The sequence below is a fragment of the Netta rufina genome (genome assembly GCF_964035555.1).
Source record: "Netta rufina genome assembly, chromosome: 2".
Lineage (NCBI taxonomy): Eukaryota > Metazoa > Chordata > Aves > Anseriformes > Anatidae > Netta > Netta rufina.
The window spans coordinates 6,493,857-6,565,945 of record NC_140124.1 but is presented as its reverse complement, the minus strand read 5'-3'; positions in this window follow the sequence as shown (position 1 = coordinate 6,565,945).

Sequence of the window (72,089 nt, the reverse complement as noted above, 5' to 3'; positions counted from 1 at the left end):
GTCTGACCTGTAACGGAGACCTGATCTCAGTAACTGATAACCCTTGCAGGCACAGAAGTACAGTCTGGGATTGAAAAGCATCTATGAAGTCATGTTTATGGATATGACATGATCAGTTCTGTCTTACAGTATAAACACAATCAGGCAATGTAAAATGAGCTGTTGTATTTTTTTTTGTTGTTGTTGTTTAAAAAATACCCCATGAACCTGTCTGCATATGAACTCTGGCTGTGATTAGCCCAGAGTAGCTTGGAAGGAGCCAGAGATTTCCATACCAAGTTACACATGTGTTTAGTATATCTTGCTTTATATTTCAAGTAGCAGTGGAGCCAAAAGGTACTGTTATTATCACTTAGTGTCACTGCAATGTACCCTAAAATGAAACCTGGAGGCCAAGGTGGATGCTACAGTCTTCTGGTTTTCAATAGTTTGCAGTCTTCCTGGAAAGGCTTGCTGTTTAAGCTAGGCTGAGGTTGAGAGAGAGCTGGGAGAGATATGCACTTTACTGGTTTTTACTGGTTTACAGCTAGAGGAATAAGAGAGGGAGAGGAGTTGCTTGTGGAAAAGACAAAGACTAAAATGCAAACGTCCCATTTTACTTCAAGTATTCTTTCTTTCTACCCTGTTGCTGGCCACGTGACTGTGAACACCTCTGGAAATGAGATCAGTCCCATTTTGGGATCTCGAGCATCTCTGTGGGTTTGTGCAGTCAAAGTCTTGTACCTAGGTGTGACAAATTCCAAGGCTTGACAGGAGGGTGGTGTGTTAGAGGTCCTGGTACATGTTTTATGCCTGAGCAATAAAAGTCAATTATTGAAGTTTTTGGAATGAAGGAGAACAATTATGCATGCAAGGGGATACTTAACACAGCTAGACATGTCACAAAATGAGACTCAGTTTGATGTATTATTATTTAATTAGTATTGCTCTGTTTAAGCCAGCCCATTTGTACTCATGCATATCACAAACCCTTATTATAATCCATTCAGACACAACAGTGGCACAGAAATAAGCAGTTAAAGAATGTTCCCTATTGTAAATGGAATAGTAAAAAGTCTGCTCTGGATCCAGTGAAATCCTTACCCTTCAGTAGGAGAATTTGGCAGCATCCACCAAAGAAATCACAAAGGGATTGTCCTGTGGGTTTGGAGCATTTGGACACTCAGGGGATGTTGAACCTGGTACATCAACTGTGAGGCCCTGTGCTAGAAGCCTGGTTCCCAGAAGTGGATGCAATAGCGGGTTCATAAACCATGTGCTGTCTTGTATCTAATGGGGCAAAACGAGACCCTCTCTTAAACACAGCTATAGATTTACACCTAAGGCAGGCCTGACAATATTCCTACTACAGTGTTCTCAGACTGGAGTATAATCTATTTTCTTCAAGGCACTCATGGCATCATCTCTGCTCCTCTCCATGCCTGAATATCTCTGCTGGACATCGTGGAGGGAAAAGATGGGCAGATGACTTCCAGATGATTGTCTTGAAACACTTTCAGGTCTGCTGGGAGGAGTTCTTGAGTGAAGGCATCTGAGTTATGCTACAAGCAGAAAGATGCCAAACTGTTCATGGCTCTTATCCCTGAATAGATATTTCCTGTATTTGCATGAACCCAGACCTTTTATTTTAGGTGACCATTGAAATGCTAGAATCCAATTTTACACCTAAAATAAAGAGCAAAAGTGTTTATCCTTTATTACCACTGTATTTATCCAGGCATGAATTGTACAGTGATGCTTACCTGAGTCTCAAGGCAGCCTACGGATAGCTCCAGGGAAATAGGGAACATAAGTCACTCCTCAACCTGGTGCTAGGGCTGCAACCCCATGACATTTGTGTTGGTTTTGATATTAAAGATTGTAATTTATCAAAATGTTTACAGAAGAGTGCTACTGACCCTGTCTCTGGGCAGGGGAATGGTCAAGATCCCTTCCAGCCCTATTTTTCTATGATTTTTTCTGTGAACATGTGCACATTGAGCTGGAATATACAGCAACATGGGAGAGCATCACCATTTGTTTTTTCCTCTGGGAAATCACGGACCTTTTTTTTTTGCCACTACAGCCATTCATTATCCTTGCTTAACCTCCCTCCTCTCTGCTGCGGGAATCAGCGAGGAGCTCGGCAAGATGGCAGAAGCCCTCACACCATCTATATCTGATGGAATCACTTTGGGATATGCGGATGGTATTTCCCCCCCAAAGCTAGAAACAAGCTGTGAAAGTAGATGCCTGCTAACTCCCTGCCTGCTGAGCCAACAGAGTGAGCACCAGGGAATGTTTGCTAATCTGATGGGCTCCTGACAAAGACCCAGCCAGACCCAAACCCTGCTCCCAGCCTCGCAAGGCAGGATCTGTCCCCACTGCTGCTTTGGTTTTGAAAGGGCTGGGTAAGAGAGGAATGCTCCCTTCCATGCTTTTCCTCCTCTGGCACGGAGGTAGTAAGTTATATTACGGGGGATGATTGTGCAGCCTACTGGAGAAACACAGTTAACTTGGCTGTTGATGATAAAACCGCTCAGCATATCTTCCCATGCCTAAATCAGTGGCACTTATAGGGACCTGAATGAAAGTACTGCAGTGCTGTGACAGGTGACCATTTGTTTTCCTAGCCCAAACCTAGGCTACGTTGTGAATGATCTGGGCCAGAGACCTGGCCTGACAGCCTTGTTTGTCATTAAAGAAGGTTGTGACAACATCCATTAATCTTTTTTAAATTCTTCTCTTACCCACCTATTTTTTTTTAAGCAGGGGCTTGTAGAATGAGCAATTTTGTCTCTATTTCTAATAATCAGTCTCTGTGAAGTCGAGCCCTTACTTATTTATATAGGGTTAATATTTGCGAGGCTCATCAGTAAAGTGGCTGATAGCTTTCTGTCCGGTGCTGCCATCCATCTGAGCTGGGCCTTTCAGAGAAGGCTAGCGGCAGAAATGAATGGTATTTTTTTTTTCTTTCTGTCTTTTTTTTTTTTTTTTTCCCCTAGGTAATAATTTGAGTAGCCCATTAAAAAGATCACAATTTCTCCTTCATTAAACTAAGATTATTCTCCCGCCCATGAGCAAATTGCCTCTTTCGCTCACCAGCACCAATCAGTACTTTTTCCTTCTCCTTTCCACTGAAGACAGCACCTTGAATTGCTAAACCATCCCAATTGCCTCAGCTCCCCACATTGGCCTGGGCACCAAGTGAAGAGAACACTTAATAGCGATACACAACCATGACTGTCATGGTGTGGTGCAACAGTCGTGTGTTTCTTAATCATCAGCGGGCAATACTGAAAACTCTGTTAGCTACCAAAATGTCATTGTGGTTTCTGAGCCCAGTGGGAGCTCTTGGCAGTCTGCTCTCCATGTGATATTATCCATGGAGACCCCGCAGTTGGCCACAGTGAGCTCAGGGCGCTCGCGGTAGAGCAAAATTTGCTCTTTAGAGAAAGCATCTCCACAGGTGTGTGTCAAATGGTTGAAGGGATGTTGCATGACTCTGAGATCCATTGGTTTAAAATAAAGAATGTTAAATGTAGAATGATGGCCATGAGTACTGCAAACCAAGACTCTAAATGCAAGTGGCATGGAGTTCAGCTTTGTAGGGCATTGGCTTAAATATTCATCAGCAGCACCAGTCTTCATATTAATGAAAAAAGTGATGTTTGGCTCTAAATTGAGGTGTTGTAGTAATGAAGGACATCCGCTGTTAGTTGGTTAACTCTATCCTGTTTATCACAGAACAGGCACAGAGTGTAATTCTATAAGTTCTGCCAGCAAAACTGCTGATCTCGGTTCACAAAATGCTGATATGAACCAGCTAAGAGAATTGCTAAATGTCACTTCATTAAATCTTTGCAAAGGGTTTAGAATCCCAAAACGGTTTGGGTTGGAAGGAACCTCAAAGCCCATCTAATCCCACCCCCTGGCATGGGCAGGGCCCCCTCCCAGCAGCCCAGGCTGCCCCCAGCCCCATCCAGCCTGGCCTTGGGCACTGCCAGGGATGGGGCAGCCACAGCTCCTCTGGGCAGCCTGGGACAGGGCCTCACCATCCTCTGAGTGAAGAATTTCCTTCTTTATATCTACTCGAAACCTACTCTCTTTCAGCTTAAAACCATTAGTTCTTGTCCTATCCCTACACCCCCTGCCCAAGAGTCCCTCCCCAGCTCTCCTGCAGCCCCCTTTAGGCCCTCACAGGCTGAAACATTCCCAATCTGATCAGAGTACAATGATTTACACTAAGTGGGTGGAAGTTCTTCTGGAGAGCTACCAGCATGAAGGACCCATTGAGAGATCTTCCCTTCTTAATTAGGCTTGCTGTTAATGAAGACTATTGGCTTTGAATTAGGTTAGCTCTGATATGTGTCTGAGGAGGATCAAGTAATCCATGGGTGAGGTACATTTGGATTTGCAACATCATGGCTTGACCTTTTGACAAGAGGCGGGAGAGGTCATTGATGCACTCAGATTTTCTGAGGCATGAACAGCAATTTCCCACCTGAGCTCCTGAGAAAGCCTGGAGAATGGAGGTCCAGGACAGGCTCCCCTAGAACAGGCTGCATGGAAGAATAATGTTCTCAAAGGCTGTTTGTTTTTCAAAATTGATTGCTTTCTGTGCTTTTCTAGGAGTGAAAGTGTTTGAGGTTAGGAAATTCCCACCGGTGGTTTTGCTTTACTGTCATCTAACCCTAAGGGGTTAGTTGAAAAAACAGAGCTCCAGGCACCTCTGGAAGCATCTGTCTGAACAACTGGTGGCTGAAACTGTTTTCAGGCTGGAAACATGGAGAGTAGAGCCCAAACAAACTGTCCAAACAAAGTGATCTGGCATGAGTTTGGCTTCAGGGTGCCCTTGCAATGTGCTGGTGTCCACCAAGAGAGGGAGACAGGACCACTGTGGACTCTGTTTAATCACTCTACAGGTCCCATCAGGGTGATATCTGAGCACCTTTGTCCTAAAGAACAAGGTGCTGAAGGTTGCTTTTCTGAAGTTCAAGCTGTTTCAGAGCCAATGGGACTTGATGTTACTAACACACCCCAAGGGGAGATCTGAGACTGCCTATCAAAATAACCCAGCCGCATGATGCAATGAGTGAGGCAGGGTGGCTGGAGCCCATCCTGCTGGTTGTCATCCAAAACACGTGGACTGTAGTATTGCTGGTTCACGAAGATGAAAAAAAAAGAAAAAAAAAAGTGTTTTGGTTGCAACCCACTTTAGCAAATCCTATCATGTATTGGTTTGTCCTGTCATTTCCTTCAAAATTGGGTGAAAGAGGTTGAAATAAGACATACAGAACCTGGAAGGAAAACTGTGGTGTAGATCAGGATCATTTCTTGCAACGATGCCAGTATTATCACACGTTTGTCCAGCAGTCAGCTGTTCCACTGCCAGTCCCTCAGAGACCGACTGTTCACACCACAGGCAGGTTTTGCCTCAGCCAGTGTCTGATTTCTTTCAAGCAGGGACTTAGGGATCAAGAAAGACCAGGAATCTTTAACGTGGTACAAAGTATAAACAGGTATGTTGGTAGGTCGTGGGTCAGCTCCCATATGGTGTTATGCTCTCTGAAATCCTACTAAAATGGGGGAGTTTTGGAGGCTGGTGGAGCTCTGGGAGATTAATTTCATGCTATGCCTCTTCCACAGGCCTCTGGTAATCACCTTGAGCAGCTCATTGGATGTATCCATGACACTTTTAATGGTTGTCCCCTTGCATTTGCATGCTATATGCATGGCTGGTTTATCCAGTCATGTCCTGTAGGACCGATACAGGCTCCAGAGAGCAGCTTCAGTGGTTGCTGGTGCAATCCCTTTAGGTTTGCTGTCTCCATGGACAAGAATAACAGTCAGTGCAGGAATTCTTGCCTCACAAAGACCACACAGATCTTCCCTGTGTGCCTCCTTCCTCCTTCTTCAAAAATGGAGGTGATAAAAGTTTTATTTTTTTTTATATTTTTTTTTCTGTTTAAGCTATTATTTTTTTGAGGCAAGAGATGTTTTTTCACTCTTCGTTTTTACTACTTTGTACAAGATGTGCATACTGAGCCATGGTGCCTCTTGTTATGTATTTATGAATGACCCAGTACAAAGGGCCTCAAACTCTTCCATAATAAATGCAGCAGACATGCTTTTCATTACTGCCCTTGACACACCGAAGCCATCAGCTTATTAGATAAACCAAAAATTAAAAGGAGAGCAGCGCTTGCCTCCTGCCTGCATTAAAACTCCTTCCTTGCCCCGGGTTGGAGCACCTCTGTCCTGTGAACCCAGATCTCTGCCCAAGGGCCCTGGCTCCCTCCTCCCACGGTATCAGCGCTCCAAAGGCAGTTTCTGCAGGCAGAGCTATTCAGAGCAGAGAGGCTGTTCTCTAAGCTTCATACCCGATTCTGTGGTTACAAGAGATGAGGCTTTAGAAATCGAGTCACCAAGCAGTGTGAGGTGTGCAGTGACATTGCAGGGCTTGGCAGAGCTGAGCTTTAATGATGCTTAGACTCAACCAGCTCTCTGCCCTTCAATCTGGAGGATCCTCAGAGGCCACCACACCCTCTCAATTTCCCTTTTCATCAGTGGCCAAGATGGTAGGCGCTGTTTCATTATTACTCATTCCTTTTTTTATTACCTTTGACATGCTAAAATATTGTTTAGTGATTTACTCCCTTTTGTATTTAAATGTAGTGATTAGAATATCTTTTTATATTAGGCTGCAGTTTTACTTTGAAGATCAGAAGTGACATGTATTAAGTTATAATGCAATAATTCATGGTTCCTGTTACAATCTACACAACCTGTACTTGAGAAGCAGCAAGTTGGGCAGTCTTCATATGTGTTCCTGGATGCTTTTGCAGTACTTGTTATTGCATTTCTGTAGGGAATAAACTGAAAGCATGAAGGCTATGTTGTCCACCTATGCCTTCCCAGCCAATACCAGCAGAGCCTTTATTTTGCCTCCTGAAGAAAAAAGAAACCCAGCATTCCAGCAAAACCTTATCCACCCATTCTAGGAGAAGGTCATAGACTAGGCAGGCTGAAAAGGCCATTCAGCAAAAATAAACAGAGGGAAATATGACCATCTGTGCTCATCTCAGATGAGCAAATGGTATTTGGCATAGTCATAGTCACAGCTGAGTACCATTACATTCTGTCCCCTCCAAAGAGGGAGATTGAGCGTCACCATTTAAGCACCAGGAGGTTTTGCAGTTGATCTGGCACCATGAGCTGTGAAACCTCGAGTGAACCTTCCTTGCAACTTTTCTAACCCTTGTGCACATGTAAAGCAGACAATATAAACCATCTCTGGTGTAACTCCATCATCTGCTCTGGCTTCCAGTTATCCAGAATTTGCCCCAGAGGGACATTGTTGTGGCTCACAGTCACCCTGGAAAGCTGTGGAGCTTGTCATTACAAGAGAATTTATTCAGCTGCTTATGACAGCCATCTTAAAGCCCTTGGCCATAACACCCTTCTTTGTGGTTGGTTAGTGACTTGGCCTCTTTGAAGGAATAGTCCATGAAAAGGGAGAAAACTCCATAAAACAAAGCAAAATGAGGCAGTGATGGTAGATAAGCTTGGGTGCTTGGGTGAAAGTAAACACGTTTTCCTGCAGTCTGATGCTATGAGGCAGTTTTCTACCTGACTCCAGCTAAGCCCAAATTGTCTTGCAGTCCTGGCTTGCGAGACCAGATGCACTATACATGTATATTTAATTGATGGCCTTTGGGCACCTTCAGACATTAGGCAAAGGCATTTTCACCAGCCCACAGGCCAGATCTCTCCTGGTGGTAGCATTTGTTTCATCTTGCCCTTAATGTCCGAGTACAGTTTGTGGTGTGAAGAGGTAGTCCAAGGCTGAGACACCAACATTAGCATAGCTGCATTGTCAACATATTTACACTTTTCATAAATTCCCAGCTCTTGGAATCACTGTCATTGAAAGTAAACAAAAGTGTGTGACTACAGAAAAATTGTCAGGATGAGTCCTGATCATTCACAGCCACAGACAAACATAATCTGAAATGAGATAGACCTGTCTGACATCAGGGAGGCCAGTTAAGCAAACCTGGATGACAGGCTTTGGGATGTAGTTATATACATCTCTTCCAGAGCTACTCACCCTTGGCTCCACCAGCTTCTCTCCTTGATCCCTGGTGGCTGACAGCTAATGTAGTAGAACCTTCTTGTCTCCTTGTATGGCTACACTCATTGCTGGATTTGTGAAATGAGGTACTTTTTTTAAAAAAAAATCTACCATAAATATACAATCATGCCAACCAGTCTGAGTATATAGATTATAGAAGTATCATTATTCCCTTACTTCAGCTGCTGATGTGCATGTCTGACTATAACTTTTATGGCTTCACTATGGGCATGACTCAGATTCCTAAATAAAAGATTTAGGCAAATTTTGGTACTGCTTGAGGTGCTCTTAGGTAACTGAGATGTCTTCATGGGCCAGATAGATGGGACCCATAGAAGACCTGTACCTGTCTGTATTGGCAGCTAGGTCCATACAGGATAATCTAAGACATTTCTAATGCCCAGAAATACTCAGATTATTCCTGATGTGTCCACACTATTTTCGTTGTAGAGAAAAAAATGGTGTGGCTTATGCAGTACACAGGAAGCTATATTGACATGAAGCAGATATATTGACTGACACAATTGCATTTTCATAAATTAGCCAATGTGTGCAATCTTGTGTTCACACTGCCCATCTGCTGACCACCAGAGGACAGAGGTCCTAACCTGGATAGAAGGGTACGGGCAAAAAACCCACATCTGCTGTAAAGTCTTCCAGGACTAGAAAATTTCCTTGAATACACGTAGCTATATTTGAATCTGTGCTTGGCTGTTTTTTTTGTTTTGTTTTGTTTTGTTTTTTTAGGTGTGGATGTTTTTTTTTATTATGGCTGCATTTGTGTTCTCTGGCCACAGTGCTTCTGATACAGGACTAGCTGCTCTAGAACTAGGTTTATTGAATAGTAGAGATGTGACCCAAGCTATGTTGGCATTAGGGACCAGGCATTTTTATAATTGTGCAACTCCATCTGCACTAAGGCATATGCCAGTGAAATGTAACTGCTTCTAAATGAAAGGATCACACAGATTTGCATAATATATATAGGGATATAACACACAGGAACATGAAAAGTGACAATGGCCTTATCTGATTCCTACTGACTGCAATGCCACAGCTATCCATGTGCATTTTCTTTACCTATTTCTACTACAAGAGGTGCAGTTTAGCTTGCCCCTTTTACACTGAGACATAAGCTATTGTGCTTAACTCACAACAAGAAGCAATTAGTTACCTTGCCAGTTTAGGATTCTATAACTCAATTGACTGATTGTGTCCTAGTGTTTTAGACCAAGTCTATCATGGCTGCAAACGTTAACTTAATTTAGGCACTCACCAAATGCTTGTTTCTGGCCAGGGTCCAGCTTTCAACAAATGTTTCAATCCTGAAAGATGTATTCATGGAGGATTGCTAATTTGCAGCCCTATTAGTTAGGACTTTTTCTCCAGCAGGTGCTTCTGTTGCGGGAAAGTTGTTCTGCTCTCTACAGGCGACTATAGGAGGGACCTTGGGGCAGCACCAACCATCAGTGTACCCGACCTCTCTCTGCCCTGCAAAATCCAGGACTCAGAACAGCATTCCTGTCTGTATAAGCTCATCCAGGCATCAGAAAAATCTTAAAGGCAAGACCTTTCCATGGATTTGGACTTTGCAGAGATTTGCAGTAAAGCTGCATACATGCCTCAGTCAGCGGTGATGTGCAGATATGACTCAACATTGCACCATGCCCTGGCTGTTACGTTGTCCTCTGGTGAACCAAGAAAACAAGACAATTTTGGGATTTAGGCCCCCTCAGCCGAAGCCGCCTGCTTACCACTCATAGTTTTCCTGGAAATCACTGCGAACGGCAGTGTAGCCACTTCTTACACTTTGCACGGGGGCTTGAAGTGAGAAGAGGCTGGATGAACCCCCTCACCAAAGAGTTACAGTTTACTCTGAGCATCTTAAATTATGCCTTAGACACGAAGCCAGAAGAACCTCAAAATCCTCTGCAATTAATGTTACTGTGTGGTCACTGCCACCCCCACAGAGAGTGTGAGCTCCTAATTAGACTTCAAATGTGCATTTGTTTGGGATCAGAATCACAGAGTGGTTTGGGTTGGCAGGGACCTCAAAGCCCACCCTGTGCCACCCCCTGCCATGAGCAGGGACCTCTCCCACCAGCCCAGGCTGCCCCCAGCCCCATCCAGCCTGGCCTTGGGCACTGCCAGGGATGGGGCAGCCACAGCTCCTCTGGGCAGCCAAAACCCCTGAGTGAAGAATTTCTTCCTAATATCTAATCTAAATCTACCATCTTTAAAGCCATTTCCTCTTGTCCTATCTCTACACCCCTGACCAAGAGTCCCTCCGAGCTCTCCTGCAGCCCCCTTTAGGCCCTGGCAGGCCGCTGGGAGGTCTCCCCACAGCCTTCTCCTCTCCAGGCTGAACAACCCCAACTCCCTCAGCCTGGCTCCACAGCAGAGCTGCTCCAGCCTCTGAGCATCCTCGTGGCCTCCTCTGGACTCTCCCCAACAGCTCCCTGTCCTTCTGGTGCTGGGGCCCAGAGCTGAGCTCAGGCTCCAGATGGGTTCTCACAGGAGCAGAGCAGAGAGGGACAATCCCCTCCCTCACCCTGCTGCCCATGCTGCTTTTGATGCAGCCCAGGACACCGTTGGCTTTCTGGGCTGCAGGCACACATTGCTGGCTCATGTCAAGCTTCTCATCCACCAACACCCCCAGGTCCTTCTCCTTAGGGCTACTCTCAATCCACTCATTGCCCAGTGTTTATTTGTGCTTGGGATTGCCCTAGCAGGAGCTTGGGCTTGGCCTTGTTGAACTTTGTGATGGCCTTGTTGAACACCCTGTCCCAGCACTGTGAATGAACCTTTGCTGAACAAGGGCAGCTGTGGATGTTTGCCTGACTGCCTGAAGGGCCTCGCAGCATGAGGGAGCAGGACCCAGCCCTTACAGAGCCCATCAGGGCTCTGATCCAGTGTCCTGAGTGGCATGGACATCTCAGCAAGGTTATCACCGGAAGGGAATGCTTTCCAAATACACATGCAAAAACTTGGATTTGGGGCATAGGCTGGGATTTGGGGCACAAACTGGGATTTGGGGTGTAACCAGGGAGCCAAAATGGATCAGGCACTGTTCCAGAATTCAGCCAGTGATCCAAAATGAACCAGTGAATGTGCACAAGCAAGAATGGAGCAAGGATCCCCACCCTGGAGGCGAGTGCCAGGCCTTCTCAAGTAGGTAGTTTCGCACAAGAATGCTACTTCTCCTAAATCTAAACTTACTTCTACCCAAGTCCCAGGGTACCCACTGTCACGTCTCATGAACAGGAGGGGAAGATTTGCCTGTCCTGAGCAATGAGACTACCACTGCTGCCTTTGGGAGAGTCTGTGCCAGAAAATATTTAAGGGGAGTATTCAAAGCAGCAGCAGCTTTCCTAGTGTTTAATTTCTCTAGTGAGAAAAGCACAGGGTGGGCTGCAGATGATCTAAGCATGTCAGTTGTCAGATGAAAGCATTTCCAAATGGCTTTCTGGTTATATTTATGTCTTCTGGCTGAAAATGCGTTTGATATTTTTTTCAGATGAGGACTTTTTTTTTTTTTTTTTTTTTTTTTTTTCCTGCCTGTCTTAGAAAGGGAATTTACTGATTAAAAGTCACTGCATTGACAGCACTGGAAATTGAAGTTCCTTTTTTATCTACAGAACAGGTACACCATGTACAGAGGCAGCATAAACCCAGGCTACTGATGTGTCTTGGCTCTGTCCTGGGCTTAACAACCTGAAAGGAAGAGGGAATAAGCTGCTCCTCATGGCCCTGTTAGGTTGTGTCGCTGTTCAGATGGAGAACCCTGGCATTAAATCTGGGGTAGGAGGCTTTGTTAATGGGATTGTCTGTTCAGCATGAGCATGGCTGAAAACCTCTTGGTCAATTTGCAGTGAAGGTAACTGGATAGCTGTCAGGTACTGACAAGTGTTGATCTTCTGAGTTGGATTTGAACAGCTCAATGATTGGCAAAAGAATTTTACCACTTCTGAGAAAGTCCCTTTAAGAGGAAAGTGGTCTCCATTTGACTGCAGAGGAGATCCCCTTACATACTCACAATGAGGATATCACTTTACATACAGGTCTTATTCTTTTAACAAGCCTCTGAAAGAGGTCTTTGTCTTGTGATTTAGTGAGGTCCACTTTTTTTTTTCTTTTTTCTTTCCTTTTTTTTTTTTTTTTTTTTTTGAAAGAACTGTGCCAAGAGCTAAACATGTATAAACTGATTTGGGAAAAATAATTCCACAGCAAGGTAATTGGCTGTACCATGAAAACCAAGGGTTGCCTTACTGTTTGGCATATAGAGGCTGTCGCTGTTTGCAAACTTAGGCTGCCAATATTACAAAAACAGACCTTTAGGAAGCAGTCTCCATATTTATGCCTCTACTGAGGCCAAAAATACCCTGAGAACAGCTTTCTTCTAATAGACCATCAGGACACTGGATGTCACTGTAGTGTAGGACACTTGTTCCTGCAAAGAGAAACAAAAATATCACCATGTAATAAATTATCATTGACCTTTCAACAGGTAAGTGTGTGTATGTAAGAAAAGACAGGGAATGTATTCTAGCCTATTTTCCTTAGAAAATAAGACTGACATGATCTCTGTGTCTCTGCATGTATTCCCTTGCTACCTTCTAAGCCTGCTGGCCTATTTCAATCAAATTTGACACAGGTCTTACAGATATTTCAGTCCTACAAGTTTCATTAAAATAGACAGTACAGAGGCAAACCCTCTTAATGCCTTCCCTAGAGAAAGGTTGCCGTGTGAGCATGGCTCTTCAGAGACACCAGAGAATCCCTCCATATATGTTAAACTTGCAGGAAAACTGGCTTCGCTAGTTCTAATATGTCTGAGATTATTTGGTGAATTATAGGGAAAAGTGAAGGAGTAGGGTGTGCTGTCACTGTAGGACCTCCTCTGTATATTTGTCTGTCCCTGGGAAGGGGTGGGTTTGGAGCCAAAGCACAAAGAGATTTGGGCAACATGGACAACGTTCTGCAACAGAAGTTCACTATGGTACCCTACAGGACTGGCTTTGCTTTTCTTTGCCTTATGTTCTGCATGAAACTTGGTGGCCACGGTATCTCCTATGCTTACCACGAACTCGTGATGATATGTGTGTTAGTGCGCTTGGGTGAAGTTCCTTCAAATCCTCAGATGGATGTTTTGCACTAAGAAAACTTTGTACTCCAATAGTCAATGCAAAATAATAGAAACAGAAATGTTCCAAACATGAAAATGTTAATGCTAAAAAAAAAAAAAAAAAGAGAGAGAGAGAGAAGAAAAATATCTATGGTTTGACTTGCTGGAGAACAGATGCAAGTTTTTGAAGCTTTCTTGCTCAAATGTTGAAAGGTTTTCTTGCAAAATGTTTCAGAGCTTTGCTTTCTTCTTCATCTTTTTTTTTTTTTTTTTTTAAACTAACTAGCTCTACTGCAAAGAACATAAAACAAGTCCTTCAAACAAGTAAATTCATCATTAAAAGTGGATGGTGTTCTTTACATAAACTATTTTTCCTTGAGGTGGAAATTTAAGTCCATATAATAGGGAGAAATTTTGATTGGGCAATCTTTACACAGTGTGCTGTTTTCATTCTTCATGTTGCATGCTATATATATATATATGTAAAAAAAAAAAAAAAAAAAAGTGGTGGTCAAATAGCTAAGGTGGCACCTTGCATACATTGCTGTTGAACTGGAGGGTGTAAATGATCTCGCTTCCCTGGCTCCCCTAATGGAGCCCACAGAAAAACCTTTGGTGGCTCAGTGCCACCTGAACCAAAGTGGTAATTCACAGAAACACAGTCTGGTTAAGGTTGGAAGGGACCTCTGAGTCCATCTGGTCCAACCCTTGCCCCAGCAGGGCCACCCAGAGCAGGGTGCCCAGGCCCATGGCCAGGCGGCTTTTGGAGCTCTCCATAGAGCTGACTCCAAAATTCTCGGAGATAGTAGAATTTATAAGCAATTACCTTCAGTAGGTCCAGAAAATATATTCAACAGCATTACATCTTTTCAAAACATCTCCCATGCAGAGGACAAGCCCCATTTGCCCTGTATCATAACCTGCTGCAGAAGGAAAATTTTGGCAAAGTGGTGGACCTGTCATGTTGTGTGTGACTAGAGGCAATGCAGCACTGTCTGGGGGCTGTTTTCATGCAGAAGCAAAAAAGTTCCCTAATGATTAATAATCGGGAGGTGTGGGGAAAGGAGAGAGAAAGAGACCAGCTAAATAGTTTCAGCTACGCAAAATTCATGTGGTCAGTAAATCAGTTAATAAACCTGTCTGTTGGAAATGCCCCGGCTTACACTGATCAAAACGTTCCAGCAGGCAGTGCCTCCGAGACCTTACAGCTCAGCAGAGAATTGCAAACTGTTAATCTGAAAAATATTAAGAAGCAAAGCACAAAATAAAACAACCCTCTCCCCCCCGGCCCTGAAGTCAAGTGTCTGTGGTTCTAAATGCACTTTGTCTATGTCAACCCAGCTGCTAAATGCTTGCTTGATTTATCTCTTGCATGCTTTTTTTTTTCTTTTCATTTTTCTGCTTTTTTTTTTTTTTCTTCTCTCTCTTTACATTCAGGCCACTTGTTCTATAGGTACAATGTGTAGCTTTAAACAAAGGCCACAGAGTGACTGCTTGCAAGAGGACAGCTCTCTTGTTGTCTGAGCCAGCAACACCTTGGCAAGCAGATGCATTTCTGAAGCTCCGACAGGGGATATTCTGTGCAGAGCCTGAGCAAGAGGTGTTACTTATCTGGCCCTGGCAAAGGATCCCACATGTTTGTTCCCACTGCTTCTATCCATCTTGTTGCACTTGGGAAAGGGCAAAGAGAGGGACATTTTAATTTGTACCTAACCACCACCATTGCTCTGCACATCTCTGAGACACCCAAAAGCCAAAAACAACTAGATCTTGCAAGCTGCTGTATACCTTTCTTCAGGTTTCATTGAGGCTGAAAATTAGTAAGTGTCCCATAAAACTGAGCTCTTCTGAGACCAACACGAATGTTTAAACAGATCTGGTCTGAATGACTCTATGTTCTGCAGCATCATGCAACTCTTTTGTCTTTTCCCTGGCCAGCTTCTCCAGGGAAGGAGCCTCCAGAGGTTCTCCAGCTGTGTGGGAATGACTGAGGAGCACTGGAGGAGTGACACATGAAGCAGGGTGCTGCAGAATGGGCTGGAGACTTCAGAGGGGACATCTCACAGGAGGAATTCCAGCTCTGAAGGCTTTAGTGTTTGCGTGGGTTGTTGTGACCGCTTTTGTTTTCAGCAGCTCTGTATATTGTTATAATACAACCAGGCAGCATGGGAGTTGTTAAAGAAAAAAGATACTTTTTTTTTCTTTTTTTTTTTTTCTGCCCTATTTAGGCGCAAAAGGGAATACAATTCCTCTAATGTGGAGGTAAAATGTGGTGTGCAGAGGTATGAGCCACCTGGCTTGAGGTATATGGGAAAGCTGCTCTCTCCCCCCTCCCCACTTTCTCACCATCCATCAGAGCTGAGATCAATTCAAGTGTCTTGGCTGCAAATTTGGTTAGTAAGCGGGGAAACTATGCCTTTGTTCTGATGCTGGCAAACCCCAGCAAGCTTGATTATCTAAAATAAAACCATCTGCAGCCACTCTAATCAATGGCACATGCATAGCAGCAAAAGCTCTAAGCTCATGGCTCGTGTAAAATGTTCATTACATCAGACTGTTTTGCTGCAGGAAAGAATTTATGGGAGAGAGCAAGTGGCTCAGAATTACCCAAACTCATCGGTGGGACACATGCCCCACTGTGTGCTGTGGGACACTTGGCCTCTCTGGTGGCTGGTCCAGCAACGATGAGGCTGGACAGTGGCTGGAGGAGCTGCTGTGAGTGCCAGGGCATTTCTGGGGCACTGTTGGTCCTGGATTCAGGACTCAATGTTTGGTGATGTTTCTAGGCAGGCTTAGAAAACAATAAGGGGTCATGAAGTTTGCTCATGTTACTCATGGGGTGAATGAGCTTACACTAAAGATCTCACCAGGACATGGGTTAATCTGTTTCCCTATGCATTAACCCCCTGCAAGCTGGGGGCTCATCTTTGGCTCCTCGTCTTGAGGGCGAGGTGCTGTGTGCTGATACCAGAAACCAGGTGGGTGTAACGGGTAGTCATGTTCTAGATCATAGAGTCTGACTTTTCAGGCATTCCTTCATGAACTGGAGCAGATATCCAAGGTGACTTGCTTGTACAGGCGTCTGCAATGAAGTACTTATACATCCCTTGCCAGCTCAGACCAGAGCACAGAGGACAATCTTTTCCCTTGAGAAGCCCAATGCAGGTACCATGTCTAGTTCCAAGAATTTTCTTTAAAACTGTTGGCTGATCAATGCAAGGAATAAGTTCCTGTGCTACTCCTGTCATTCCCTTGTCGTACAGCCTTGTGTAATAAAGGTAATGATGTGCCTGCCAAGACCAAATATTTCCTCAAGCATGAAAAAAATATATCACATTACCACTGGAGCTCACCTGCCCTAATGTCATAGAAGTTATTCACTGCCATCGTTTCCATTCGTGCTTTTTGTATCAAACTATTGTGCCAAAATTGACAGACGTGGCAAAGCTGGAACAGCGAATCCATTATCTTGGCTGATGATAATCACAGCATCTATTCCTCTGAAAAGTAAAAAATTCTGGTCCCCCATGGTCTCTTTGGAGCAACATGCAGCCCCGTACTCGTTAAAAAATGTCTTTGACTTTTTCTTCGTGTTCGAACAAATGCTGAGCCTGGGAGATCTTCCCTGCTTTTGTGATCTTCCTCCCGCAAAACCCACCTTTTTGCTCAGCACTATGTGAAGTGGTCGCAGACGTGGTTGCTTTGTATTCGGAGGCAGCCTGAAAACTAGCCTTTTCCCTTCGAAATCTGATGCGCAGGTCAGAGGGGTGACTGGTCACATGCTTTCATCTACACTGCCTGACAGCTCCAATCCTCTTCTGCATATTCATTGCTGCCTCTTTCTCTGCAAAATGATGTACTTGAAAGTCTACTCTGCATCTGACCACCTTGGGGACTGTTTTATGACAGCAGCATTTTATTTTTTTTTAATTGCATTTATCTTTACATATTGAACGTGGCCCTGGGCTACACTGCATCGGTTTTGGGCTTGCATGTTTCTGTTTTTGAAGGGTTATTATGTTCCTTTATAGTAAAGATTGATTTAATCAGACAAAATCTCCCAACGTAGAACCAAAGTCCTAATTTAGCAAACCAAATCCACTCAGCAAAGCACGTAAGCACATGGTTTACGGAAAGCAAGTGCTTAACTTGTGATAGGGTCAATGGGTTTGAAGGATTTGCTCAGGGAGCCCTGCAGAATGAGGGGCAGGGGGGTTGTTAGAAGAGGGATTCTCTGCTATTTCTCTCACCAAATTTAGGTCACTTGCATACAGTGAAGTAGTGGTGGGAGCTATGGTAGTCAAAAGCAGGCTGGCTTCTTGTCTCTGCTCATAGAGGCCAGTGCAGTATTCATGACAAAAGCTTGACAAGAGTTTTTCTAGCCCCACCAGCTTTAATGCAGGCAGTGGACCCGAGCACTTTGCAAGTAATTGCATTGCCCTTGCAGAAGATACTTTGCCTGGGTGAGATTTTCCTTCTCTACAGTAAATAAGGTAGCTAGATGGAAAAAAACCTTCCGGCCTCAGAAACATGAACAAGTCCCCCTGCGACTGCCAATTTGCATCCATATGAGAACTCCTCGCCTACAGCAAGTGCAAGGTAATCTGCTGGTTTAACCTCCACCGAGGAAAGGCTCAATAAATTCAGGTTGCCTCCTAATGGGAGCGTTCACAGGGACAGCTATCACGGATCAGCTGTTAGGCTGAAATGTGTTGCCCTCCAGTAACTTTGCTCATGTTTCCCAGCCCGCAGATTTGCTGCAGGCACATACTGCAGCTTTGGTATTTACTTTCCTGTAGTACCGTTTGACCGTTCGCTGAAGGAAGGTTCTCAGTTCGACAACAACACTCAGCAAGGGTGTGAATTTCCAAGTTTTACGCTCATATGTGCATTTCAGAATTCATACTGCTGTTGGTTAGTTACATAAGATTTTTTCCAGCGAGGGAACAGGAGCGTTACCTTGACGTTCCTACAGCGAACCCACACAGCGTGAGCTGCAAACTGTGACTGCTCGCTATGCACCGCTTAAATGCTCCACAGACTGATTATGATTCACCGAAGAAACCTGCAAATAATTTTAGATGAAGAGTCCAATCAAGAATCTATTTGCAGACAATTCACAAACACAAAAAGAAGTGAGACTCATTGGATAAATTATGCATTATGAATTATTCATCCTGCTCTAGTTAATGAGGTAAATGGTACTATCAGTGTTTAAAGTTAAGCTCATTTGTATATATTGGGCAGATCAAGGCTGAAGTAAGAGATCAGGTTTTGAGGGAGAAATTGGGCTACGAGGACTTCAACAACAGAACTGCCAACTACATGTGCAACCAGGGTTTCATCCTTCAGTTTAAAGTAATGGCTTGTCTGTGCTCTTAAATCAGAGGGGCAAAAAAAGGTATTCTAAATTTCAGGTTTGCGTCTCCACATTAGATGCCATTCAATGGAACTATGTATTAAACCAAGAAATAAAACATGTGCAAGGAAGCGAAACTTGGGATGGTTTCCTTAAAGGTTTCATAACATACTTAATATGAGGACTGTTCCACACTGCAAATCTCGGGTCCTGACTGACTTTTTACTGGAGACAAATGATATCCAGGCATCCATCAGTGTAATAGTATGGAAAAATCCTGCTGAAGGGGCAATCATGAAAATCTGAGAATATTCTAAAACTTCCCTGTTTAAATGAGTTTACTTTGACCGACATTTTAAGACTTCCATACTTAAACCTTGGCTTTAGACCAGCAAAACACTTAAGCACATGCTTGACTTTAGTCACATGAGTAACTACTGAAATCAAGGGGAATGCTTCTAAGAGCAAATGTATATGTAAGCATAAGCCCGTTCAGAAAATCCAGTGTAAATTTTTGGGTTTAGCCACTCAAAGATTTAATTGGAATTAAATGAGAGGTTGAGTAGATATTAATTTCTTTCAAGATATTTTTTATTTAAGAGTCTCAAGTTAGATTCAACACCTCCATTTAATCACACGAGTTTGAAAGTTTTCACTTTTAATCTTCTGCCACCCTGAGTAGCAGGAATCAGAGAATTCTTTATGGAATGGATGATTACTTTACTGGAAAAACCTTTAATTCCAAATCTAGCTTTTCCTTTTTATTTTCAATTTATGGATTTTTAAAAACTGACTTCTAAGTTCTAGAACTTCTCATTTTTTTTATATGGAATGACATTTTCAAGAAACAGGTTTTTTGACATTGCTACACTAAATCTTTAGCAGGTAATGCTTGAAATTACAGGCCACAAATCTCGGTAAGTGCTATTTACTAACATGATAATTGTGGAACATTCGATGATGTGTTAAGTACCATGGAGTGGCAGTATAATTACAGTACATGGCACGTTACAATATAAATATAAAGTAAATACATGATTATTTCTGGCTTAGGTCACATGGTAAATACTAAGTGCAATTACGGCACCAAGTAATCTGCAGGAACGTGTAATTACTCTTGGGCTCAATTCATTTACAAATCCTTGTCCAGCTTTTCACACCACACAGGCTGTGGAGACTGTAGAAAACAGATTAATCATGGCTGCAGTGGCCTCCTTATTACCACAGCCAAACCTTATCTGTAGCTGGTTGCTCCTCTGCCCTCTCCTGTGGCCCAGGGGATGGAGGTGAAGGTTGGTGTTTTCGAGGCAGCACCATGCAGGCAGAGGTCTACTGAAAGCCGGACCAAGATCTCTCTCCAGCTGATTTGACAAACGTGGCTGATGTTATCTCATCCTTTTCATCTCAGTGGTTTTGCTTTAGTGAGATCATCTTGCCCCACTTTTGAATTACCACCGTCAGCAAGTACTCTGCCTTGCACTGAATGTTACAAGTCAAAGGCTACAGATGCACTGGCCCCATTCTGACCCAGGAATTTGCTGTTTTGTAATCCCCATTCACATCCCACTGTTAGCTGGTAGGTATGGGGGCTGAAGGGCATGGCTGGGATGGTATCTCCAGCATCTCCACTGTTGCAGCAGCAAACAAAAGCAGTAGAAACACCCGGAACATAGCAAAAATCCCTTGGTCCTAATGGAGAGCAGACATTCGGTTTGGATGATGTGAAACCATCAGTCTATGGACAGCCATAATGCAAAACATCAGAGAAAGGAAGAAAAAAGTAGGGGAAAAAAAGTTTTAAAGCCACCAGGGCATCATTCTGTTTACCCAGCCAAGAGGACAACACCGTGCCTCATACATCATCGGCTGCCTGCTCTCCCAAGCACCTGAGGCCTCAGAGAAGGTGATCCCTGCAGTATTTTGCTAGGCAAGATTGTTAGTATTAATCTTACAGTCTGTCAACAGGATCTGAACCTGGGACCTTCGCTGTTAAAGCCCAGATCCCCTGAGATAATATTAATGACTGCAGCTGTTTGCCATTAGCGAGTCATGCTCTCTGGGGACTGCTTCTGGGGTAGCTGGGATTTTGGCTTGTTTCTTCTAGGGTCAGCTGCGAAGCATTTGAAGTAGAGACGGGAGATGAGAAGCAGAGCTGGATGCAGCAGGAAAGCGCCGTGGTCTGAGCTGTGTTGAAATACACAGGAGGTACTGGCTCCTGAGCCGAGGTGGCTGACACTTCTTGGGGTCTGAGGAACAGAAAACTTCCTGAACATTGGATGGACGTTTCCTGAAGCTTTGAAATTCCTCAAACACTTGGGTGCAGGAACATCACAGCCGCAGAAGCAGGCACAGGACAGCTGAAGGACAATGTGGCTCTGGAATCATTGGGGAGGGTTCAGAGTAGGCACCACTGTGATTTGGCTGCCCTCAAGAGCTAAAGTGATTCTCCTTGTCTGAAAACTTTCCTGCCCTCAGCAGGCACAAGCATGGCTTGCAGTGGTACATCACACCAGGGCTTGCAGTGCCTTGCTCTGCCATGGGCTTCTCACACCACTCTCTACCAGCAAGGGGAATGCCAAGCTCTGAGCCAAAACACAGGAGCAGGGATGTAAGGAAGTGATCTCCCCCCTCTCTCAGCTTTCTCATTTTGTCCTTCTATGCTTTCTTCTGTTATGCTTTTCTTTGGCTTGTTCTGTCTGATTTGCTTCAATTTTTCTCTCGGCCTCCCTTGGACAGAAGAGAGGGAGAAATAACAAACAGCTTGAGGAAATATTTCCAGTGGTGTTGTGCACACCACAGTGCATGGGGAAGGTTAAGTGTGGGACCGTGAGGGTTCAGATGGGGGAGAAATAATAGCAACACCAGTGATTCTGATTTAGCCTCAAAATGCATCTATCTCTTCCCAGTAAAAGAGTGTAACACTCCTTTAAGGTTCCCAAGGCTTTGGATAACGTCTACAAAGAGGCATCAGATTATAATTTCTGGCTTGCATTAGGCTGGAATATATGGCTGTATATTATATGATCATGGTGCCGAGAGAAACTCCAGAGCAAAAACCTTCTTATTTGTTACATGCCATTTGCTTATCATGAAATACGAAATGTACTTACACTGTGCTACAGCCTTGAGAAATCGTTATAAAAATCTGTCATCACAAGCAAAGACTCTTGCTTACTCTTGCCACAGTGAAGGCAATAACGAAGACATGAATTACATGTTACCTAACTGAAGGGAAAAGTTCCTTGCCCTAGTTGAGCAGACTACTATAATTTTTCAAGATGCTGTGTCTAATGCTAAGTGTCTGAACACTCTCAGGTTGTTTAGAATCAATTGGCTTAAATCTTGTGTAATGAAAGTGTATTTGCCAAATAGGCTCAAGCTTATTGCCATGCAAATTAACATTTGCAGGGACAAATTTCCAAGTCCTTCCTCTCTTTGTTGCTTCTAAGATGTTACGGATACGATTTTGCACTTGCAGTTATGTGTGGGTGCAGTTCGTGTCATTTAAACTTCTAATTACGGCATCTGATTGCACCCACGTATCTTATCAGCTAGTTAGACACGTCAGTGACACACACCATAACTGCAAATAACTGGGGGTACAAAATTGCACCAGCAATTATTTGCACCCACTGAAGGAAAGGATGGATATAAAGCAGGCCATTAAAGTGTTTAAAATACTTTTCTTACAGTAGCATAAACCACTGCTACAGGGATATTACCTGCAGGAAAGGAGAACAAACATCAGACTGATTTTTGAGCTGCAGCTGGGCTGGCTCGGGAGCGTGAATCTAACTGAGGTTCCCTTTATGGGTGCGAAGTGTGTCAGCCAGGTCTGGGTTTACTTCCCTGGCTTCTTCCCTCACACTTGGCTCCGTTCAGGGTCCAGACCTGAAAAAGTTCCTTCAGTCCAGCTGAAGCCAGCAGCGCTGTCTGTCCTGCACCCTTTGGCAAATCTATTTGAGAGACAGCACCTGCAAGCTCACTGTGAGCCCCGTCTGGCTTTGCAGCCTCAGGGCATCTCTTCACAGCACAAGGAGATACCTCCATGGGATACTGCTACTATTGAAGGTTAACCTTGCGTGTGTCCTGCTGAATATATAAATGGAGTGAGAATAGTATAAGTACAAAGAATTAGGCTCTGCTTAGGATAATAGAAAGCAGCTTCATGATCTTCCTATTATTAACTCAAGTAACAAATTATAGTCATCTGTGAGACACATCCCCCTGCCCAGATCTCTGTGATCTTGCCATTATTTCCTGGAAATCTCCAGAGATGTCACCAGCATGGTGGTGAAAATTGCTGAGTGATCGTCTTCCACCCTGGTGTTAGCCCAACCCTTTGGTACCCAGCTTAGAGAGACTGAGTCCCCACTGCAGGATCATTGGGGCAGTGCAGAAAGCTTGTCCTGGCCCCAGAAACCTGGGCTGGTTCGATTCCCTGTATCAAGTGTGGGATGTACAAACATTTGCTGTCATAGATTCATGACCAGCTGAAGGTAGTAGAGATGCTAACAGGAGGAGAAATACTTGTGGTGCCATTTTGGGCACCGCATTGTGAAACCAGGTCTGTTTTATTATTTTTTTTTTTTTGTTTGGTTGGTTGATTTTGATTATTTATTTATTTATTTGTTTAGAATAGGTGCCTTATCAATTATAACAATCTTCACTCAGAAATGGGATACATTTTCCCAAGGATGTCATCTTCCTCTGCCTGAACTGAAATATCCTACACTAACTTAGATGTACATGGTTTCAGATTCTTTATTCCCCTATTGAAAATTAGAAAAACCATTCAGGATTTGATCTAAGTTTTGCCAAGGAGCCGGTAACATTACAGGAATGGAGTTGGAGGGTGGTTGCTCTTAAAAAGAAGCCCTCCCAAAAAGAGGAGTACCACAGGGAGTACAAATATTTACATCTACAAAGATACCAGTGATAATGGATATCTTGGAGCTGTACTGATACTAGGCCCTCATTCTTCTTTAGAAATTAATGGGAAGGAGTGAAAAAGGAAACCTGGAAGGAGGATTGTGTTCTGTTCTCATTTACCCTGGGGTAAATCCAGAGCAAATTCAGAGGTCCAAATGGAACTAGTCCAGATTTCCACTGGTCTAAATGAAAACATTGTTTTCATATACAAGTAGGGAATTCTACCTTCTTTAATACCATACTTTTAAATTTTGCTGTCACCACGGGACAGTGAAGTTTTATTTTTTGGCTTACATTTTACCCAGGAAAGAATTAATTGCTTCAGCTTCCTAGAAATCGTTGTATGATTCAAGTTACTCTTTTTCATGATTTGTTCAAAAGTTGAGCTTAGTTTTCACCAGAACCACTCACTGCCCTAAAGCACTATTTATATCCCAAACCACTGCATGTAGAGAAGAGCCAGTGGAGAAGTCAAATAAGCACAGTATTGCCTTTTAGCTGGAGTTGCACTCTGCTCTGCAGAAGGGATAACATTTATAAATCAAACACAGGCTTAATTAACCTTCCGTCTTTGCACAGGATTAGGAGGGCGGGCACAGTCACGCTGATCTGAAGACGCAAGGTGCTCTCACAACTACTTCACAAGATTTCAGGGATTTGAAACAGTAAAATAAAGGTGGGTTTAATAAACAAAGATCTGGGTCCAGGGCTCTGCTGGCGCTGGCCCAAAGCTGTAAGAGCCCTTGGGAAGTCAGTTTATAGCAGTGTGAGATCAGAACGCAGTGCCCAAAGTGAGTATTTCTACGTTTCACATAGTGAAAAAAAATATTATATATATTTTTTTATCTCCTGGATGAAGAGACAGTAATGCACACTCTGGAATTTGAAAAGGGTTTGCATATACTTTACCATCTTGCAGCCTGCAATCATACACACTTATCCTTAACCTGTCATTTCAGTGAGTGACACTACAGTAGTCAGAACCTCATTTCTCCCTATTGAGAGGGAGAGGGGAAATTCATCTTTGCTTTGAAAAAATGCTATATCCTAGTTGAAAGGCATCTTTCCCGGGAAGCCCCTCTTTGTTCAAGCAGACAGTCCAGTAGCATTCATAGCTTAAAATTAGCAGTTAGGATGAAATCAGTCAAAGAGGAGAACACTCCCTTTTACAATGAAGTTAATTAACCACTTTAATCAAGATTTGGGTGCCTTTTTAGAAGAAGAGCTCTATCTCAGTCATGAGATGTGAATGTTTGATGCAGGAAGCCCGGGGTGCATTTCTTGGTGTAACAATGTAGGGTTGCATGCAATAATCAGACTGGTTCCTGTGGCCTTTAAGCTCCAAGTCTAACAGCTCTGCCTGTGCTGGGAAGACTTTCCAGAACATATGTGCTATCGATAGGGTCATTTGAATGCCAGTATTTTTGGTGGCAAAATAAAAGTCCTGCTATCTGCAGGTCACTCCCTTATATCCTTATTTTCAGTGCTGTTTCTACTACAGCTGCTGCCTGCGCTCATCACCCAAGCTTTGCTAGTCCAATGCAGGAAACTGGTGCTAGAAGGGGAGATGCAAGATCTTTGATGTGAATGGGACAAGAATATTTCAAGAATATTCATGAAGTCTGCAAAAGCTTTACAATGACCAAAGTGTTGATCCCTGTTTTCTAATTGACCCAGAACTAATATCTGTTTGGTGAAGCCTGTTATAAAGGAGATGGGCCAACACCTTTGCCCAGAAGCCCTGGTCCATGGGTGGCTTCATTCCTCCACACCCACTGGTGACAGCACTGGTATCAGCAGACATCAGCTTGGGAAAGTATTTGGCATTGCCTGGGAGCTGTGGCAGGACAGGTGGATGAGCTCTTTATAGGAAACCACCGGGATGCCTGGGAATCGGGCAAAAAGTCTGGCTTCTGGTCCCCAAGGCTGGGGAGAGACCCAGAAGGATGCTGGTTTCTTGTCTGATCAAGGTGGGGGTTCTCAGTCCCACTCAGATGTCCATTTGGAGGGAGAGAAGTTTTTAGTTCCTCATTATCCTGCCCCTTTTGCTCCCATTTAAAATTAAATCCAGTTGGGTGTTTCACTGTGGCTCTTGTTGCCCTGGCAGGCTAGGACACAAGACCAACCTTGCTTGCTTGGTTTCTCCTAACAGAGGGCACAAGGCTGCTGATCAGACACCCTGACTGCTGTTCCTGGCTTTGCTAAAGCCTTTTTAAACAAAGGTTTTACCTTTTTAGTGCTTCAGTCTCCTTCCTCTTACTCATTTCAATGCTGTTGTGTTATGAAGAGGGTGAGGAGTATCTAACAACTCCCACCAGAGGACTGTACTCACAGCTGAAGCTCCTAACCCCCCCAGTGAATCAAGCATATGATTTATAAAAGGCTGTACTGCAGGGCGCAGAGATAAGACACCAGTAATCCAACTGGGAGTGCAGATAGGGAAATCACTGGACGTGCACTCACGTTGTACTCTACAATACACGGTGCATGTGTGTGTGTAAAGGACATGTTTAATTCTAACTCCATTTCATGTTTCTTCTCCCTCTTGAGGAATGCTGATGTCCTATCTTTATTCCTCACTTGTTATTTGTAAGGAGTTATCAAGTTTAAGTGCTGTCTTTTTCTCTCTTGTAAGAAGAGAGTGCTTGAGCCTGTTGATTAAACACATCCCTTGCTTTTCCCTGTTCAGGCACAAATTTCCAGACTCAGACTCTGAATGTAATTTCTATTCCTCCCACACCATGTGCGTGTTGCAGAATTTTACCGTCACATTCCAAATGTGCAGTAAAAACTTTTGCAAGTTATTAACAGTCATGGTGGGTACTTCAGTTTTGACTGCTTTAGCCTTTTGAATTGGCCAGTTTGGGTTTTGTTGGTGTTGTCTTTTGTTAATGAGAGATCCTAACCCTTGGAGATCTGGAGAAAAACGGGTTGAGGCAGGATCGCATGGGGCAGCCTTTCTCTCTGGCAAGCCAAATGGCCTGGGGGAGCCAGCCCCAGAAAAGGGGTCCTTGGCCCCCCAACCCTCTTCCTTCCTCCATGTGAGGGCATCTTCCAGGCTGCTCCCAACACAACCACCTTCGGCCATGCATTGGCCACTCCATCACAGAGGCTGGCTGGCCACCACTGCCCTACCTTTGCCCCACAGAGGTGGCCACCACTGCCCTGCCTTTGCCCTGGACCCTATAAAAGGGGACCCCTGCAGCTGGCCCAGCACTCGCTGAGCTTCGAGGTCCTCTAACAGCCAGCTTGTGTGGCAGGAGGAAGAGCAGAAGCAAGGAGGTGAGAGGCAGCCGTTCTTGGTGTGAGGACAGCAATGCAGTCCAAGGAGGCACCAAGGAAGGCAGCTACTGAGAAGGAGACGTGTCATGGGCAGAGGGGTAGTGCCTGTGGCACAAGAAACACCAGTGCCCGAGGCACCTCTGGCGCCCAGCCCAGAAACACTTACAGGCGGTACCACTGGTACCTCACTGATGCGGGGAACAGGCCGCCCCCTCAGCCATACAGCGACAGGGGGCCTGGGCCTTCCTGGTGTCATAATGGTGGCATGGAGTGAAAGCAGGAGTGTCAGCTGGACAGCCGCCGGGAGCAGAGGCGTGCGTGTTGTCCACAATACAGCATGGGACCCAGCCAAGGCCATAAAACAGATGGCAGCGATGAAACTAAGCATGGAAACGAACCGGACAGTGGCATGGGACCTGAACGTGGAACTGGACAACCCTGTGGTTCAGCACCCTGGCCTGATAACATTCCCAGCAGAAGGCATCCTGTTTGGGCAGTCCCAGGCAAGGACTGGCTTGTCCTCGTGCCAAACACAGTGGAGCCCATGGAGCTGGGTCCACCAGAAGAGGCGGAGGAACCAATGGAAGTGGATCCACCTCGGCCAGATCAGACCTGGGACTACCCTGGTACGTCTTCGCTCTCTGCCATCAGAGAGCACAAGCAGCACCGCAGGAGTGCCCAGCCAGCTCCCTACTCATCGCTCAGGCTCCATCCCAAGCATTAGCTTGGAGCCACCAAACACCACGGACATCCCACAGGCTCATCTGCGAGATGTCCTGGCAATAAAGAACTCTTCCCAATACTTAGGGGTTGTGTGGGTGCTTCTTTCCTATACCCCAGCCCTTGTGCGAGAGGTGGCATCCCTTCTGCACAGAGCCTTGAGGAAGAGCACAAGAGAGGACACAGCTCCCTTCAGGCTGCTGCACTGGGGTGACAGAAGGAGCCCCCGAGGGCCACTGTGCATACACCCTTAATACTTGTAAAAAATAGACCGAGGGGTGAAAATAGTATTGTGTAAGCGATTATAAGTGGCTAATTTCTTATATTAGGAGTGAGCTTCTATATCTGAGTAATTGGTAACAACAGACCTGGAGAAGGCTGAGGTACTCAGCAACTTCTTTGCCTCCATCTGCACTGGTAGACAGGCTCCCTAAGTCTTTCATTTCCCTGAACCTGTAGATGGAGGCTGGGGGATCAAAGTCTCACCCACTGTAAGTGAAGAGCAGGTTTGAGACCACCTGATGAATCTCAGCAGGTACAAGTCTATGGGACCTGATGACATGAATCCCAGGGTCCTGAGGGAACTGGCTGTTGTAGCTACCAAGCCTCTCTCCATCATAGTTGAAAAGTCCTGGCATTTGGGCAATATCCCTGGTGAGTGGAAAAATGGAAACATCATGACCCTACTCTTCAACAACTGAAACAAAGAATTGAACAAAGAGCACTACTATTCAACAATTAAAACAATTAGGAGAGATTTCTTCTCAGAAAAAGCGGTCAGGCATTAGAACGAGTTGTCCAGGGAAGCGGTCAAGTCACCATCTCTGGGGGTGTTCAAGGAAAGGTTGGACATGGTGCTTAGAGACATGGTTTAGTGAGTGACTTTGGTGATAGGGGGATATTTGGACCAGATGATATTGAAGGTCTTTTCCAACCTTAGTTTTTCTATGATTCTATGATCAGTCACACTTCTTTGCACTGTGCTATCAATCAAGGTAAAACACAGCATCCTAGATGACCTTGTAGAAGTTTATATACCAAAACAGATAAGCATGTCACTCAGGTGAAAAATGGCAACCAAAACGGTACTGAAACTATCAGATCTTATTACAGTATGTCTGGAGAACTGTGTATTATGGTGCCTGTAGTGTCTTGCTATTACACATGTGTGCAGGGACATAACACAGTGCAGTGCACACGTTATTTTTAATTCATGCAACCATTAACTGGGAAGCCATTAGGTGCAGGGCAAAACTTGCAGTGTACATGTCTGTGATCAGAGAAATGATTGAGTTATTTGCCTGTTAGAGGCTTGAAATAATTCTCTGGACTAGACTGCGAACCTCTTTCTCCAGGAGAATCAACACTATTCACACATCCTTGGCTTCACTGGAATTACTCACGGGAATGCTTACAAGTTGTAGTAGGTGGCACACTATCTCCCTGTAAATACTTGTTTCCCTGGGATTCTTGCAGCCAAGCAACACTGATAATTATAGTCACCCACAGGTTTGAGATGTGTAAAACGAGGCACCTGGGAGCCCATCCTGGAGTAACGAGGGTCCTGGAGTCCCAGTTCATGCTATTCTGATTGTGGTCTTTAGGATCCTATCCTTACTCCCATGTTCAGTCTGGACAATGGATTTTCTTTTTTAAGCCATGACTTTGGGATTCCCAAAGTGATGGGTAAGGGGAGATGAGAAGCAAGGCTTTGCCTCCATGTCTGGTTTGTGACCCAAAACATGTCATATGTCCCCATGGCATCAGCACCCACCTTTCATCCCAATCATGTCCCACTGTAGAGCAGTTGTTCTGGGGTTTCTTTATGAAGAATGACAGAAGCCTATGCTGCATGATTTAAATCTCTAGTGGTCTGAATGCCCTTTATAAATGCCTCTTTCTTGAGTACAGAGGGCAGCTGGTGCTTAGATGCATCGTGTCTTTCATAGACCCTAATGTCCCATCCTGACATTTGCAGGGACCCATCTGCCAGTACTGGTTACAGAACAAGGACAAAATCCTGAACTGTCCGTCTCCTAACTTTGTTTCAAATATGTGAAAGAACTGGGTGCTCTGGATCTGTTAAAATGAACTTCTGAGCTCAGGATGGTGGGAAGCAGGGTGCTAGGAAGCCACCATCTCCATAAGGTAGTGGAAGTGGAGGAGAGCTGCATCAGTGCCAGTACAGCCACAGCCCAGAGGGGCTGAGCTGGGAAACCTGAGCGCAGCCAAGAGAGAGCTTCTGCCAAGTGTCTCATTGATGCTTCTGTGGGCCTGAGCACAGTAGGAGTACTTTGGAGATGGTTCTGGGGCAGCTCTGAGGAAGTGGCAGAGCTGAGACTGTTCTGGAGAAGGCTTACCTGCCAAGGCTGAAAGAAGAGCAATGCAAAGACAGCTACCAGGACATCCTGGAGCTGGAGTCTTCAAATAAGTTAACATTGCTGATCTGCTCAATGCTGGGTTTTCCAATTTAAGCCTGCTTTTCTACCTCCTAATACAGTTTAGACCCCTAAAGTGCTTCAGTTTCTTTAACTCTTAGTACTTTGCTTAATACTTGCGAATGAAAAACTTTGTAGATCAAAGAGTCTCCAGGAGGGAAGTTTCTCTTCTGGATTTGAGTTGAGGTTGCCAATGTTTTTCTACCCTTCTAGTGAACATATCCAGCCCTCCTGAGTCTTTAGGCCAAAGTCACTGGCCATGCAAGCCCCGACCTTCCCAGGACAGCAGCCATTCCGCTGCATGAAGTTATTGGGGAGGACTTGTTGGGGAGCAGATGGAAACAGCATGCAAATCCTCAGCTATGCTCCTGCCTGAGCTTTGGGCCAGAATCCTATGCCGTATTTGAACAGCCTTCAGGCTATGGAGGTGGCATAGACAAGAAGCCGTGTAACTCAGCTCACAAAGCCAAAAGGCAATAGCAGGGTAGATTTCATCACTTTCCCTTAGAAAGCTCCAAGTTTCTCTTCTCTTTATTCTTCTTTTCCTCTATTCAGCTGTTCATCTCCCTTCATAGGAGTCCTGTGCGGCAAAGAGGTGAGTGTCTTTGATATCTCTCTTTCCATCAAGCTGCAGTTATGATGAGAGAGAGATTCACCAGTCTACATTCACCTATCAAACTTCAGGCATTTCACCAAGGTTCCTAAATTAGAAGCCTCATTGTACTGACTTACTGCTATTTGTGCCAGCAGCATCTTGAGAAATGGAGAAATACTGGCATCTTGAGAGCATGATTCACCCTCCTCAGATGTGAATCCCTCTCCTGAGGTGTCTCTCTCTTCTCAGTGACTGTAGCTGGCACCCGGATAATGACAGTCCTAAGTTTGGTGTCTCTGCCTACTATTCAGTGGGATGCATCTGAACCGAAATGCCAGATAAGCAAAACAGTCCATCAGAAATGTGATGGGGGGATACGAACAACATGACTGATTCAGTCTTTCTTGGGAGAGAAAGAAAAGTTCAGTAATCAGAACTCTTTAAATCTGCTTCTGGGTTAGTGTTTGTCCTTTTTGTCATCTAATCCCTTGAAATAACCTTCTGGTAACCCACTCTGAGCAAGTGCAATGGCAGTTTTTAAGTGCTCACTTTTCAGCATAGCCAAGGAAAAACACTTCCACCCTTTCCCACTACTGACAGACGAGGTGTCCGCTGAAAAAAAAATATCAAAACACGACAAACAAACAAAAAGATAAAAAGGAAAAAGAAAAACCTCTACCAGTAGATAAAGTTTAAAATAAATGGTTGCTGCTTTCCAGGAAAAGGATCTCATAGGAAATATAAAACCCCTTGAATGACAAACCTATATCTACCTTGCTAGCAGGTACCACTTTCCCAAAATATTGATGCTTTTAAGCTTTAATCCATCTGTCAGAGGTGATAGGATACTCTTAAAAGGAAAACACTGCTCCAAGCTACTTGGGGGGAAATGGAATGGAGAATGTTAGCAAGATGTGTTACTTGTCTTCTGACAGCTAATGTATCTTTCTTCACATCGCTGCGCCTTTGTCCTCTTTTGCTGCCAGATAAAAACAGAATCATTATGGACGTCCCCAAAGACAGCTTGGTAAACATGTACAATAAATTAAGTTCTAGGTTCTCCTGGCAGAAAAACTTTGTGCAGTATCTGTATGGGGTCCAGGTGCCTCTGCTCTGTGATTGTGTCCAGAGCCAGTGAGGACGGCGAGACCTTAGACAGGATAAGGGCTTTTCTTTCTTATCTCTAGCAGTTGACTCCTTTGCATTTTTTAAGTCTCTTCTGTTTGTGTGCACAATCTGTTAAAAGCAAGGTAGCTTTGACATTTAAAAGCCACTTGGAGCATTTAAAAGAGAACTGGTGGTGCTCAGGTGAAGGCACCATCCATTCAAAGTTAGGATCAGAGGAAAGAAAGGCAGCAAGCAGAAGAGGCATGTAAGACATGAGGTACAAGCTTTGCAGCTGTAGGGGGAAGAGAAGGACATGCTATCAAGACAACTTTGAAACTTTCTTCTGGTAAGTAAAGACAAGAGAAGTAAATCATTATTATTATTAAAAACAAACAAACAAACAAACAAACAAAAAACCATTTACTTGTCTGGTTGTAGGACAACATTGAAACCATACAAATAAATCATTCAGAAGAAGACAACTTGGGTTTAACCATCCATGTAATGGCTTTGCTTAGTTTTCTTGCATTGAATATCAGGGTTCAGGAAAGACATTGAAAGAACATCTGATGCCAACAGGAGTGATAATTCCGTTTTCAGTAAAAGCTGCTCTCAGTGTCTCCTCACAGAGAACTGCTTTTGGCTCCATTTTTCATTATCCACCTGCACAAGTTTTTCAAGCAATTTGCACTCTCTGATTTACTTTGCTGCCTGTTTGAGGGCACGGTCCCAGGTCACAGTCATGTGAGATATAGGAAAAGCAAAGGGTACTCCAATGTACATGAAATATATAGGAAATGCTAGCTTACTTCTGTCTAAAAGAATTGAACTGTGGTCTTGCAGGTGACCTGCTGCAGCAGGACGTGTTGGGTTCACTTTCCACCTCCACCGCAGCTGTGCTATGTAATCTCAGGGGTTTCCTTTGGAGCATTTCCGGAAATCTATGCTCTTTTATTAGATAAACTGAGCTGATTTTATCAGTCTCTCCTGGCCTTCAAACCTGTGTCTTGGCTTCACACCCTCATACTCTTTTCTTAAGCCTCCCTCGGGCTGCACTATGGGATTACACATAACCATTCTTCAAGCTGGATTGATTTTACCTTTCTGGATATGATCAAAATTCTCAGCAAGGGTAAATCACACTGTAGGGGAATAATGTAAAAAGTCTTACTCATTTAAATTGTTGCAAATCTGGGACAGTTTAAGAGAAGTTAAGTAAATAGTTATCCTGGTGGAAAAGTAAATTTGGGGAAAGAGGAAAGGAAATCATGTTATTTTTTTACTAGTAGACAGCAGTTTGACAGTGTCTTAAGTGGACTTACTTATTTCCAACCTTGTTCCCTTTGTGATGTTATTTCCACCTTTGTAGAATGTGTATAAACCTGTGGCTGTTCAGAAAGGTCCCTTTCATGTCCACTTGTCACTGCATCACAAAGTGCTTTAAGATGCAAGGTAACAGGAAATCCCCTTATTGTTGTTCCCACCAGAAATCAAAGCACATCTTTAGAAAACATTAAAAAAAGATTTAGAAAAGCATTGCTTGGTGAGAGTCCCCTTGTTACATCTTGATTCTTGTCACATTTTGTTGAAGTCATTTAATCCTCCACCTCCTTCCCAGAGTCCACCTGCAAACTTTCACCAGCTCAGCTCTCCTGTTGCATTTCTGCTTTCCACTTGCAATGAAGCTTCTGCTTGACTCATGTACACTTACCTGGCTCACAGACTCTTATGTTCTGCAGCTTCTGTTGCAGAATGGCCAAGAGAAATCCTTCCACTAATATATCACCACCTGATTTCTGAAAATCTTCTTGAAATCTGGTTTTCTCTGGTTTGTGACTTTGTCCTTTGATTTTCCTCTTTCTTGCAGCTTTTCACAGGTCCTTAAGACCTTTCCTCTCCCCTTTTATCTCTCTCCACGACAAAATTCTTAGTTTCTAGAGGAATAAATTAACAATGCAAAGCCTCTCAGAGTGGATTTTTTTCCTCTCATCCTCAGTCTGTTACTTGAAGCAAAGCTCCTGTGAAAGTTACAGTTCCTGCTAGAAATGTAAAGTTATTTTGAGCACCAGGGCATACTGGTTGGGGCTGTAACGTTCGTGCATGCATGCATGCACACAGTGCTGTCCTGGAGACCATTCCTTGCCCACTTCAGCTCTCATAGTAAACCTCAGCACAAGACAAATGTCCTCAGATTGCAGGAGGGCAGATTTTTTAAAGACGTTTCGAGGGCGTAGGCTTAAGACAATGCTTGTGAACTTCCTAACTGAAAAAGTCTGTGTTATCATAGTTATTTCATGGTAATAGAAATGCCCATATTGGAAGGAATAGCTGCATGGAGTATCTGACCAGGAGATTTCCATGGGCTTTCATTCCTGTCCTCAGAGCCAAGATCTACAACAGTGAGAGACACCCACTAACTACTGCATGACCATCTCCATTCTGGGGACTATCAAAGACTGACAAATCAAAGCTGAGCCTTAGCTCAGAGGAGGGAAGGGGGTTTAAACACAGCAAAACCAAACCCAAACAGTGAAACCCTGGGAGCAGCAGTGTCCTTGCACTGCAGTTACAGCAAGATGGAAAAGAGTGGAGTAGAGCTCAGTCTACTGTCTGCTCGGCACATGCATTAACAAATAAAGAACCACTAAAGGACCTTTCAAAAAGAGAATAGCTTTTGAAGAGCTTGAAAAGCTCATGCATGAACATTGTCCTCAGGACACATTTAGCCCTGCTCTGGGAGAAGGCAGGGAGCCAGCAGCACTGTCCTCTGTGAGACATGGGGTGTCCTCCTGCTTTGCTTGTGATTTTCCATAGCAAGCTGCTCACCATTGCTCATTTTTTTAGGGGGAGTCTCACTTTTCCTGTTTGTGGACAAATCAACTCATTAATACCTAGATTAATTTCTATGGAGGCAGTAAGTTCATCATGTCTCACCATCTACATACTGAACTTAAAATGAGTTGGCACCAGCAAAGAGCTGTGCTGTGATGCCTGGGACTGCCTTGAACCAACTTGGGCTCCTCTTCCTAGTGTCTCTGCCTGTCTTTTTACAGACCCTTTGGGATTTGACCACAGAGAGTGCATGAGCTTAATTAAAATTGGCTTTAAAAACAGAAGCAGTTGAAATAATGCAAAAGATGTTTGGGACAAAGTTGGCAAATGTACAGCCTCAAGTTAAACAGACTTTTTTTATAAAGGTTTAAATCCACTGAGAGCATCTACACAAGGGTTTCTACCTGTTTAAATTAATTGGTTTTTAAAAAATGCCTTTAATTAATCTTGTGCATTCCTACAGGTGGATGAGGCCTTCCTCGGAGGCAGCAGAAAGTAGCCATCATTTTCAGACAGGGATGGTTGCAAGATAAAGCATTTAGCCATCCTTGTCCTCCTCCCATGGGAGGAGCAAACAGCCCAGACGCTGCCCCACGGATGCTGATTCAGATCCATGAAGTGTCATAAAACTTCTGGTGTCACCAGGGGCGAGCTGCTTAACATTTTACCCATTTCTTTTCCTGAGAAAAAAAGGATAATTGCATCTAATTCCCTGGGGTGCCTAAGAATAAATATATTAAGTGTTACGAGGGGACAAGATACTGCAGTGATGGGGACCATGTTAAAATTGCCTCTTCCTTTCCATGAACAGGTTCTAACGATGTACATTGCTTTGCAGCTATCCATTACTGTTCAGACAATGAAGGCGTAAGACATATCACCAGAATGATTACTGCCAGACTTGTGATGTATTTTTTTTTTCATGAAATTTAAACATTTGTGGTGCTTTGCAGAAATAAAGCAAACAACAACAACAAAAACCTACAAACCCTTCACCCTTAACATCTTTCAACAGATCTTGTGGTGTTGGATGGAAAATGAATTTAACAGGATATTACTGTTCTGTTGCAATATTTCTGTTGTACAACAATATTATAGTTGGTGTTAAACTTTATTACTAGCCCTGTGATAAAATTAGTTCAATATTGGCTGCTTTTATAATGTGGTTTTACAATTGCAACATGGGATAATGTGATAGTACGGGGAAAAAGAAAAAAAAAAGAAAACACAAACAAAACAAAACACCCTAAACCCAAAAGCATGGGGAGGAGGAAAGGAACGGAAAGTTACATCGGAGGAAGGTACAGGACAGGAGCTGCATTTTAATGTAGGTTGCTTGGAATTTTTTTTTTCTGGAACGGCTTGAAGCCAGAAGCAGCCTTTTGATTATGTTATACGCAGGCTGATGACTGTCACGGTGAAAAGTGTCAAATGGGGAGCAGTCGGGAAAGGCAGGAGAGAGGCAGGAAAGAAGGCAACAATTTCACAGCAGTGACTAAGCCTGCTTTGCCTGGAGGTGAATTTAGAGCAACGTCATCATTCTGTCACTGGCTTCCCAGGGAGCAGAGGCTTCCAAAATGGAGCTTTTTGAGGTTACTTGTATTCCTAAATTGGGTGAGCTTAACCTCAGAAAGATTTAGTGCATTAGGGTGGAAATACAAGTCTAAGCAGTGTTGTAGTAGCATAATCATTGTGTGGCATTCAGACACCCAACCTGCAACACTATGCCATGTTCAATCAATGTCTTCCTCTCTCTTCTGTGCCATTTGCTGTTTCATCTACAAAGCTTGTGAGATCCTTGGGGCAGATATTGCCTTTTGTCTCATGTTTCTGCAGAGCTTCATGCAACAGGACCTCTTCCCTGTCATTACTTCTGGTTACTGGGCTAACATAAATCCTAGAAGAGCTTGGAGAGTCCAGTTCTGAACTGGGACAAACCAGGTGAGCTCTACTGGAGCCAGGACTAAGCAGGCAGGGATACAGGGCAGAAATGACCAGCTATGACAGCTGAAAGTTGTTGTTTGGAAGTGGTGACTTCAGATTTGTGTTTAGGGTGGTGTTGCAGGTAAGATGCAGCTTGTACCTTGCCATGGCTCCATGTTACCCTTACCCTAGGGCTCCCCATCCCTTAGGTAGCAGTTGGCCCTTGCTGTGCCTTGTCATAGAGTAGAAGATGAAATCACCATCGTATCCTGGTTAATATACTACTGTATCATCTATTTTTAATGAAAATAGGGATTTTACTTCTTGAGGATGGTGGCCTCTATTGGATGCTTATTTATTAAAACAAGACTGAAGTTATGCAAACCAAAGGGCTGTACTGATGTCTGTGCACTGTGTCTCTTTGCACAGATTTCAGAATAGAACCCCGATATAACCCCGATGAGCCAACCTGCTTCCAGTGTTTCCTCTGCTTTGGCTTAATCTGTTCCCATTCTGGAGCACATCTCTAGTAAAAAAGGAGTGGACGGTGGAAGGAATCTGGAAAATGTATTGCATACATGAGCAGTGTAAGCAGCCAGGAGAAGCAGATTTTCCTAGCACTGAGAGCTGAGAATAGTTAGAAACACTCATGGGAGGGTATAAAACCCTTTGGGTTTTGTGTTGTAAAGATGTAGTACCACAGATATATGGTAGTTTCCAGAAGTAAAATGCAGCTAATGAAAAGGCATAATGAACTATCAAAGCTTGGAGGTGAAGTTCAGACATTAGCAGCCTAGCTGACAGCTGTCTGTGGATACATGGGCTGTACTGGTCCTTACCTAATGCACCTTGCACTGAAATCAGGGTGTGCTTTGTCCCAGAAACCAGAGCTCAATCAGGCTGCAGACCTGGTACTGTACCCAGCTCCTTGGACAGGAAAGGGAGCAGGATAATTGTAAGGACCTGCTCAGCAGGACATCACCTGCAGAATCCAGGTCTAAAGCAGCTCTTTCAGTCTGTGGTGGTGCTAACTTGCTTTAAACTAACTGCAGTGTTCTAATTTTGTTGTTCCCAAGTATGCAGAAACTTTGATTTGTATCCAAACCCTGCATCTTCATCACCAGCTGACCCCCAAAGCCTCTGAGACTCTGTCCCCTCCAACCAGGCCATGCAGGAGATTTGGGATGATACATATTTTTTTTTTATTTTTATTTTATTATTTTTTTTTAGAGCAAGCTCATTCGTCTGTGAACCTCTACATCCTCCACAGTATTCAGCCCGTTGCAGCAGCTGAGCAGCATCACACTGAGATGCATCCCACCGGGTGGGCTTCAGCAAGGCGAGGGATCAGAAAGCAGCGCCTGCCACTTGTTGCAGCACCACGAGCAATGTTTAAAGGAGAACGCAGCATTGCCCAGGCCGACTTCCTTAAAGCTAAGCATGACAGAAGAATGCATGAACATGTAGGTTGGAAGGATTTTAAATGGTGAATAATTAAAGGCTGAAGTTAAACTGTTTAATTACCATTGTAGTGGGCTTAGTAGGTAATAGTACAGCTTCCTTACACCCATGGCTGGAATTGGTGGGATGCTTAAGGTATGTGGAGATGGGAAAAATTTCTTGAAGTGGATGATCCTTTGCCCTAGGTGTATATTTGACTTATCCTGCAGCACTGTTGCAGAAAGTACAATATAACCTGAGCCAGACCCACTGGGAGACCTGAGTTGACCACAGACCAAGGCTGGTCTGGATGCCTCCATCTCCCAGCTTTCACCCTTGGGCAGAACATCTCCATCTCTGGCTCTGGTGACCAGAGCCCAGCCCTGTTCTCTCCAGGCCCTCTTGAAGCATCTGGGCATGCAAGAGCAGGGGCAGGAACACCTTACCCCATGGCCCCAGATGCAGCCACGCTGGGGTGCCTGGTGTATCAGGGAAGTGAGGCTTTTTCAGGGGTGATTAGGAACACAATTGGAGCGGCTGCAGGCCTGTGACAAACATGACTGGAATTTGGAGCAGACCAACACTAAAATCATCCACAGCTCCAGCTCGATGTTTCAGCAGCAACTTCTGAAGTTCAGGGATTTTTTTTTTTTTTTTAATTATGGATCTATTTATTTTTCCCACAGCTTTCTCGGGCAGTTGAGATGAAGTCACGGCACAGAATCCACTCCAGTCAGAGGGTTTGCAGCGACTAGGCCTCGAGTAAATAACCGGGCCCCAGAAACGAGCGGTAATGAGAGCGCGTCCTTTCAGAGCCAACCATCAGGGAGAGCAAATCAATCAGGCCCTGCCCTCCGCTGGGACCAGCGAGTGATTGATGCCGCTCCTGTTGGCTGCCCTTATGGACCGGGGTGTGCGTGAACATGAAAGGAGCAGAACAAAGGCCCCATTACCGCAGCGGGCAGAGGGAAGGCTCCCCTGCTGCTTGATGCATCTCTCCTTTTCTAAGCTATTGCAGCCTTCCCATCTTTGTCCTCCATCCTCCTCCAGTGCTTTGATCCTTCCTTCTTCTGCTTTCCAGCTAGCCTGGCCCCGGTCCCTTTTTCTAGTTCATTCACCATCACTTTCTCCTCCCAAAGGCGATGCTTTTGTGAGAGAAAAGCCCCAATAACCTCACGTAGCAACTATTATTCCTGGCCAATCCTCATGGTCAGCCCTGCTTTCCCATCTATTTTTCTCTCCCCAGCATCATTCATCCACCCCTTTCTGAAGAGATAAAAACCCAGGCCCAGCTGAATGTTTGCTTTTGGGGTATTGTTACTGGTGATGCACTGGTCTTCCAGTTCTTGTGGTTCCCAAAATCTCTTCTTCTGGGAAGCTCCCATCTTTCTTCCTTTCTTCCTTTCTTTCTTCCTTTCTTTCTTTCTCAGGGGTAGGACCATGGCACAGAGTCACAGAAGTGGAGTGGAGCATGGTTAGTATGGTTTGAAAAAGAGAAGTGTGAAGGGAAGAAAATTTGGCTGTGACTTCTCTTCCCTAAACTTCTTGGTTTCACTGATATTATTTATCATCCCTGCCTCTTACTGCTCAGGGCTTTTCAGCCTGCGGTGGCAGAGGGCTCTCCTCCCAGCTCCTGCCACCCCTGGGTATGGCCAGGCTGCTTGCCCTCAGATATCCAGGCACAGCTGCAAATATTGAGTGCATCCAGTTTTTGTTCACAAGCTGCAGTCTCTTGGGTATCATTTTCCCTAGGACCCCTAGGCTTCCCAAAGGAGGGCAGGGATGCTCAGAGCTCAGATGTTCAAACTTGCTGCTGCCTTGATTGGCCTTTGGCTGATGGAGATGGGCCCCAGTGCTTGTTTTCCTGTTGTCAGCTGTTGTTTGACCCAGGATAAAGCACTAGAGCTGCAAACAGAGCTTTGTAAGGCTAGAGGAAGAGTTAACACCCCAGAACAGCTGGAGCCTAGTAGCCCCCTGCTGCTTCCAATACACATGGAGTGGCTCAAGGTGAGGAAAAACATCGACACCTGGTACTTCCCCTGCTGACTTATGGGACCATCCTCCCTTTGATATGTCCTTTCTTACTTGTCTGCATTTAATCACCCTTCCATTATTCACAATCAAGCTAAAGGAAGTTTCTGGTTGTGGTGAGTGCAGAATTTTTATTTCTCCAATCCATATGCCCATGCAACCTCAGCAAAATCCACTGGTACGGAGCAGCATGGTTTGTATTCTGCAACTCCATCGTTAGGCTTTGAGTTTTTTTTCCTCCCCTTTGTCTTTCTGTGGACACACACATACACAGGGAGAGGGCAAAGGCTAAAACCTCAGAGGGGCTGCTTACAGTTTCATCAATATTTCATGATTAAGAAGGTGACAGAATTCTGCTTTATTTAATAAGAATATTCCCTAGGTAGGTGCTGTTTTCCCAGCCTGCTCCTGTAATTACAAACTGTTTGTGCATTAGCTGAACAGCTTCGCTGAATTGTGTCCCCCCCCTCAACTGTTTTAAATTAAAGGGTTGACTTTTGCCTTGGTCAGACCCTCGCTTTTCCTGCAAAACCTGTGACATTTTTCATAGTTGAGTATAAATGAATCAGGAAGGGAAGAAAAGAAAGTGTGAGGGAGAAACTGGGTGCAATCGGAGGAGCTGAATTTCATCCTCCCTGAGCACAGCGTGCTCCCGTGAGCATGTAAGCATCATTCTGCAGTAGTAAAAATGTCAAAAGAAACTCTCCAAATTAAGAATCGTAATCTGGGAGCAGCAGCGCCCACCAGCTGGATAGATGGTGGCCTGCAGAGAGGTGGGAATGGAGATGCATAAACCACCACCTGCAGGTCTTTGCAGCAGAAGCTGTCATTGACTGTAGATTTCCACAGCTCTGAGAGTAATGGGCCAGTACCTCGTTGGCTTCTTGGGTCTGCCACAAAATGTCATGCTAAGAGCAGGTCTATTTATTACTATGCTTAATGCTCTGCAAGTCCCTGCAGTTTTACAGACAAAGTAAGTAAGGGAAGAATGGCACTGGTTTGATTTCCCAGCATGGAGACTGGAAGGGGCCAGAGAAACCATCTCAGGTCCTCATGCATTCCTGCAGCTCAGGCTGGAGATGGATGCAAGCCCAACGTGAAAAGGGGACAGGCTGCGTCCATGGGTCTGTTGCCAAAATATAGGAGCATGCAGTGGGGAAAAGGAGGGCTTAAGCCTCCTTAGGAATCGCTGTCTCATCTCAGTAAGTTTGGGGCAGGTTTAGAAGTGTGTCATTGCTGGGTCCAGCTCATGAAGCTTTGGGGCATGGGATGTGTTAGGTGCAAGCACAGGGGTTCAGGCAAGAGCTTTGACCTGTAAGCAATGGACTTCTGAGCCCTAACAGCCCTTGGAATTACCCCCCTTGGCAGGATATGTTTCATTAACATCTCCCAGGGATGCTGTTAGCTCGACTTGATGCGTCACCGTGGGAAGGCTCTGTCCTTTCAGGGGTTCCCACCATGCTGTCTGCTTTGGTCCAGGCAGAGCAGTCACGGGTTAAGTGAAGCAGTGTTTGCAGTAAGAACATGGCAAGCAAATGACAAGGGGAGCTGCAGAGGGGCGAGGGAGGACGTGGGCAGAATGACGGAGGTGGCTGCTGCAGTCCTGCCTCCTCGCATTCATCTGACTTCTTTGTTGCAGCCTCAGGAGGGCAAATTCCACAGGAGATCAGCGATTCAGCATGCGGCAGGATCAAAGCAGCCTCATTTCCAGGGTTCGTGTCTGCTGTTTGTATTCTCTGGCACAGGGACAAAGTTAGGATTTTCCATCAACCGGGGCACTGAAAGCCGTGTATGTTTGCATGCGTGTGTGTGCATGTTTCTATTTGGCCTCTCTCATGTCTAATGCTGACTGGGGGTCTCCACACTTCCTTCTGCTTGGGGCTCTCTCAACTACTGGCTACCTATTTTTATGAAACTTGGAAGAACTGCTTAGGTTTGGGAACACTTCATCCCTTTTGTACTTGTTGGGAAGTGACCATTAGGTTCAAAAGTTGTTTAGGATGAAAACACACAAGCTATGATTGCATAAACAGCATTTCCACAGTAAAACAAGCTAGAAGTAGCTCTTCAAATCACTTTTCAGGGTCACAACCCCTAGTTTCCCTCCCAACAAGAGCTGGAGTGAAATTTATAAAAGCGTGATTTCTTTTTCCTCTGCTAACTCAGCATTTGAACACGTGTAGTTGGAAATGCTCAATAAGTACCACAAACACGTGCTCTGAGTAAAGGAAATGTCTGAAGTGAACATCACTGCTCGTGGACTTTTCCCTCTGAGCACTGCCCATCACAGCCATCCCTCCTTCTCCTGGTTAATTTTCCCTCAGCCAGCACCACATGGAGTCAGTGTGGTGCAGCAAGAGGATGTGAACACACAGAAAAAAATGACTCTATGCCCATATATCCCAGAAAACATTTAAGACATCCTGAAAATGTCTTCTGGTTCATGGGACCATCCTGTGATAACCTTGAACATGTGGTCACCTTCTGGGGCTGTAGCATGGGTGGCTTGAAAGAAATGGCAAAGTTATGGCCTACAGCTGCCTATGTTTAGCTGGGACTGTGGCAACATGGGTGGAGGCTTCCAAACTCTCTGTGCTACACTTTCCCTTTACTGAAATGATGTACTGCTGCTGACCTTCTGCAAGGTGCTTTGGGGTTTTCAACTGGGAAGCATCCCGTGACCATTGTGTATTATTGGGAAGGGAAACGGAAATTGCTAAGAGCAGAAGGTAGCTAAAATTGCAGCTGGGATATCAGCTGACATCTGTGGGCAGTGATACTCAGAAAACCTCGTGTCATCAGATGGACACTGATGGCTCTGGAAGCTCCTGCAGAGCAAAAGGGAGATGGAATGACCCTTAGAGGGCAAGTCAGGAGTTAAATGTGAGCAGGAATCAGGCAAAGTTACTGCTTCAGGTACAGAAAACGAACAACAGATCCTGGAGAGGAAGATGTGCCAGGTGGGGAAATGCTCAGCCTTTTCTTCTGAGACCAGGAAAGTGCTGATGAAGTCCTCGGAAAACACCTCCATCAGGTGAGCAGCTTCACAGGCTCACGTTCAGCACTTCTCTTACCCCAGGATATGCTTTTACTATTAATGGAAGCCTTGGAACTAAAATAAAAATAATAACAATAACTGGTTGGCTGCCATTTAGCCAAGAGCTTATGTCTTGAAGTGTTTATCCTTATTTCTCAATGAATTTCCCCACGTTCCTCTAGGTGGATGATTCTCTTCTCGGAGGTGGGAGGCAGCTGGGCTCACCGTGAGCCAGAGGGCAGTGGGGTGCTGTGGTAGAGGGAGCCCTGCCTCGCAATCCCTTCCCACAAACCCTTCTCCTCCTCCTCCTCAGCTGAAGGCCCCTCAGGGCAGGGGTACTTCTAGCAGCACCCCAAAGCAGGGGTGCAGCCCCCGTGGCATGGAGGTACCCAGGGATCCCAGAGCTCGCCTCGTTTCCTGCTGCTGTTTTTGAGGTGATGTTCCGTGTCCTCCCCGGCAGCAGAGCCTTGGCACAGATTTACAGGCTTATTTTAGAGAGAGCTGCTAAAAGGGGCCATCTTCAGAGTGACTCCAACATATCAGGCCCCTCTCAAGCTGGAGCTGTAGTGAAGAGGAAGGGTGTTTGTTTGTGGGCATGGGTGATCCTTGAGTGGGAATGAGGAGCAGCAAAGAAGTGTATGCATTGGGAAGGTATTCACGTTAGGAAGCCAAGTCCCCTCAGGGACAGGGAAAGACCCATTAAGAGTGGATGCCATTTTGTAATGGCTGGGTAGGGAAATTCCCATTTATTTAGGCTGACGAGCCACTTAGCAGATGCATGAGTGACTACAGAGTAGGAGGAACATCTGGACTTCACGCACACACCTGAGATCCAGGATGGTTGTGGAGAGGTATGGGGAAGCCTGGGAGAGTCTGTATTAAGCTTTCCATTTTGCTGATTGAAGGAATAGCAGGCATCCCTGGAGCTTTTAGAGAGACTGTCTAGCCAGAAAGGGATAAGTCTTAAGTTATTTTCCCTCAGAAAGGCAGTACAGCACAGTTGGGTCTCACGTAGCTTGTATCCAGCTTCGGAGCCCTGTTTGTGCTGATGACTCAGTTTGCTGCAGCGATACCCACAAGGAACCCTTCCCTCTCTCCCCTCAAATGTTCTTAACAAATCATTCCTGAGAAGAAAAGTCACCTGCAAATTGGCTGTTAATAAAACTTGATCCGTTGAATCATGGCGTTGCAGGGACGGGGCTGATCTGCTGTGACATGGGAGGTCTTTTGGATCTGGGTGTAGAAAGCTTCGGCGTCCCCGTGCTGCCACAGACTCCTTAAAAACAAGTTTCATCGAGAGCAGTTGTTACTGCGAAAAACTCTGCCTCGCTTGCAGTGTGCTTCGTGCAGTCAAGGTCTAGGAGAAAGTTATATAGCAGACAGTAAATCCCACCTACACTTTTTTTTTTTTTTTTTTAACAGACAGATCTCGGTGCCTTTGAGTGTATGCTACTTTTCAAAGTGGCTTTGTAAGCTGATAACACATTCTTCCGAGGCTACACAATACTTAGCACTGCTCTAACAATTTTTATCTTCAAAGTGCTCTCCCCTGTGCAAACGGAAAGTCAGTCTCTTCCCTGTAGAATTTCAAATCTAAAAAGACAAAAAAGGGGTAGTGGAGAATGGAGCTACATGAGACAAGTTCTCAGAAGGTAGTTCACTTGCCATAAACAAGTCAGTTTTGGTTAACCTGAGACTGGTGAAATCATGCCACGTTTTCAAGGTTTTTCACCCCCGAAGCATGAAAGAAAACTGTTTTTGGAAAGATTACAACCCTGCAGCTTGATCTCTGCAAAACCAAAACAATACATCTCAAACCAGAATTTTGCTTGGGAAAGTAACTAGTTTTGTTGTAACAACAACAACAAAAAAAGCCCCCTCCCCCCACCCCCCCCAAAAAAAAAAAAAGGAATATTTCATTTTGGATGAAATGAAATAAACTTCTGTGTTTGCTGTTTCAGCACTGAATCAAGAAAAATAAAATCAATGCTGAGAAGAGCCTTTATAAGAGAAAAACATTATAACCCCTCCTGCAATGTGGAGAAACTGAGTGGTAGTGGATATCACTGCACTGATTTTTATGGTTGACCTTCTGGCTACCCTTGCCCTCCCCAGACCTATGTCATGCATCAAAGCCAGCTATGCTGTGCTTACGATTTTTTCAGCAAAGTGGTGAGATTCCAGCCTGCATTCCCTTGTTTTGTGTAAAGCAGGACCCTTGAAGGAGTCAGTCTGCAGAGCACTTGTGGTTCTGAGCTTCTCTTGTGTGAAGATCAGCAGACAGCAGAAGGGATGCAGAAGCTCCTAGAAATAATAAAAATACAGTGGGATGGGTGCTGCTGGTCAGTTTTGTGGTGTGATCCTGCCAGGTACAGGTAAGTATGGGATCTGAAGCATCAGCCTTCAACACAGGAGAGCTCTCAGGTTTGGGTCGGGCAGCCACTGGGCTGAGAGCTTCAGGGAGCTAGTTGCAGATATGAGCTTGAAATTCATCTTAAGAATCAGTGGAGCCACAATGAACAGCTATGTTGGTTGAAGAGAAGGCTTGGATCGTCTGTAGCATCCTGGTCTCATGCTGTAGCTGATAACTACACAAGTTGTATCCTCTTAATGAGTTTGGCAATGGTGAGGGAATGGCTTCTCCAAGAGGAGGAGGTTCATTGCTGCATGGGGAAGGTGAAATGTGCCCTCAGCTGTGCTGGCCAGGCTGAAATCTTACCTGATTCAGCAACATGCAGTCTCCTTGCTCACTTTGAGATGACACCAGGGATTGGTTTGTGGGTCTCTTGCTCATTTGGCTCCCAATTTCTAGTTGAGATTGCTTGAAGAGACCATGAAGTCCTTTACTCATCTCCTAAAGTAAGGAGCCTAAGCATAGTCCTATCCATAAGGAAGAGGAGTTTGGAGGATTATCCCATCTCGCGAAGGATTCACAGCATGAACTCCATCCTCCACCAGCATCCCCATGCTGCAGGCAGAAGCTGTGCATGGGTGCTTGAGAGCACAGTAAGGCTAAGTGGTGGGATGTCCCCTTGCCTTACAGCATCCTTGCTCTGCACGCTGCGATAACAGCTCGTAGTGCAAGTTTACAAAAGAAGCAGCAGAAGATCACCAGGAGTACTCTGAGAAGCCCCAGCATAAAGCCTCAGCCTTAAAATAATTAGTATTGATTTGCTCCAATAACTCAGGCAGAATGTGATAGTTCCACAAGCTACATCTGCCTGGAGGCTTTGTGCTCAAAATAGCTTCCTTTTCCACTCTCCTTCAGCTCCCTCTTCCTTGGCTCCTCCACATCACTGCAGAGTAGTGTTTAGTGGGGCTCCATGGGGAAAATCCCATAGTGACTCTGTGGGTGCTCATCAAATAGTTTAAAAAAGTGAGCCAGGTTAAGTTAGGTTTGAGCATTAGAAGCCAAATCACTGAAAACCAGGCTACATTTCTGGGGTGTCTCACAGCAAACAACCAAAATCAGTCCTGATGAAATCAGCTCCTTTAAAACTTTGTTTGAGTAGAGTAAACGCTTTTTTTTTTTTTTTTTTTTTTTTTTTTTCTGCAGACACTACAAAGCTGGCTGGAAGCGTTGGCAAATAACTTTTTAAAAATCCCTGTTGCCTACCACTGCTGCGCTAACGGGAGAATAATACTCCCTCGTCTTATCTTTTTGGAATATAATCCCCACAGAGCAAGGCTGTCTATTTGCATTTTCCCATTAGTGTCTAGCACAGTGGGTGCAACAGCAAGTTTAATTACAATTGGGCTGAGGGAGAAGAGGGAGACACGAAGGGGAGATGAGGTTCTGTAACCCATCACCGGCTCTCCTCCTCCTCCTCCTCCTCCCTTGGCTTCTCAGAAAACCTTGGGCAAAGTTTCTCATGCTTCTCCCCAGACTGAAGGGGGAGGCTTTTAAAGAAAGACTTGAGGGGAAGGCTGGAAGAAAATTGGTTCAATGTGTTCTGCCAGTTGGTCTCCTTATGCAGCCATTACCCCGTGTGTTGGTTACCTTAAAGTTTTTCTGACGTGTGCAATTACTGGCCTCCAGGGAGGCTGAAATAACACATTGCACAACGTGATGCTGGAGCCGCCCTGGGCTCCACCTCCTTCCTCCCATAGCTGGGCACTCCTCGACCCCCACACGCATGAATACACGCCAGGGTGTCCCACAGCAAAGATCTGGAGATTTTTTTCCCCCTATTTTTCTATTTGCCGAGCCAAAAGAAATGAAATAAAATGAATTAAGCTCAAAGCTTCCAGTATAATGATAAAAATTTTTGGACCGTTATGTAGTGAAATAGTCATGTCCTGAAAAACATGTATATACAATTCTTACGCTGTTTTGGGAAACGGCCCCGCTCTCTAAAACAGAGGAAATTTTCTTCCCACCATCTTCTACAGATGAATCCCCAAAAAGGGAGAGGGAAACCTCGCAGGCAGCTAAGGAGAAATAAAATTTGTGAGCATGATTTAAAAGAATGCATGCTATGACAGCAATACTTGCCATGCAAATACAAATTTAGATGTGAGGTTGTAGGGGATGAAGCTGAACCAGCATCCAGGTCCCAACCAGCAAAATAATGGCAGGTGGAAACTATGTATGAGATTAACTGATTGGAGCTTTCCTCACTTTAAAATAGCTTTATTTCTGAGGGATATGAATAGAGGACACAAAGACGAGGAGAAAAGGAACAACTAGCCCATCTCCATCAATGCTATTGCCTGGGGTGAGATTTGCTGGATTTCTGATGGTGTAACATGTGGGATCACATGTGGTTGTGTCTCCTGTGCTGTGCGTGCAGAGATCCATTGCGTGCACACCAAATTCCCTGGTCTGGGACTTCCAGGTTTGCAAGTCTGTCTTCAGATTCTGCTTTACCTCCATTTTTGTACTGAGCAGTGGGGCATGAGGAGCTGAGGTAGCAAACACAGTTCACCTGCTCAAGACCCCCTCTCCTTCAGCGGGACTCAGCCTTGCCTTTGATCACCCTTGAAAGTTTGGCAGCTGAACGGATGCCAGAATAGGAGCTGCTTTCTGGAAAATCTGGCCTCCAGTGAAAATGAGGAGATTTTGACATTTTCTTTGGGTGGTATTCAGCTCACAGATTACGGCACAACAAATTCAGCTGTCCAGCTGTCCGAACTCCCATTATAATCAATGGAAGTCAAGGGTGCGATGCAGTTGTCTAAGCATAGGCACCTACTGTCATTTTAAATACCCTTGGGTATCCAAGATATCCCCTTGGGGCTGGCAAACACTGCCCAGAACCTATGGGAAAACTGCACCCCTCTAGAACAACAGCTGAAAAACAAACAGGACATCCTGGAGCCTCTGACAATACTAAATGCCTCTTTTTTATGCAAATGAATTTCTCCCCTGATCAATATTAAGTGGAGTCAAGAAAAACGGACTTGTACACATGTTCAGCATTGAGTAGGTCTCCACTGACAATTAAGTAAATGAATCACCTCTCTCATAGCACACCAAAATTCAAGAGTGAGTCGATGCTTGATCCCATAATTAAGAGCCGATTCCTTCCTTTGGCTGTCTCCATGTTCACAACCCAAGCGAAGCAGCCCTGAACTCCAGTCTGGTGGCCCCTATCTCAAACACAAATGCATTGCAGCAGGGCAGCAGGGAAACATGTCAGGTCTGGTTTCTCTGGGACCTCATGGCTGGTAAGAGGGGAGACGGTGATGAGGACACTTTCCAGACGGCTCCAAGAGGTCTGGGGTGGGCTAATAGGAGCCACTGCCATGGACCAGCTTGGTGACTGAAACCCAGCACAGCTCTGGCTCACAAAGCTCTGTAAGATCCTATGCCCAGCTCCCTGTGCATATCCTTGCCCTGTTCTTTCTCTTCTGCTACAGCCTGTTTTCATTGCGTTCATATTTTTCAGGTTTCAGGTGTTGGTCATGGTGCCTTCTTTCCCATGGAAGTAGGGTTTTTTGCTTGTTTTAAGGCTTATATAAATTAAACAGCTAAGAAAGTGTATATGAATATGACCTCATTTTTCCCTCCTACCTCCCCCCACACACTTCCCCAGTTGACATGTTTGTGCAAATGTTGGAGATGAATAACGTAAATAGACTTCTTTAACAGTGATAGCTTATTAAAATAGCATGGGTGTGTGAATTTCTATTGCTAACCGGGAACCCTGCTGCTTACCAGTTGCAATGCCATACATGCATTATTCAGCAGCTGAAAAAGCCCCATTGTTCCCGTGCTCTGGAATTAATCAGCGGAGTATGAAAATTACCTGTCACCAGAGTATCATGTTTACTCAGTCCATCAAAACAGCCTGCACTGACGGCGGTTGGGTTTCCTCCGCAGAGCGTTACATGTAGAAATACTTGTTTATAAATGCAACGGGGACCTCGCGGTGTTAAGGAGAATGCAGGGAAGCAATCTTTTTCATCTGTCTCGTGTGCTGGAGTTTAAAGCCTGTTGTAGAGGGAAGAAAGATGAAATGCGCGGAGCAGGGAGCACCTGTGAGTTATAATTCAATCAATCTGAAATGCATAGTGTTATTATGACAGATCTAAATCCGACTTTTCAGGCTTAAGCATTTTCCAGCTGCAGCAGAAGCATGTGAGGTCCTTGACTTCATTATTTCGCTTCCATGCAGCTCTGAGCCGTGGTACTTCTCTTTACTGAGAGCTGTGGCCTTTCTTCCGTTTCTCTTCTCCTGGCCCTTGACCTCCTCACTGCGTTTGCTCCTCTTGTTGCCAAAGCGAAAGTATTTGAACATCTGTCCTTGCCTATTTTCACCACTCTGCTCTATCAGATTAAGGGGGCCCAAAGCTGAACTACGCTGTGGCACATCTCAAAAGGCCATTGTGGACAGTGTGATTGAGCTGACACCTGAGTGAACAATAACCAAAAAAAAAAAAAAAGAAAAAGAAAAAGGGAAAGGGAAAGGGAAAGAGTGCCCTACTTGGCTTTTTTTTTTTTTTTTTTTGGCTTCTGAGTCACCAGGATATTTGGAATAGGCACGAATGCCTTTTACCTTAAATATCCTTTTTTTTTTTTTTTTTTTATGCAACTTTTTTCCCAACATGTATACAAAATTATCCATGAAGTAAAACCCTCATCTTCAGCTGCACAGCCTCCTGTAAGAGCCAGTGGTTTTGTGAGTGGTGATGGAGGAGACGGATGGAATTGTCCCTGCGGTGCCTCCAGGTCCTCGCGGAGCCCCCTTGGAGCAGAGGCAGATGTGTAGCAGCAAGGTGCTGCCTGCCTCTTTGTCTGCAGAGGCACTAATTTCAGTCTCTCTCCTTTAAATTGCCCAGATGCTGCTTTTAATTAAGCTCCTAAAGTTTCATGGTCTTTGAGACCTCTTTCACTCTGTCAATTCTTTTGGAGAAGCTGGCAAGCAGCATGATCACAGACCTGGCTCTTCTCATCTCAGGCTAAGGTATGTGAGCAAATATGACTGTTTCCAAGCAGGGTTAATGCATTCACCTGGGGTGTGAGATATCAGCAATGTTGCATGTTACCCGTATGACCTTGAATCTGAGACTGCCATATGCTCGCTGAGGCTGGTTGCAATTTTTTTCCCCTCATTGACTTCAGTAGGTGTCTGATCAGGGTCTTAATCTGCATGTGCCCGTAATCCCAATCAGTAAATGGGCACACAATTTTTTTTATTTAAAATATAAGCTCATCAGGATTGCCATTCGTGCAAATTCCAGGACAACAACATGGGGGTTGGTCCCACTTTCAGGATTGCCTATACCCAATAATAAACACAAAGCCCTGCCACTCACCCCGAGGGATGCTCTCCCATGGACATGCTCCTGTCCAGAATTTTCATAGTGTGTCATTGTCCACATCTTAAAATTGTATACCCAGAGCACCCAAGGCAGAGAGCACAACAGGGAAGAGGTTGGCCTTGTTACGTGAGGGGTATGTACTCTAGCACAAAGGCAACTGTCTCCATGTCTGTCTTTTCTTAACTTGGTCAAACCTATTTGCTTCACAAGGATGTTCTCTTTAAATTTCCCAAGGAGAAAAATGGATAATTTTGACTGAGAATACCTAAAGAAAAATAACAGCTTTAAAAAGCATTGGGAAAATGAAAACTGAGAGTGAGAGAATGATGCCACTATCAAATATTCCAATTTACACTTTTGGAAAAAAATCTGTTCTTCTCAAAAGCATTTCTTTGATCTTTTGACTGTCTGAGACCCGTTTTGTTGGTTTGAATGCTGGTATCTCTGCTCTTCCCATACAGAGCATGCCCCTGGCCTGGCTATTTGAATTCCCTAAGCTTGAAACAGCTTCATTCATTGCAAGTATGTCAGCTCTGCTCCAGGCTCTGTAATAATAACTCTTTCACTTCAGCTGATGAGATCTAGATATCAATCTTGCTGAGGTCACCAAAGGAAAAAAATGAGCTTGGTCACTTCTCCATTGACGATTCAACACAAACCATTTATCTTCGCCTAGGGGGCCTCACAGTTCCCCCTTGTTTTATCCGAATTGCACAAAAACGCACAACTGAGATTTCACTGAGATAAAACAAAACAAAACAAAAACAGAAACAAAAAAAACTTCATGACACCATTCATTTTTGGTAGCTACAATGTCACAGGGACGAAGTGGCCAAAAGCTTCTCGCTTTATTAATGCCAACCTTCCCTGTTAGAAAGAAGCTGTGAGGTTGACCTGAGCTCTCCTCAAATGCAAAGCACAAAATCCCTGTACCCAGAGACATTGCACGAAGCTTGTAACAGCCTTTTCTCTGGTGCTTGCTACTACTGAGTGGAGAAAAGGGAGCAAATGAATTCAAGTCTGTTTATCCCCATCTGGTTAGATGATGTGTTATTGGCAGGCCTGGCTGAATTTGCTTTGTGTGGCACCTTATACAAGACACCTAAGGCATATGTCTTCCAGATAAAAGCCAAGTCCCCTGATTAAAGGGTCAAAGCAGAGTGCTGACAGTAGGAAGATGAAGCAAGCTGTTACTGAGCTCTGCAGAGGGATGGGAGTGGAGATTTCAGAGCAAGACAGTGAAAAGCTGAGAAAAGATGCATTTCATCCAGGCAGAGATACCAGCACTGAGCGGGCTGCACAAGACACAAAAAATCTACCTCCTTTCACCTCACAAATACAGACTGGAGAGATATCCACCACAGGGACCAAATTTGAATAGGGATGAGGGGTGTGTGAAGGACATCCAGGAATGGGCAGCTGCTGTGATATGCTCCTGGAAAAGGTCCTGTGATTGTCACCTTACGCTTTCTCCCACCACTACCTCTCCCTCCTTCCTCATCCCAGCTTCCAGCAAGCTACGGGGACCCCATATTTATGGGCACACAGGACTGGGGCTGACCCAAGAAAAGGCACCAACCTTTATCAGATGACTTCAGGTCACCAAGCCGGACCAGCATCAGTGCTGGGGACAATGAGCATCACAACCATTTGTCCCTCTCTGGTCTATACTACTCATTCCAGCAGGGTTTTGCTGTTATATCTCCCCTGGGGACAGAAAGGCAGCTCTGAGTACCTCAGAGATGTGGAGAGCTAAATCTCCCCTGGGGGAGCAGTTTCCATTTCCATGGGCAGCCCTCAGCATGTCCCAGCAAGCGTGGCTCTACACCTGGGGACCGGGTTTTGGTGCCCTGCGGAAGAGGCTGCTGTACAGGATCCCCGAAGCAAAGATTAATTAATGAGTGTTTGCACAGCACTTCAAAGGTGTGAAGAGCCATATAGATGCTGCTAAGTATCATTGTTAATTATGATTAGGTGTAATATTTTAATATATCAATATCGCACGGTAAATAGTGTGAAAAACGTGAGCTGAAAATCAGCAGTTGCTGCAATTTTGTCTTTGCATCTGGAGATGCATTGACCCAGCAGGCACAGACCTGGTCTGGGGGTCCAAAGGGCATGTGCAGTGGGGGACAGAAGCCAAAAAGCTGTTTTGGTGGCAACCTGGCTTGCACAGACTTTTTGTAAGGGGTAGGGAGAAGGCAGAAAAAAGTGGCATTTTGAAACCAAACCAAACCAATCTAAACAGGGCTTTGGAAAATTTGGCGGCAGTTGAATGGCCATGATTTCAGTGATCTGTTTTAAGGAAACCACCATCTCACCCACCTTCACACCTCACCAACAGCAATGCTTCTGCCAAATGTATTTTGTTCAAAAGCAGGTTTTACACTGCTGAGTATCAAAAAGGATCTCCAGGGTGTCCTCAGGGTAGTCCATTCAGCCTTCTGTAGTTTTTTCCTCCCTGTTCTGGGAAGACAATTCCATTTCCACATCTGGGTGTCCACACCAAAGGTTTAGGACAGATGGGCAGGCAGCAGTAAACTCATAATGTCAGCTCTCAGGGTTTTGGTTTGCCCATGAGCATCAGAATTTGTACATTCATTCACCAATCACCCAGAAGGACCAAAGCACAGGGAGACGTCTCTCCACCTTCCTGTTACCTCCAGCTGCCTCTGTGCTTAGGATAAGCAAAGGAGCTGTAAATCTGAGGATTAAGCTCTCAACCAACACACCTGACAGACTTCAGTGTTAGGCAAAACCCCATTAAAATCAAACACCTGAGTATCCCTTAGGCTGTGGTTCTACTTTCTCAGGCCCTCGCTTTCCTCACCTGTGAGGCTGAGGATGATAATTTCTCTTTGGAAGCAGACTGAGATGTATGGCTGAAGGGCCCGAAGCCAACGAGAGTTAACTTTTATTAAATGGATTCTGAAGGCCAGAAGGACCGTTGTGATCGATAGGTCTTGTCTGTATAACCTTCTTCTGCACATTCTTTGTACTGATCCTTTAACTTCTCTTTTAGGCCTGACATATTGTTTTTCTGTGCCTTTGTCCACCCTGGAGACCTCCGTCTGCCTCCCTCTGTGTCACCCTGGAGGACAGATCTGGTACCTGGTGCTGCTGATACAAGGCTTGATGCAAGGGTAAAATTGTTAATATTTGTAAGGGGCTATAACTTGATGGCTGAGGTATATTAATCAGTGGTGTATGAATGCTATCAAAGCCCAAATTTGCCAGAGAGAAGGGAAAAGATGTGGTAGATTGGGTGGGGAATTGGTACATGATAAATCTATGTAATGCAGAGAGAGAAACTTGTAGGGAGGGAGCTGCTCTGCTTCCTCTCTTCTCTCTGTCTCTCATGCCTTATTAATAATGCTTGTGATGTTAATTATCATCTCACATAAATGACAAATAAAAAGGACTGATTTATACTGTTCTTGAAATACAAAGATTCATACACAGCCTTGGAGAAAGACTCTGATCACTCATTCCCCCCAGTAAACATAAATATTCAATAATTAATATTGAATTTTTGGAAGGCTGATCTGTTCTCTTGATCTCTACAGCAGCCTGTTGACCCTGTCATGTGTTATAGGCAGCATGATATTGAAATCAGGGCCTCATCTAGAGCTGCACTTACCAAGCAAATCTATTCAACCCCAGTTAGAAGGTGATATATTAACCAGCTCCAACCTGCCATCGATGCATTACTGCCTTTGCTGAAGAAGCAGCATCCTGACTACGCCCTTCATGCAGTGGTACGGAAATTGTTTGTCCTGTATTTGCTCACAGGAGTTCTTGATCTTCCCCGTTCCAACTCACAGAGAGCTCTGCTTCACCACTGAGCCAGCATGGGGTGGCAGGAGAGCCTGGATTTCCTGGGCTGTGCTCACTGATGCCCCAGAGCTGCTGGGTACCTCTAAGACTCACGACAATTCTCTGTCTTAAATTTTCCTCTTTACCACATGGAGGACATCCTTCTGCAGAGCACCCCAGCCCACACTCATGAAAAGGAAATGATGTGGAGGAGAAAGAGAGGAGGAAGCTGGACCGGTCCTGGGGGGAATTAGCACCCAGCTGCTCCCTCAGTGCTCATGTATGGGGAGCAGCCTTCCCAGTTGCACAGGAGCTGGGACTCGGTATTTTGGGCTAGCAGCAACCTTCCTCCAGCCATGAGGCCAGTCGTTGCCTGCCCTGCCCACAAATTCTTCCAGATCAGCACACCTCATTGTTTCTGGTCCCAAACAACTGTGTTTGTTTGTTTGTTTGTTTTTGAAAACTGGACACTTTTGAGGGCAGCACATCAGCACTTCTTGAGGCTGAGTCCCCAGCGCCTCAGCCAGAGGACCATCTCTGTTAACTCCCAGGGCCACTGACACAGAAACCTCACACAACCTGCAGTGCGGGCTCTGGGAAGAGGTGTCAGCAGCTGCTGTTTTCCAGAGCATCCCTGCCAAAACAGCCATGGTGATGGAGGAGGAACATGGAGAAGTGAAACGAAGGGACAGTTTCCAAAGCATGTTATTTTGGGGATAAACATTTTAAAAAAAAAAAAAAAAAAAGGAAAAAAAAAAAAACACAACAACAAAAAACCCACCTCAAAACAGCACAACAAATTTCCTCCCTGGACTCCCTGGTGATTTTATCTTCCTCCTTGCTTGACCTCTCATAACACAGCTGAACTATAAATAAACTTGAGATAGTTATGACACAAGCCAGGCTGCCAAAGCAGGCGTGGAAAGTGGATGGAGATGCTATGAATGATCTCTACTATCTGAAGTGTTACTTTCCAGTATTTCTTCCTAGCGACCAAGAGAAGAGGAAGAACAGACCCAAACAGATGAAAAACGTCCTCTTATTCTGCACTTTCAAAATCATTCCCTTTTAAAAACTGCTTTAAAATGTATAGGTACTTTTCTTCCTGTAAATAAATTGCTCTTTTGTGCAATAAACATGTAAATTAGACTATCGAGCATCTCAAAGTATTTCCTTTTGGGTATCATAAATATCACAGTGTAGCCCCTGTCTGCGTTAGCAAAGTTTCCGTCTCATAGTCAAGACAGAGGAAGAATCATTCTCACAAAAACACCTTATTCCCTGAAAATGGTTCGTTGTATGTTACCAATCAATCCTTTAAGAGTCTGTAGGCAGCCCCTTCCTGCTATAAATTGGTGTCACTCCACTGAAGTCAATGAAGATTATATAAATCGAGGGTCTGACTCCATGTGTGTGTCTCCCACTCCCTTATGCATGGTGTGTTTTAATCAGCCAAAGCAGAGAGCTTGCTGTATAACCTATTTGAGGAAGGAGAAAAAATAACATTAGAGAAGTGATCTTCTTTATCTAGGGCATGGATTTTCTGTTTGAAGCTTAAGCTTGTAATGATGACTGAGAAACAGCTTGTTGGCGAATGTTTGTGGGTCTGTAAGCAACTGAGAAGAACACCATTCTTTTAAATATTCTAAATAAATTTTCAGGGCTTGCTTGTTTATAAAGTATACTTCTGGTGGTGGCATCTCTGACCGCAGGAACATTACTTGTCTGATGCTACGCTCCCGAGTTCTGTTTGCTGACCCATTACTGCATCAAAAATGAAGAGATTGAATTTAGTTCCAATAAAATTGCATTAAGTTTGCAATAGACATTTTTTATTTCCAATTGGATATGGCAGCTCCCTTCTACGTGAAAGAACAAAGTACAGTGTTTCCAACAAAAACCTCTGGAGGTCTCATCTGTGACCTTGGCTCCAGAACTTTTAACAAAGTCCTATTGAATTAGGTTCCTTTTTTTTTTTTTTTTTTTTTGAATGAAAGATACCTTCCAACTAGTATTGATAAATAATTCTGGGTTGACAACACTTAAAACTTAGTCTTGCAACATAAGCTACATTCATAGACCTGTCCAGAATACCACTGAGATGATCTTTGTTTTATAGAGAAAAAAACGATGTACAGTAGATGTACAGTATTTACCTAGTTCCATTGGTGTCTATGGGAAAGGGGGACATTTGAACACATTCTTGCTTTTGTATCTGAAGTTCGTCATTACAAGTACACATGGCCCAAATGTCTCCATGAGTGTTCAATATTCTGTGTTCAACAAGTTTTTTGGAGTTTAGCTTATACACTCTTTGTTCTGCCTATCCATTACTTCCATTGGGAGAATGGCTGCTATCTCATTAAAGGAACGCTTTAAATGGGAAAATAATACTATAATGAATTGTGCACTACTGAATAATGAATATTATTATTTTATCCTGACATGAATTTGGAAGCATTCTGGGCATTGTGCTTATTTTCTGAATGCCCGAAGTTGTTGCTGTACTTGTTTGCAAAGAAAAAGCAAAGCAATTCTACAAAATACCAGGAATCAAATTCAAGCTGTTTTGTTTATACTTATTTACCAAATCTGTTTCCATTTTCTGACTAGCTCTCATTGTAACTAGAGTTTATCAACATTTTTCAAATGCCAACATTTCAGTGAAACAGATTTGTTTGGGGGGAGGGAGAGGAAATGTTCATTTCATTCCAAAAAAGAAGACTACTTATGAGTCAAATTGTTCCATTTGATTTTCAAAAAGCTCTATTTTCAATTATTATTCCACGTGTCTTGCAGGTTTCTGTGCTGAATTTGATAGTTTTCAAGACATTTTCCAAAGGCCCCTAAAGCTGGTGAACAACAGCTGTGAATTCCACGTGTGTCTGCTCGGTGAGAGTAATGTTTCTTGAGTATCCCTATATAGGACAAGTATTTCTTTTCTCTTCACATCTTTGGTACTTCAAAGTTTAATTATCACTTATTATGAAATTATCGGGAGCTGTAAGCTTACATAGATGCCCTGAGGACTTCACAGAAACAATACAGAAGTGATCAGAGCTAAGGGGAACAAAATCAATACATTCTTGTCGTTGCTTGGAAGGTGATACTTGTCACATTATTGGCTTCACCTCTCATCCTGACCTATTTCCCTACCTGATTGCAATCACCGATGTACACGGTATGAATAATCTGTGGCATAGCCTTGTCTATAATTTCTCATTCTGACTGGATCCAGTAAGTGCAGAAAACTGTGCACCAGCTTCATCGAGGCAGTGCCTGAGTTGTGGTTGCGGTAGGGGCAGAGCTGGGCCCAGCACTTATGGCTGGGACTGCTGATCTCTAACATCACTGATTATTTAATATCAAACATTTTGTGTTTGAAGTAAGTTTGCTGGTAGTCTGACTTAACAAGTACGGTCTGTACAGCCCACATACTTTTAAAATAATTATTTTCCTCCCACAGCTATTAGTGAAAACTGTGACATCTTCCCCTTGTTCGCAGTGATATGTCATCTCTGCTTCAGCACCAGATGGTCCAGGAAAATGAGCAGGAGAAATAAGCGTGTCTATTTTCCCCTTCCCTAACATGGCAAGAAAATAAATGTGAAATAAAGAATGTGTTACCTGTGCTAGGATAAAGCCTCCGGATGTGATGGCTCTCTCTGCCAATTTCCTCCTCTGCTCTTTCCTCCTCTGCCCCCTCTGCCAGTGCCATCACTGCTGACAACCGGACCATATGTATGGACTGGGCCTTTCCCCAAGCCTTCTGCCTTGAGCTTCAGGTGCAGGAAACACCTCAGACACTGTGTTTTTATTTTTTATCAAACACTTTTGCATATCATGTGTGCTACCTGACCCATCCCATGACCAAAGCCCTCTGCTGGGATTTGGAGAACTAACTTTGGTTTCTGACTCCACCATGGGGTTCCCAAATGAGCTTAAACACCATTCATGCCTCATGTTCCCCCAGTTGCCAGGAGAAAGCGATTCTTGCTTCTTCTCTTGCTTATTTAGAGGCAGGGATTGCTTATGACTCTGGAATCAGGTAATTGGATTGGAGTGAGATTCATTCCCATGTCTAAGGAGCTGTTTTGCACACTCACACCTGTGAAGCAAAACTTGGAACCGTGACCTGAACACAGTGGGGGAAACTATATCTACTTACATGTGTAGGCAACTGGCACAATAGTTTTGAGGCTCATGACCAGAGGATCATTGCCCCCCCACCAGACTGAGAAGCTGCAGTGCCCTGTCATTCATGCCTTAGCTTTGCCTGAGAACTGAAGATGGCAGTAAGTCCCAGCAAATATGCTCTGGTTACTGGGTTAATAACACAGGACCTTTTATTGACCCTCAATACCTTGCCTTGAGAGTTAAAGAAGACATTTTTTTTTTTTTTTTTCCAGGGGTGCAGGACAAGTGTTCTCCAAGCTGGTGTGCCAGCTATCTCTGAAGGGTTTGGAGCTGTGGTGTCCCTCTGTTGAAGTGTTTCCAGGCCCAGATTTACCTTTATCCAGTCAGTATTCAGGGCTGAGGTGGAAAAGAAAGGGGAATTAAGGATGGCTGTCCCAGTTCCCTTGCAGCCAGGATTTCCTCATACTCTGAAGCCATTTCATACACAACTTGCAAGAAGTTCTTCACCCAGGTTGGAACAAGATCAAATGGAAGGTAACTTGGATATTAGCTTCAGATAGCAGCTCCCTTCCACTACATCTTTCCTTTCAGCTGCAGATATTGCTGCTAAATCAGCCTAAAATCCAAACTGTCTTAATATTGCTGCCTTAAATTGCTGCTTCAGCTCACCAACCCCTGCTAGGTGTTTCCACCTTTTCCATGGTAGCCACGTCCCTCACATCCTGTCAGAGGTTCTGATCTCCCAGTCTGATCTGCTTACATAGGAAATGACAGCACTCATGGAGATGTGAGCATGAAATTCAGCTGTGAATTGTCTGTCCCCTTGTTTTACTTTGCTGCCTGCTCATCGAAATGTTTGTTAATCCTCAAATTCCCTTCAACTTCTGCACCAGTGATTACATGTCTCAGGGTTTCCTAATACATGTTTCTTATTCTCTTCCTTGAAAGCCCTGTCATTTATCAGATAATAGAAACAGTATGACTGAGATGAACTGCAACCCAATATGGATATAAAATATTCTGAGTGAGCATCTTGTGAAGAAAAAGGTCCTGAACTTCCTTCAGCAAAAGCTTGACAAAAGCGTAGGAATAAAGAGTTGCTTTGCAAAAGCGTAGATTGGGTCATAAGTATTTTCTGGCCCAAATTACAGCTGTTTATCTGTTCTTACAGCTATCCATCACAAGCGGTTTGAGCAGCCACCCATAGTTCTTGTTCTTGGCACAATGCCATGCTTCCATTTTCTTTTCATTACTGACCTACAATAAATTGTACTGATGTCCCAAAAGCAAAAGTCTCTCCAGTCCATTATCAGTCCCTAGAGCCATCCTTTTAAATGTAGTTAAACTTGGATCTCTCTCATCTCTGAGGCCTCTCTCTTTTTCAGACCTTTTTCCATTTGGATTGACTGAAGCTCTAAAAGGCCAAACAACTTGGCCAGGGTCATTTGGTGAGCCTGTGTCTGAGCAAGAGAGAGCCCCTGCACATGACGACAACTGCAACCTTCTTCCCTACCCAAGCCCCAACCCCAACCCCTCAAGCCATTTAAAAGGATTTTATAGGCACAACTTCAGCTCACAGCAAATTGCAGATCCTTAAATAGCAGGGTGTATAATGGAAATACTAAGAGAAACCTGACTGTAGCAGTGGAATCGTAGTAATGCATTACTTATTCCATTAATGGCTGTGTTCTTAATAGAAACAGGTTCATTACATGGTAAGAAGCAAAGTTTGCATTAAATAGAAACATCATTTGGTGTTTTATTGATTAAAAGGAGATTAGATTTCCATGATGTTCTTTAGCAAATAGGATGCCTCGGAGGAAATGTATATATTTATATTATAAGGAGGAGGGTTTTATTACAGCATAATGGAAAGAAAATGTATCTCATAATGATAGTTTATATCACACAAGGGATCCAATAACTAAAAGTTTAACTCTTAACCTAGCAGTGAAGTCCAGAAGTCTGTATTAATGGAAAACTAAGGTTGGATAGCCTGTTGTTACCTGCTGCATGTGCAGTGAGGTTAGACCCTTCATCTCGACCCAAAGACCCCATCAAACCCATCCCTGTGGGCTGCAAAGCTGGTGTGTGGAGAGGGGAACGGAGGGGGCAAATTGCTGCACTGAAATGTTGACATCAGCAGAAACATAATCATCTCCAATCAGCAAATGTATGGTGTAGTCTTGTTTCTCCCTGGATCCTTAATGGTATAAACATCAGCAATGTTAATTACCCACCAACTAGTTCACTGGTGTCTTGCCGACACACGTGGCTTTGAAAATGTGTCTTTAGGAAGTGCCAGGAGTGTAGGTGAGGGGCTGAATTTCAGCTGTGTAGGGGACACCTTTCCTACTGCCCTGCTGTTGCAGAGGGATCAGTCCCTGATACCACAAAGTCACCACAGCCACTTTTGTTAGCAGACCAGAAGCACATTAGCTCCAGCAGAGGAAAATGGATGTGACGGCCAGGGAGGGCTGGATCACCTCACAAGCTTTTGACTTTTTTACCCCTCACACCAGCCTCTGAATGCTGCGGTTCACGTTCCCCAAGGATTGCATTGGATCCAGGGTGATGGATTTTACAAACTATATCGTTAAAACACGGTGTGGATCCCTGCGCTGATGTGAACGTATGGCTGTGCTGTGTAGGCTCACTAAGAAGCAAACATCTGCATGTCCAGATTAAATGGAGAATAGACACATCTAGGGTGGATGAGATTCTAATGAATACCCCAAAGTGGCTGGGTTATCTAAAATAGAATCGTAGAATCATTAAGGTTGGAAAAGACCTTCAAGATCATCTGGTCCAACCACCACCCTACTACCAGTACTCTACTCCCTCACTGTGCAGCCTCTCTGAGTTTATGTCCCCACAGCACGTGTCTCCATTCACAGGTACATGGCTTGAAAAAAAAACACAACATGATTGTTCTGTCTGCCTTGAGTCAAATCCATCAGGGCAGTCAAGAGTTAATGGTAAAGCTCCCATTAACTTCAATGGGGCCAGACTTTGCTCCTAAATAATTCTGAGGAGTTCAATTAATATTAATGGATGCCTAATGCTGGTAACTAACAATATACCTTTAACAACCTAATTATTTCTTGACAGATGTTGGACTAGTAAATAATCTAGTGGTCTTTGGTGATAGCTGTTTGACAGCTTTGGAAAAATGCCTCTCAAGGCAAAGCAAAAATGGTTTTCCACCAGCCGCCCTGCAGATGGTCAGGTTTTACAACTTGGCTGTGTTTTGATGCCCTTTTTTTCTTTTTTACTGTGCCTGAAATATGCATAATAGGAAGGAAATACTGTAAACGTAGTTTGGTTGGCTCTACTTCTCTGCCAGAGTGCAAGATTATAGTTCCTAAATGCTTACTGGCACATATGACCTGATTATCTGTAGTATCTTGTTTCTCTCGAAATACATGTATCTGCAAAAGGGGGTTGAGAACTCCTGTGCCATACCATGAGCGTTGCCCAGGAACAGACAGCAGCCTGAACAATTTCACCAAGTGATGTGTATGTGGCTGCAGTGGCTGGAGAAACAGCAGTTCAGTGTTTCCAGGTGGGTTCAAGGGGTGAGGTGGGAAAAAAAAAAACAACATTTTAGAAGTCTCCCAAATCTTTCAGATCTTAACATGAGAAGTATTCCTTGCTGTGATGTTCATAAAGGAATCCTTGAAACCACAAGAGGAGCAAACCAGTTCAGAAATGTCTGCTTGAGCCTGCAAATGGCCTGGAAAAGCATGTGAGATGGGAACTGCCTTGATCTTTTAAGCAGCGTGTAGTTTGGTTCTCAGATACTTCTGATGTCTTCATCACTGGTCATTCTGTTTTCACCAGCCTATCTGCATGGTTTGCCAAACGGACAAGACAAAAGATAAATCTGACACAAATAAAAATTTGCATTTACATTGTTTTCAGGAAAAACTATGCTTCTGAGAATACTAATTTTATTTATTTTTCTGATAAGAAAAAATACACAGAATTTCTAGATTTTCACAGAATCACAGAATGATTGAGATTAGAAGGGACCTCTGGAGATCATTTGATCCAACCCCCATACTTAAGCAGGGTCACCTAAAACATGTTGTATAGGATCGTGACTGGGTGAGTTTTGAATATCTACAGAGAAGGAGACTTCAGAATTCATAAAAAAATAATAATATATATATATATTTGTTGTTGTTCTTTTCTAAAATTCTAATAACCATACACAAAAAAATACTAGCAAAAAAGAAGAATGTTTATTTGGAAATAATGTTGGAGAAACTTGTGGAAATTGCAATTTACTCCATCCATTGCCACCCCAAGCTTCTGTTGCATTGTCCCTGCACGCCACAAACAAAGATTCCCAAAAGGTAGCTCGTGTTTGTCACACAGGATGTAATCCAGCTGCTATGTAGGTAATGATGACAGCGATAGGAGTGTGGAATAGATAAAATACAGCTCCAGAAGATATCACAGAATTTCCAGATCAAAAATGACTCAGTTCTGAAAAAAAAATGTGGAATTTTTCAATTTCCGCTGAAAAATCAAGACAATTCCATAAATGGGGATAGGGACGAAGAGAGGCTTGAACCTGTTCTATGCACAATTAGAGGTGATGGTTATTTTGCCTTCCCTAGTTTTCACTGAAGGACCACAGAGCATGTACCTGTATCACACCTGAGCTGTGAAATCAGTGCAGCATTCAGCCACCCTCTGCACGTGTCCTGCCTTTGACATGTAACGTGTATGGGAAACCTCCTTCGCTCCCAGAAACCTTTTTCACCAGTCTCAGAGGCCAGATCTGGAAAAGGCTGTTTCTGTAACCGTGTCTACCTCCTGCTTGGCAGCATGCCTTGCGCTGCCTGGCACAGGCTTTACCTCCTGGGCAAACACCAACGCTCCCAATACTTATTGTTTTTATAGGAACAAGGCATAATGGTGATTTTTATGTAGTCCAGCATGGGTCTGATTCAGTTTAAAGCATGTGAGGACCTTTTTTTAAGGAAACCATTTCTGTCTGGATGATATTGAATGTCTGCTCCATGTGCTTAATGGTGCTAGACCTGGACAGGAAAAAAGGCTAATTCGATACGTCTATGAATGCTGTGTGTTCAAGAAACTACTGGGGAAAAGCCAAATACCTTTCTGATCCAGACCTACCTGAAGATAAATGTCAGGGTACTCATTACAGAGCTTTCCTGAAGATATTGGCCCTGTATTTTGGGGATTTGCCTGGCTCAAGAGGTAGCAAAGTGGACAGAGCAGAGGCAGAGGCTGCCATTGTGGGGTGCATCTCTAGTGTGGCCACCACTCAGAAAGTGTCTATGGCCCAGCATTTACAGCAGTTTTTCACCAAAGGATACGGGTTTTTGCCCATGGTGCTCACACAGAGCAGAGAGGTGCAACTCGCCCAGCGATATGGGGGTGTCTGGCTGAGCTAGCCATCCTTGGCTTCCTTTAGAGTCAACAGAGGGGAATTGCTGTGATTTATCTGGCCCTAAAGCTGGCCGTTTGAGGATGAGTTGAAGCGCACAATAAAAGCGCCTGCTTCTCTGCAGGGATACAGAGGAGTCAGGCTGTTCGGCTCTGATGGAGACATTCACACTGCCAGGGCGAATGCCGGGTCAGACGAATCTCTCCCACCAGGCTTTGGACACAGCTCACTCAGATGGCTGCCGCGTGGTGGCTGGACCAAGCAACGTTAGCCCGGGCCAAAGATGATGATTTGCAATTTGTCACTCACTTCTCTGCGAGCTGTGCTCTTTGCAGTACTGCTTTGAGACAATTCCTGCAAGTTAATTCTTTCAGCTGTTGATTTCAGTAACTTAAATACTAATAAAATACTACTTTTTGTTATTGTGTTTTGATGTGACATCAAGTATAAGTAGATACTGTGTAAGGTGTTGCTGAAAGCAATCCTGGGATAGTGTGCAGATGAAGATGAGTATTCTGTGGGATTGGTTAAGATGAAGAGAAGCAAATAATAATAATAATTAAAAATCCCCAACACATTATGGTTAAAGACCTAATGCTTGTCCCTATGGTCACAAATGAAAGAGACCAGGGCCCGTGCTGTGCTCCTAAAAGCCGCTGGCATCTCATGGCTCCTGTCCAAGTAGCTAAAACCTCATAGACAGAACTTCCCATTGCTTTATCCCAACCAGTCACAAGCACTGGGGATGCCTCCAGTAATAATCCTGTGGTTCTGCAAGAGTGCATGCAGAACTTTGTGGTTTCAGGCTTAGTTGTACCCATGTTCAGCTTCTGCATCTGTGAAGCCTTACATCTGGTCACTGGCTGCTAGTTTTAAGAACATATTTTTATGGTCAAATTTATTGCTAACAATGGAGAAAAATAATGATGGTTATAATATCTTGGGAGTAGGTGGCGTGGAAGAGGGAGACTGCAGGTGAGAATTAGTCCGTTTCCAAAGGACAACTCTAAAGATGAGAAGCAGACACCAGAGAAGAGGACAGAGGCACCTGTAACTTGTAGAGGCTGAAAAAAAAAGTAAGGAGAGATTGTTTGAAGAAGTGAGATTTAAAGACATATTTGGATGTGTGAAGATAGAGGCCCAGATTCTCAGCCATTCTCTGCTGCTCTCAAGATAAAACACAGCAATAAAATTAGGATTTGAAGCTCTGAGTGCCACAGAACTGGCAGATCCCTGTTTTTATTTGGTGCTGTTCCTAATCAATTCAGAAAGGAAAAGTGGGAAACCCCACTTGTTGGAGCAGTTCCTTAGGATCATACACGCAAGTTAGAGCTCAGCTGGTGGTGGATTTGTGTTGTAGTGGAGGAACTTATAATTATTTGTACCTCCCTTTGGTCATCTACTGGAAATATTTCAGTTGGCCACGATGGGCACAGGGAACCTGCTACTGCAGAATGATGGATTGTGCAGCAAAACAAACCTGAGAAGGGGAAAATGTAGCGATAAAACTGGGAAGACCAAAATAATTACAGAAGAGTGTGGAAAAGGGAAAGATGAGGTCAGAGACGTTACAGAAGGAACAAACTGTATTTTCCCTGTCCCCTTACTGCATCTGCTAACTAACACGTTCTCTCTCTTCTTTTCTCACTTTCATTTTCTGCACAACTCAAAGATGAAACTGCTCATGACTTTATTTTTGGCATTTCAATGTCTGTGTCCATATGAATTTTACTCATCTGTATATCTCAAATGAGTGAGATATGAAATGTAATTAAGCAAGCAAATTAAATTAGCATGATTTGTCCTGTCCTTGTTCTTTGCCTCAAGTCCATCTCTTACATGTTTCCATGAATTATGGTTTCTATGGGGAACAAGACTGAAGGCCTAAAGAGAATAATGTGTTGAAATTAGCATGGTGCTGAGATGGGATCCTTGATTTAGGCTCATCTCACATTAACGACATGAAAAGGTTAAGCTCCAATCCCCCCACACCTTTTGAGCAGTGACTGTTTCGTGGGCTATATCTACTTATGAAAAGAAATGAATGAGGAAAGGCGAAGGTATGCACAGTATCTGTTCTCACCGCTGCCATGGGTGCTCTCGCAGTCCAGCCCTGTGCTGTAGCCACCAGGTTGAGTGAGTCAGGCAGAGGAACAGTGCCAGGATTCAAGAGGCCTCTGGGGTTTTGAAATAGAGAGAAATACTTTAGGTGAATTTTGCTCTTTCATCACACTCAGGGTAGCCTGGGTCACAGGAAAGCTTTTCCTTGCATTTCCTCCCATTGTTTGAAGGTGATGACACAACTGCTTTGTTGTTGGCAATTTTGTTCCTTTTTTTTTGGTTTGTTTGTTTGTTTGTCATCTTTAAAACAATGTACTCTCCTAAAATGTCAGGAGTCTCCTGTTCCCCATATCTATTTCATCTCAACATCACACGCTTCTTTGGGCTTTCAGTGACACTACAGTGTGTTGAAAACTTGAACCCATGTGCCAGACTTGCCTTCCAGATTTCTTCTTCTAAAGGTGGCACTTGGATTCTGGTTTATTCTCCTTGCACCCACCCCTAGTTGCAGTGTTTTCTGGTTTATATCTGGGCTTCATTGTGCCATGGCCTAGATGGGGGAATGATGGTGAAGAAGTCTCTTTAGGTCAGGGTGGAGGCTCCACCAGATGGCAGTGACTGGCACCAGGTATTGCAAGGGACAAAGAGCCCGTGGCAGCCAGAAAACTCCCCTTCTAACTAAGTTCATACCTCAGGTTCTTTGGTTAAACCGTGCTTGGTGCAGGTTAATGTCCTTCACTTCCACTTGGCTTCCAAAATCTGTGCTTTAACCACATTCATGACAAGTTTACATAGTCTGAGCTCTCTCTATTTAAATGCTTTTTCCCTTTTCTGCATCCTTCTGAGCTCTCAGCCTCTGTCAAGACATTATAGTTTCTTGCAGCTCAGTGCAGTTGTTGAATTACACAAAGTACCAAGTGCCATTCTCCTCCAGCCTTTTGAATTCATCCTCTGAGCTATGTGTTATCTATTAGAAGCTTATCTATTAGAAGTTTTCTATTAGAAGGTCCTTACTGACCTGTTACTATTAAGGGAATGCTGTTACCTTAACCCAGACTACCTGAAAGAAACACTGAGAGCTGGTTCTGGTTCTCCTACTTCCAAAGTTGATTTTTTTTCCTTTTACAACCATCTTTTCCTGTACTTTGATGCTATTTTCTCAACCCCAAAGCTTCGGGAGAGACCACACATAGTTAGTTGCCTGCAGAGCCTGTTAGTCCTGCAGAGGGAGGTGGAAGAGGTCCTTGGATGGAGGTGGGCTGTTTTTCATCCTGCTGCCTGTAGGCACAAGGGGTAATTGCTTCAACTGGGTCACGAGATGTGACCTTCCTTTTCAGCTCTGCCTGCTCTTAGTGCTTTTGGTCCTGGGGCAGGGACAAGTTTTAAGCTGCTCACCGCTGCAGAAGAGGAGCATTTGCTTGGCTCCAGCCACTTCTGGTGGCAGTAACCTGACGTGCTGCTGTCTGACAAGCTCATTAACCACTTTACATATTGGCTCTCACCTCCTCCTGAAGAATTTCCTGCTAGGGCTCTCGCTGTGCATTAGCTCGAGTGCTGCTTGTGTGCTGGGAATAAAGTGGCTCAGGCAGCAATGTGAAGTGTCCTCTCGGGGCATGCTTTAAATGAGACACAACACCCAGCTGTGGCTGGGATGTGGTTCCCCTTCTGTCTGACACCAGGGAGAGGCAGGAGGAACTGGGGAATGGCCACCATGAACTGAGCCCGGAGAGGTTCATTTACATGTCTGGAGAAAGATGGTTTCAGTCTGGGTTTTTGCAAGACATGAACAAAGCTAAAACACGGAGAGGACCAGGAGAATGAGCACAAGGCTGCAGAGGAATCGAGCAGAAACTTTTAATAATCTGTGCAGGCATCCCCGTCCTCTCTTGGTCATCATTCTGCCAAGAGAATGGGTACCCCAGAGGACTTACCTTTGGATCCTTCAATTGGTGCTCATGTGTCCTGGGCCACACAGGACATATCTAACACAGCAGCTGAGTGATGGTGAAGAATGCAGAACTCTTTTCTTTCAGGAAGCACAACCAGCAAAACTTCTCAGAGAAATAGGACCAAGCATTATGTTGTTGGCTCCATCTATGCTCCTGGAGGCACAAGCCATGCCCTCTGCACTGCTTTCACTTGACACCGGCAGTGAGAAGCCCTGGTCAGATCTCCTGACCCTGAGGTTTGTCCCTGCCTTGCCAAGGACACAGCAGTCCACTTGTTTCCCACCCCAGCCTCCTGCCACAGCCACCCCGAGGGTAGTTTGTTCACTATGGTGGGTCTCCTGTGTTCCCCTGTATCAGCATGGGTTGGTTTTTCACCCCAAAAGAGCACAGTGGACCTTTGGGGCTTTGTTGCCACCTCCACACTTAAATCACATGGTTTAAACTGCAAGAGGTCTCCCTGGCTTTTTGCATATGGAGTGATGAGCAGAGCAGAATTTTATGTCTGCAATGTTGAAATCTTGCTCAGGTCTTTGGATGCTTCCTCGTGAGCAAGATCTGGATGTGATGTGTTGCCGGGGGAGCCTGTGCAGCCACTTCCCACATCCTCAGGCCAGCACAGACCTGAATACAGCCTTGTTTCTGCACCACCATCAAGCTGGGATCACTGGGCTGGAAATTTATGATTTTGTGGCAGGCTGAATGCAGGACCGACAGGACTCGCCACGGAGCTCTTTTATGAAAGAACACAACATGCGCAGACCTGGCTCAGAACCCTTTGACTCTGAGTTGTCTGAGCAGGTTTGATAACACTTGTAAGCTGACTCAGACGCTTTGCTGGAAACAGTTGTGTCAGAGCAGCACACTCCAGTGCTTTGCACACAGCTTGAGCTGTGAGGATGCTGACGCCTTTAAGCCATGTGCCTCTCAGGTCTCTCGTCTTTGCATTGCTCCACTCTTGGTGTACGTGAGGACAGGGGTCACACGTGAGCTTTCATTAATTGCAGATGGCCACACTGTATGGGAGTGGTGGGTTTTGTTTTCAGCTTTCTGAGGAAAAAGCTTACTTTCTTGCTTGCTTTCACCTTCACACCACATCAATTCATCCTGCCGTCTCCCCCGATCCCCCCCCTCCATCCCGCCTTGTTAAAATCGTTGCACAATAATTGTAAATTTTACAATGCTCAAATTAGTTTATTTCCCTTGACACAGAAACAAACAGACTGCTAGGAAATGACCATTTCGGATTACTGGAAAAGTCACACAACACTCTCAAACCCAGGCCAATTGCTGTTCTCAGTTGCACATGTGTAATCCCAGGGACATCATTTAGGGCTGCACAAATGAGAGCCCCAACATGCATAAATAGCTGTGGACCCCATCCTGTGTTCTGCTGTCATCACGTCCAGACCGCTGTGCTTATAAACCAAACACAGTAAATTTAATTAAAGGATGATCCCGCAACGCTAATCAGATACATGTGCAGATCCCAGCCACAGGATCAGGCCCCATCTGCTGCCGTGGATGTGCTTAATAACTTGGGGTCAGAGGAACCATACGACTGAGTTTTGGGGTATTCTTCTGCTGAACTGAAGCACATTTTTACATGTCAAGAAATGGTATCCCCTACACTGTAGTGTCCCCAGGACAGGTGGTGGCAGAAAGCAGAGTTACCCCTGCCTTGCCCAGAGCAGGGCTGGAGGCAGTGTACTTTGATCCAGCACCAGATTATGACCAGGATGAGCTCAGCTCAGACCAGCACTGGATTTGCCTTGTCCAACAGCAACAAGGACCAGATCAGCAACCAGAAGCTGCTGACACTTCAAAAGGAATATCAGCCTGGAAGGCTGAAGATACATTGAGCCTGTCTGATGCTGTGGAGGGAGATCAATGCTATGGCCATGCAATGCCTTGATCCTGATATGCACTTGGCTCTTGGCTCAGAAATGAAGAAAGTGAGTGTAGAAAGAGCAACTTTGCCATTATTTGTTGGTAAGCATCAGCCTCGCAGGAAGTGTGACAGTAGGACAGCATCATTTGCTTAAGTATGGAGACTGCAGGTTTGTTCAGGTGAGTTAGTGGCATCTTATGGGATGTGGGAGTTGCTTGCGTGGGTTTTACCTGTGCTGGGTTTATGCTGCAGCCAGGGTCTTTGCTGTGTCTGCACCTGCTGCACGGATCCCCTCTTTCGTGGAGAAGGAAAGGAGCTTCGTCTGCAGCTTTCCTTCTTTGAAAGGGGAACAAAAAGCCCTGACCCGAGTCTCTGTTGGGCAAACACAAGCAGGGATCCCCATTTCCCACGCACTGTGCACCATAACGCTGCCGTTAGCTGCTGCGAGCAGGAATCCAAGCTAATGATAGCAGTTATTCCAACAATGTTAATGATTTGTAGAAAGATGAATTAAGCAAAGAGAGAGAGCTGCACAAGTCTATTATTACCCTGTGCCTAACTCTATTAAAAAGAGCTGAGCTGTTCATCCATTTATGAGCCATTGACAGGGAGGCATATATCTCCATGAAAAAGGTCAGATTGCTCCAAAATGGTCATGGGCACATTTCTTTTCAAGGAGGAGTTTTCTGTGGCAGCAAGTCTGTGTTTGGCAGAAGATTTCCAATTGCAAGGCCACCACCTGCAAGGCTTCTTCCCTGCCTGCTGCCTGCACAAGGATTTACCTTCAGCTTTTGAGGTGCTGGCTAAGGGGACAAGAAAGCCAGTTCAGTCTTGACTGCCTACTTGCTCCTTGCACATGGCAAAGGAATCTTCTGGCAGGGGAAAACTCTGTGTTTGGGGCTGGTACAGAGCCCTTGAGCACCCTTGAGGAAAGCTAGGTGCTTTGGATGGGTGCTAGTCTCCCACTCCACACTATGCTAACTCATGGGGTTTGCCCTATCTGTCTCTCTCTAAGTATTTTAGGAAGCTGTCATCATGGTATTGAAGTGGCACTTGTTTAGCACAGCCAGGATGAGGCGGACCTGGAGTTTCCTATTGATCTGCAGAAGAAAAACAGCCTGAGCAGCAGCAGGCAGCAACACGAGGCTGCCTGGGGGCAGAGGCAGGCAGCTGCCAGCCCCATATTGGCTCCTGGCCCCATAGGGTGCATGCCTACGGGCAGAGGTGGGGTGGGCAAAGGGCAATGTAGATCTGCATGAGGCACAGATGAGCTCTTTTAAAATCTATTTTTGTGTAGCTGTTTGTAGCACTGAGAGCAGGTTAGCCAGGACGACCTCAGTATGGATGTACGAGGGTTTATATGTCTTGTCTGGAAATAGTGACCTAGAAGCTAAGCACTTCACGTCCCTTTCTGCCCAGTGACCTGCTCTTCTGCTCCTCAAGGGAGTTTAGTGATGAAGGTAGAACCCAGCCAAGCCAAATGTTCACTTTGTTCGTCTGTTGGAGGTTCTGAAAGATGTGCAACAAGTGATGTGCTTGCCAGGACCTACTCCGGCCCTTTCCTGCCGACTGACAAGAGATTCAGGAACACCTTGAATTTTTGGCATGTCTTGGTTCCAGCACATTGTGTCACTTCTGTTATGTTGGGCCGTGGTCTGTCATCCCCGATGCCATGACATTTACTGACATCTAAGGAAATAAGATGGAAGCAGGCTTTCAGCTGTCAGTGATGCTTAATATTTGTACCATGGTCATGTCTAGAGAGCTGAAGTGAGACAGGATTCTTCGGTGATGGCAGCACAGCAGAAACAAGGTAAGAAGTAGGCCACTGCCTGAAGAGCTTTAAGATAAACCTGAAAGGCAAGCCATCAGGGGAAGGAAATATCATGCTCCTTTTTTGTGATGGCAGCTTGGGCCACAGTTGAAACATGTCACACCTCAGGATGCCAGAGACCCTCAGCAGGGTGGTGGGATGGACCCTGCTCTGATTGATCCCACTTATGTGCTTCATTAAATCCATCCATCCTTGTCTGGCAGTAAAAAGAGAAGCTGTACCTAAAAGGGACTCTGGCACCACATTCTCTAAACCTTACACGAGGCACACAATGT